The following is a 71,076-nucleotide window of genomic DNA, read 5'->3' on the forward strand; positions in this document are numbered from 1 at the left end:
CGCTCCGCTTCCCGCCGCCGGTGAGATCCGGGGCAGTCCTTTCCCCAACCCAAGCAATATGGCTGGGGCAAGGGAAGCAGAGTGGGCTGGGGCTGCGTCTCTCCGCTTCCCACCACCGGTGAGTGTGGGTGCAGTCCTTTCCCCGCACTCACCGGTGGCGGGAAGTGGAGCACCGTGTCTGGGAGCTGGCGGAGTAGAACAGGCTGGGGCCGGGTTGCTCTGCTTCCCGCTGCTGCCAGTGAGTGCGGGGTCGCTGGGGGAAGAGGTGGAATGGGGGCAGGCCAGGGGCGGAGCAGGTGGGAAGGGTAAGAGGCAGGGTGGAGGGAGTTGTCCGGGGCCCCACACACCCTAGGGACGGCCCTGCCCCTTGCAGGGGGGGCCGGCCGGGGGACAGGGCTGGTTGCCGGGGCTGGTGCTGCCGCGTATGCAGCATGCAGCAGCCTAGGGCACCATGAAATTTGGGGCAATTTGGTGCCCCAAATTTCATGGTGCCCTAGGCAGCTGCATATGCTGCGTATGTCTAAGGTTGGCTCTGTTCCCAGTAATCCTGACAGCTGGGAGTGGGCAAACCACATGAATGTGGAGATTTGTGCTGGGAGGTGGGTTCTCTGGTGCGCTGGTCTCCAGCCTTTATGGGTCCACTAAGCCGTCTATTAGTGCCTAGAAGAGCTGAACAAAATAACTGCAGGGAGCATTATGGAGGGGAGAACAGGGAAACTGAGAGGACATTTTCATAATCCCATTTGCTGAGCCATATTCTCTTTCACAATGGCCTAGCACACCCAAACTACTTCCACAGGGCAGCCATTCTACCTAGCGTGAGCTCCTTGGAATCGTCCCTTTTGTGGGGCAAAAACCAAACTATGGATGCCACGGTGAAGGAGTGCATCTTCTACTTAGCCTCATGAGCTCAGACAGTTCTGGGTGACTTGCTGGGTCACTGCCTTCCCCTGTGAGTCTGGCTGCCTGTGACTTGTGAGTTAGCACAGCAAAAAACCAAATCCAGCTATTTACCTGTCTGGCTGATCTCTGCTTACAGCCGAGGGGGCAAAGCTGAGAATCAGGGTCATCATAATACAAGGAAGTTGTGAGCTTCCCTCCTCCTGCAGTTCAGTTGATCTTATACCCTGTAGGGTAGCCCGTTGCCGAACCTTCACAAACACTGATCTTCACCCGGTCCTTGGGACGAGTTTGGACACAATGTTTTCGTGATCCGGCTTCATCGCCTCTTGAGTTAATTATCAGCCATATCATACCATCCAGTCAGGATCTGGGGTTCCCCAATGTTCAAAGGAACATCTAATTCTATTCTCACTGTACAGGTTTTTATGCTGCGCTCATCATTGTAGTATCTGAGTGTCTTCCAGTTGTGCATTAAGCAACCTGACTGCATCTGTCACCTGTTGGTTGTTCTCTCATCCTGTCCCCTAAGGGTGAAGCATGTGCAGTGGAGTGTCTTGGTTTGGTGGTAACTTTTAATTGGCCCCCAAGCTTCAGTTCATGCAGCTTTTAGAGCATTGAGGGGTTTTGTTAACAGCTGGTGGGGAAGCTGGGCCTCTTCGCTGAACAGTGCTTTAGAGCCCAGGGCATTTCTTCCCTTCCAGAAAATGAATGGCAGACTCAACAATCCATTCTAAAGTCTCTTATCTCTGCATAAAGAAGTGATTTGTACCCAACGGATCCATGTTGGCAGGGTAGCTTGTTCAAATCAGTGTCATCTTGCTGCATCAAGAGTGAGAGAAGCAGGAAGAGGCACTCCCCAAGATGTATGTATGAATCCATCCATACTAATAATATTGCAGTTTGCCTATGGGATTATTAGCTACCCAACGTGTACCAAGTACCCAGGCTGTCCAATGCATGGGGCAGCTATTTACTTTAGGAAGAAGCTTTTGACTGCTGGCCTTTCCAGGGCTAGAAGGGAAGGAAAAGCCAGCAAGAAAGAGAGACAAATGAGTGAGTGAATTTGCATGTGTGAGAGAGATGCCACTCTCATTACAACTTCAAAAATTATTTTTTCTCCCTTGGTGGTATCGGGCTGTTAACTGATTTGTCTTGTTAGACTGACCTCACACTTGGTAAGGCAACTCCCATCCTTTCATGTATTTATACCTGCTCCTGTATTTTCCACTCCATGCATCTGATGAAGTGGGCTGTAGCCCACGAAAGCTTATGCCCAAATAAATTTGTTAGTCTCTAAGGTGCCACAAGGACTCATCGTTGTTTTTGCACTAGGAGATTGAGTCTTTGTCATCCTCTAGTGGCTGATCCTCAGAAGAGGTTAGTGCAATGATACCCGGACCTCAGTGATTCAGGAGTCAAATAAGGGATCAACATTACCCAAAAGAGCCACAGGAGCGTGAATTCATTGTTTCATTTACTATAGTACAATATATTCATATTTAAAAGTATGACTGGGAAATATCTAGTGCAGGGGTAGGCAACCTATGGCACGCGTGCCAAAGGCGGTACGCGAGCTGATTTTCAGTGGCACTCACATTGCTCTGGTCCTGGCCAGACAATAGTTTAGTTATATGTTATAGACTTATAGAAAGAGACCTTCTAAAAACGTTAAAATGTATTACTGGCACGTGAAACTTTAAATTAGAGTGAATAAATGAAGACTCAGCACACCACTTCTGAAAGGTTGCTGACCCCTGATCTAGTGTGTATATATACACTAAATATTATATACTATATAATATATACTGTGTGTGTTGTGACAGGGTCAGGCCAGATGGCTACAAGAGAGTGATCGAAGGTAGATAGATTAGTTCCAAGTTAAGCAGGTCCCTTTTCCCTGGGTAAGATAACAGGGACTATTCCAGAACACTCAGGAACTTTCTAGAACTAATTAAGGCAGGCAGGCTAATTAGGACACCTGTAGCCAATTGGGAAGCTGCTAGAATTAATTAAGGCTAATCAGGACACCTGGTTTAAAAAGGCTCTCACTCCAGTTAGTGAGGTGTGCGTAAGGAGCTGAGAGTGAGAGGATGTGCTGCTGCAGGACTGAGGAGTACAGGCGTTAACAGACATCAGGAGGAAGGTCCTGTGGTGAGGACAAAGAAGGTGTTGGCAGGAGGCCATGGGGAAGTAGCCCAGGGAGTTGTAGCTGTCGCGCAGCTGTTCCAGAAGGCACTCTAGACAGCTGCAATCCACAGGGTCCTGGGCTGGAACCCGGGGTAGAGGGCGGGCCCGGGTTCCCCGCAAACCTCCCAACTCCTGATCCAACACAGGAGGTTCCACCAGAGGGGAAGGTCTCTGGGCTGTTCCCCAACCCACATGGTGGATCAGCAGAAACTGTGGGGATTATTTTTTACTCTTTTTTCCCCATACTGGCCAGTGATGAGGTTATCTGAGTGAACAGCATATTTCAGCCACGAAAGTGACCAAACTGAGGGTTACTGTTGTCATAACTATAAAGGGAAGGGTAACAGCTCTCCTGTGTACAGTACTATAAAATCCCTCCTGGCCAGAGACTCCACAATCCTTTTACCTGTAAAGGGTTAAGAAGCTCGGGTAACCTGGCTGACACCTGACCCAAAGGACCAATAAGGGGACAAGATACTTTCAAATCTTGGGGGGGGGGGAAAGGCTTTTGTTTGTGCTCTTTGTTTAAGGGGTTGTTCGCTTTTGGGACTGAGAGGGACCAGACATCAATCCAGGGTCTCCACATCTTTCTAAACAAGTCTCTCATATTTCAAACTTGTAAGTAAACAGCCAGGCAAGGCGTGTTAGTTTTTATCTTTGTTTTCTCAACTTGTAAATGTACCTTTTACTAGAGTGTTTATCTTTGTTTGCTATACTTTGAACCTGAGGCTAGAGGGAGGTCCTCTGAGCTCTTTAAGTTTGATTACCCTGTAAAGTTATTTTCCATACTGATTTTACAGAGATAATTTTTACCTTTTTCTTTAATTAAAAGCCTTCTTTTTAAGAACCTGATTGATTTTTCCTTGTTTTAGATCCAAGGGGGTTGGATCTGTATTCACCAGGAGTTGGTGGGAGAAAGAAGGGGGGATGGTTAATTTCTCCTTGTTTTAAGATCCAAGGGGTTTGGATCTGTATTCACCAGGGAATTGGTGAAAGGTTTCTCAAGGCTTCCCAGGGAAGGGAATTAGCTTTGGGAATGGTGGCAGCGGACCAGATCTAAGCTGGTAGTTAAGCTTAGAAGTTTTCATGCAGGCCCCCACATTTGTACCCTAAAGTTCAAAGTGGGGAAGCAGCCTTGACAACTGTGAATCTCTGAAGCGAGCAAAATCCACCAATAAGCGCAAGACCCACCAAGGTAGAGGAGGAACTTTATCAAAGTGTGTACACACACACATGCTCACTCACTCTCTCAGCAAAATGACTGATCAAGTATTAGTATTTTATCAACTACAATTGGTTAATAAAATAGTAAAAACATCCTGATTGGTTAATAAATTAGATTGGTGTATAATTAAATCAGTGTTTTAATATCATGTGCTGCAAAGAGACACAGGAGACGCATTAAAGAAAGAGCCCCTTGTGGCTTGCGAGCTTCAGTCTGAGTAGCACTGGGTTAATGAGTAGGGCAGTACAGAAAACATTTCAATTGTTGCAAAAATTCAGCGGTTTTGGAGTTTTTTGTTCTGATGTGGAACAAATACAAAACCTTTCAAAATCGGTTGTGCAAAAAGAGACAGAGGCTCCTCCCACCCCAGACTAGCCAACAGTGATTAAGGCAGACCTGGGATACGGAGATCCAGATTCAAGACACTACTCTGAATCAGTTAAAGCCAGGGACTTGCCTCACCCCTGAGCTCTGGACTATTCTGGGCACTTGGTCTGATTTTTGACCAGAAATTCCATCCTGGATCCGAAGACCTTTGCTGATGAGTTTTGTTGAATCTGGAACATTTTCGAAAAAAGTTTTGGTTCTGATGAATCTGCATGTTGAGTAGAAAAATTCCCAACCAGCTCTCTTAATGGGTCTGCTACAGCTGCTAGCAATGGGACTCAGTCCTTTTGCTCCAGCGGTAGAGGCTCATGTTTTTAATACAGTATGAGAGGTCCCTGGTTCAGTCCCCATTGTCGTCCCACCTGGGGTTGGCTACATATATTCCGGCAGTAGGTGGGGCTTAAAATAGTTTCCATGATACTGGAGCTGGAGGGCAGAACTGTCTCAATCTTTTGGCTAATGTCTCTCTCTCCAATCTCATTGCAGGCTCATGGTGAAAGCTTGCTCCTTCTATTCGGCCCACTGGGTTGCGAAGGTCACGTGCCTGCTTATATGCAGTGGCAAACCCTTGCTGATCAAAGAGAACAACCAGAAGGGCTATAGTTATATTGAACTCCGGAGCAGAAAGCCAGTGCAAAGGACAGGTGAGAGTGAAGCCCCAGACACTGATTTCTCTCCTGAGTATGTTCTCTTTGGCTTCCCTAGCCTGGGATTGGAGGGCAGTTGTCCCCTTCCCATCTGCTCTCTTGCACTGCACCCAAACCCCGCTAAACAAACTGGCACCTGTGTTGCATGCCGGGCCAATGCATGTACAGCATGATCCCCACTTTTGGTTAGCCACAGATTGGTTGTGTCTCCGAGGGTTGAACTCTCCGAAGCTCCCTAACCTACAGAGAACCATGTGACTTCCCCTGGCCTGTCCCACTGGAGCATCTCTCTCTAACCTGGGGAAACCCCGATTAATAGAACTTCCAACTTCTTAAAGATTTGGGTGTTCCCAAGATCTTAATGAAATTGGGGTCCCACAGTGTCTCTCTCAAAATAAACGGCATGGAATGACACGAGACTGATTCCACATTTAAGATCTGGTTGAGATTTTTCAAAGTAAACTCCTGCTCCCTTTCATTAAGTTGTATGTTTTACCTTAGAATGAGGAGTGATATCCTCAAATCCTGTTTTTGCTGGAGGGTTGGAGACAGAATTTTCTCAGCCTTCAAAGGGGAGAGTCAGATGGAAGCTTTCACAAAAAGAACGCCTCTTCTTGATGTTTGAGTTACACAGACATTGACTAGCACAACCATCCCCTCCTAAAAGAGTTTTAAACATTCCCTCCCCCCCAAACTGCTCAGTGTCTTGGTGTCATAGGCCTACCAGTTTTCTGGTGCTCTAGCAGAAAGAAGGGCCTCACTACCATAATGGGAATAAAAGCAGAAAAATACTTTTATTAAAAAGTTTGAGGCCATAAGCGCTGTCGGAACCATCTTTTTGTTCTGTTTATACAGCGCCTAGCACCCCGGGGTTCTGGTCTATGCCTGGGGCTGCTCGGTGTTACGGCAATACAAATAATAAGCAAAGAAGGGCACAACGTGGCTTTTGGGGACTGTTTTTTGGTTCATCTTTAAATTGCTCCTAAAGGGTGTCTAGTCTGGGTGAATTGGAAAGAACCCAGCTGGCGCAACTGTTTGCCTATAACCCAGCCTACAAGTAACTCTTGCTCACCCATTACCATTTGTGGTCTAAATGGGCTGACTCAGTCCAGGTAACTCTGATGATTAACAGCAGCCAGTTCTTTCCCTTATTCATCTAAAGAATTCCGGTTCACATGGGATTTTTTCATGGCGATCATCTTCATCATCCGGAAGCTCTCAGAGGAGTGGCCTGGTCTCCACATGTGCATGAAGGCGCCTTGTCGAACGGCAGGATGTCCTGCAGAATTTTTCTGGCCAGATGTGGACGACAAGAACACGGTGTACGTATGTCCCGTAACCTATTTTGCCTACAGGAAACACCGGTGATGGGGGTGTACTGTGAGCACCTGCTACCACAGTACAAATGGTGATCAGTTCTAAAAAAGACCCATTCTTTGCATGTCTATAATACCTTCCATCAGAGCAGTGCAAGTCAAGTTACAAAGGTCTGAATCCTCACTACATGCCAGTGAAGCAAATAACTACTAACCCTGTTCTACAGAACAAGAAACAGGAGCACCAAGAGGTTAAGGACACAATTTTCAAACTTGGGTGTCCAACATTGGGCACTTATACAGCTATGCAGCAAAGCACTTAAGTGTGTGTTTCACTTTATTATTATTTATTTGTATTGCAGTAGCTCCTAGAAGCCCTGGTCATGGGTCGTGTTGTGCTAGGTGCTGTACAAACACAGAACAGACAGTCCCTGCCCCAGACAGCTAATCATTCAGCGTCTAATCCAGGGGTCGGCAACCTTTCAGAAGTGGTGTGCTGAGTCTTCATTTATTCGCTCTAATTTAAGGTTTTGTGTGCCAGTCATACATTTTAACATTTTTAGAAGAGCTCTTTCTATAAGTCTATAATATATAACTAAAGTATTGTATGTAAAGTAAATAAGGTTTCTAAAATGTTTAAGAAACTCCATTTAAAATTAAATTAAAATGCAGAGCCCCCCGGACCGGTGGCCAGGACCCGGGCAGTGTGAGTGCCACTGAAAATCAGCTCGCGTGCCACAGGTTGCCTACCCCTGGTCTAATCGTTGCTGAATCAGGCCTTAAATCCATATTTAAGCATCCAAACCAAAGCAGACTGTCTTTCAAAGGGCTGGAGTGCCTCTGAAGTTTCATTGACTCCACTGGGAGTTGAGTGCTTCTGAAAATTGAGCCACTTTGATTGTGGTGTGTAAATATGATTATGGGTGGGATTTTTCAAAAGCACTGAGCCTGGCCTAACTCTGCTCTTGAAGTGGACGGTGACTTGAATGGGAACAACTCTGAGCCCTTTTGGAAATGGGAGCCTACATCTGTATTTAAACACCTCAGTTTGAAAACTGTGGTCCTTCTTTGAGTGACCTCTGCATATTCCCACTCCACTATTGCCACCGGCTTGTGGCCTGGGTGCCTTGGTCCCACAAGCAGGAATATGAGGTTCATCTCAAAGAACTCCCATTTGCTGCTATGTAATCTTCATTTTAAGTGGCTTGGCAAAGGTCCCTTAGAAAGCCCGTGGCAGAGCTGGGAATAAACCCCAGAATCCCAGTCTAGTATCTCAACTACAAAATCCTCCCTTTAGACCACGGGAAACATTTTCTCTTTGTTTTTTGTCCATAACATTTTAGAAAGAGCAATTTTTCAGAAGTGCCTCTTTTGGAATCCCAGAGTCTTCCATGGCTGTAAAGATGTTTAGTGGCGCTTTGTTAATTAGTGTTTTTTTCTTTTCCTTTCTTTTTATTTGAAGGACGAAGGAAGAAATTAAAACTTGTGGAACATGTGGCCATCGGTTTCAAACTGAGCTGCTTTTACCCAAAGGTACGGGCAGAGGGTTGTAATCCTGCTATAATGTAGGGGTCAGTTTAACCCACAAGATGAAGGCAGAAGGATTTCCTGTGTGTCCCTGTACAAGCAGTTACTGAGGGTATATCTACACAGGGATAACAGCCCCACGGCATGGCCATGGCTGGCCCAGGCTTGTTGGGCTCGGGCTGCAGGGCTAAAAATTGCTGTGTAGACATTTGGGTTCGAGCTGGAGCTCTGGGACCCTCCCTCCTCGCAGGGTCCCAACATTTGGGCTCCAGTCTGAGCCTGAATGTCTACACAGAAATTTTTCAGCCCTGGAGCCCGGGGTCAGCTGCTGGGTTTTTTTATCCCTGTGTAGACATACCCTGAGTCATCTTTCTGTCCTGTGCTAATACTTCCTCTGTGTCTCTGTGTTATTAGCACAGCTCATAAGTTGTTTGGGGCAGGGCCTGTCATTCGCAGTGTTTGCACAGCACCTAGCACAATAGCACCCTGATCCCAGTTGAGTCTTCTAAGTGCACGACTGTAATCAGATAAGCATGACAATAAGCATGGTCCAGTGGTTACAACAAACAAAGGCCTGGGAATTGGGACATCTGGGTTCCAATCCCAGCTCTGCCCTGACCTGACCCACATAACCTATTTTTCCTTAGTTTCCCCATCTGTAAAAGGCCTGACAATGCAGTGTCCTACAATCCATCTCTGACAGGCAGCTCCCCTGTGTTAAGAACTGCTTCTAATAAACTCCCAAGTTTTTCTGAACAATTTTTTCCCCACTCTTTTATTTAAAGACCACTGTGACTAGGTGGCCAGTTCTTGCTGGCCCCTTGGCTGTTCCTGGTCGACAGGCTTCTGTGTGTCCCTGCTTATCCGCCTCTCACGTTCTGGGGCAGATGCGCAGCTGGTATAAATCTCCCTAGCTACACTGAAGTCAATGGAGCTATGCCAGTTGGCACCGGCTGAGGCTCTGCCTCCATTGCCAGGAGGGATGAGTTAATGTGTCAAGCACTTTACATGGTCAGTGGGGTGGGGGGTGTTGGGATTCCTCCCTGGCTGTGGCAGGGTGGGCTGATGTCTCCTCCTCTTTCCTTTCAGTTCCAAGTGACCTGGAGGTTCCGCAGCCCCCGCCCCCTGCTCACTATTATGTCACTAGCTACGGGACTACAACTTTCGGCCCCAGCAGCATCCACATCAATCGCCAGGTAACTCGGTGGCAGCTTTGCTCCTTGTGTTCTGTTCTTGGCTTTTGGCTTCTATTCTTTTCCTGTTGTGGGGAGCTGGGCTTGCGCTAACATGGCCCACGCCAGCTCCCATCATGGTCAATGAGAAGAATGGCCCAGTGGTTTAAAGCACTGACTTGGTATTTGGAAGACCCAAGTTCAATTCCCTGCTGTGCTCTGGATTCCTGGTGACTTTGGACAAGTCACTTAGCCTCTCTGTGCCTCAGGTCCCCATCTGTAATATGGAAATAATATCCCATCCCTACTTCCCAGGTGGGGTAATGATCTGTTGACTGATACTCTCAGATACAATGATGATGAGGCCATAGGGATAGATAGATGGAATTTTTCCATTGATTTTAATGGGAATTGGAGCAGGTCCTAGAACAATGAGGGAGCCAGTCAGAACATACCCACTCTGGAACACTGGTCAGATAGGCTTCATAGAGCCATCTGTTTGAAGCCCAGAACAGAGCAATGTGATCTAGCCAGACCGGCTGCATAACACAAGCCATGGAACCTCACCCTGTGATTCCAATGTCAATCATCCTGTCTCAGCATTCGTCCTTCTTTGTTAAGGAATACAGCTAACTTGAAGGATGCCTCTCTGTTGCTGCCCCTCTTCCTTATCAGTCTTTCTGTGTCTATCAGTGTTATTCCTAAATGACTTGAGACGCTGTATGTTTAGGTTGAGATTTTTAAAACAGATGGGGATTTTGGGCATCTAAATCCCCAGTGGACTTTGAAAGCCCCGTCCTTGATGTATATAAAAAGCACTTGGGCGATGGCATGTTAGAGTCTAAATCCATAGAAGTCAATTCCTTTAAATGTGTAATCGGTGTGTAATTGGAGCCCATCCTTGTGGTACTAAGCACTATTTAGATCATAGCGCCATTGGCATATATGGGGTGACAGGGAAATTATGCCCCAAGGCGTTTATACTGTAAGGCCTCGGTTCTCCAAGGCGTTACCTCCCCATGGAGATTCCCATGGAATTGTCACACAATGAGCCTGTGAAGGGCCTGAGTTAATGGGGGTTACGTAAGGAGCAAAGAGAAATGGAAGTTAAACACTGTAGCAGCATCGCTTTGCCGATGGCCTTGTGGATGGTCGAGCTCCCAGCCTGCCCTTGGTAAAAGCATTGTGCGGTGGCAGCCCTTGGTCATTGTTCCAGGGCAGCCAATAATTTTTCCCAGTTCCCAGCCTGCGTAGTTGGGCTGGCTGGGCACTAGGAAAACTTGGTTGTGAGCAAGGGGGAGAATGAAGGAAGCGGCTTTTCCTCCCCAAGCCCTCGGTGTGATTTGGAACCCAATGTCTAGAGGCTACTTCAGCCCAGGTGGCAGCAATCCCACCACTGCAGGGAGCCCCTGCAGAGCTTGGCCGCCTCACGTGGCGTGTGTACCCCTTGTGTACTTCTCCCCTCTTGCCCCGTGGAACTGCACTGGTTGCATTACCAACCAAGGGGAACCCTGCTGTCTTGGGAGCTGGATGCACCTGTGAACATCCTTAGCTGCGCATGCACTCACTAAAGGCACTTTTCCAAGTCTTCTCACTATGGCTGTTGAATTGGTCAGTGAAGAGGAGCAGGTCTTGCTTCAGGCTTTGGAGACCCCCAGTACAACGTGTGCTGCACAGTCTGGCACATGGATGCAGCAACCCCCCCTGGATTTTTCACTTGGAAGATGGAAATGCTGTGCTGTGAACAGCACCATAGAGCCAGGCTGAGGTTTGGTTTATTTGATTTTACTCAAAGTCTGTTTTCCCCTGTTACTGAACGAGGCAGCGCTCCAGGGACTGGCACTGTGTACCTCTTGCACGCCCGAGGGGAGCTCTGGGGCTGGTAGTCTGACAACTTGATGGTTTTTTCTATTCAAGTGGGGTTCGGAACTGAAACTCCAGAGCCAAATACTCCCAAACTTTGGGCTGCTTAAACTTCAAGTTTCTTTGCTTTCTAGCAACAGAAGCTGCAACTCTGCAGTTACTCACTGTCTTTCTTATTTCAGAATATCTTGGACAAATGACTGGGCCTGCTCAAGAGAGATCCATTGGGAAGGACTTCCTTTTAGCCAAGACTCTTAGCGTGTTGAGCGCCACGCTAAGCAATCTCTTAAGTGCTCTGTACAGCAGGATGCATTTCACTGTTTGCAGTGTGTGTACTGGCGGTGTTGTGCAATAAACAATTTCCACCCAGTGGAGGACAGTGGAATGTTAGTTTATTTACACAGACCCAAGAGGGGAAAAGGGCACTTATCTATGCATCGGCACAGGCAATGTGAACAGAGAGCTTCGCTCACATCAGTAGCTGAAAGGTTTGCACTACTCAGAATACACACAAGAAATGGGCACAAAATATGAAAACTGACCTGGTGTTAGAACAGAATTACAGTTCACCTCAATTACGGTTCTAAGAAACATTTCTTAAATCAAGACGGAAAGAAGCTTTCAGATTTTGTGATACCTTCAACATTAGCAGCTGGATCCAAAGCCCACTGAAAGCCTTTGGAAAGGCTCCTGTTAAGCTTTGGATCAATGCCCTGTTTCCTCACTAAGAAACATTATTCACCTCACGCCTGTTAATGAAGAACCAGAACTTCTGGGTCTTCGGATTTGCTGAAAGCATTATTTGTGTCAGGAGAGCTATGCCAGTTTACAACCTCTGGGGAAGCAGCCCGTTTATTCCATCATATGGGAAGGAGCAGTAATTAACCAAGTATCAAAAAGTACACTACAAAAATCCATATTTAATTAACACACCCACATTGATTGCCTCCCAAAGGTGCAGTGCAGATGCTGAGCCATGAAATTTGATTTTCTGACTTAGCATGAAGAAGCTGGTCATTAGTGTCCTTTTATTTCCTACTTCCTTCTGCTGCCCAAGTTTTGGAGAGAAGGAAAATGAAAGGCTTTAATGTGTTGCTTTGTGTGGAACTCCCATGATCACAACTAGGGTGTGAGAGAACACAATAAATCCCCCCTGAATCTGTGATTGATGCGAGTTAGGCATTTTAAAATCAAATCACAAGGGTCATGTTACTAAAAAGGCAGAATAATCTGTAGCACCCAACTCGGATCAGCTTGGCATTTCATGGCAATAGCGAGAGGCCCTTCTACCGTACAGCTTGTACTGCGGCTGCCTCCCTACCCAGTTCATGTTCACACACGCTGTTGGCAACGTAATCATGTTGGATACACCATGCTTTGATTTTTCTCATGAGCATCATTATTGGGCTGTAACTAGGTTCTAAATGGTCCTTCCTCGTTACAGCAGATAACCACCTAACCGTGTGTGCAATGCCAGCCAGTTCTCCTGCCTCCTCGCTGTGTGGGTGGGAGGTCAGCCTGCCCTAAAGCTCATTGGGCCTTATTAAACACCCACAATCTTCTGCCCCTCTCCCCCAGCAGCTGAGTCAGAGTGGGATAGCTGTCCATAACGTACGGCTACAAACATGACTGTGCAGCATGGCAGGTGCAGTCAGACCAACACCGACATACAGTTGTGCTTGGACAGGAGCTGCACTGTAGATGGGGTGTGGGGGTGGGTCTCTTGCTCAGTTCCCTGCCAGCACATTCTCAAGATCAGGGATTCTCAAACTTTTTTTTGCTGGGACCCTCTTCGAAAATATTTCAGACTGTGATGACCCCCCCCCCTTACCATACTATGCCACCCTTACTTCTGCACAGCTGCTGCCTTCAGAGCTGGGAGCCTGGCCAGCAGCCCCTGCTCGCCAGCCACCCAGCTGTAAAGGGCTTGGGCTGACAGCCGGAGCCCTAGCACACCTGGGGGTTGACAGCCGGCGCCCCGACACGTGTGAGGCTGACAGCTCGCAACCGCCCCCCGAAATAATCTTGTGACCCCCTGAGGGGTCACACTCCCCAGGTTGAGAGCCCTTGCGCTCCAGAGGTTTCACTCTCTGCCTAAATCAAATTCAGTGGGCCGGCTCTGGAGCTGCATTGACTTGGCTGGAGCTACACACGCTCACATGAGCGAGACTCTGACTCCTTTGCAATGTCTAGACACATTTCATAAAACCCACGACCCTGCTTGTGACTCATCCATCCCACCCCCACACTGCACTAACATTGCTACGCAAGTTACGCCCTGTCAGGCTACCATCTCCTTAACCAGGGAGTGTTCTCAGGCTGTGCAATCCTCTCCCAGTTAATGCAATGCCTGCTCTACAGAGAGTGCAAACACCCTGGGGCTGCATGAGACATGACATTAGAAAAAGGCATATTAATAAAGTCAAATGTTACTTAAAGTCTTCAACACCTGAGCTAGAAGACAGCTCTGGGAGGCACCAGACCTGCTGCTGCTCTATAGAGAAGAGGGAGAAGGGGCTTGGCAGATCTTGCCAGTTGTGTGTGGGGCTCTTTTCACCCCTGCTCGCCTTGACCTGCTGCTTTCATGTCTCCCCCTCCCCCCCAATCCCTTCTCTTGCCCGTGTCCATCTCCTCCTCATGCTATAGGCAAGCAGCCCCTTGAGGCTAATTCACCTCCCCCTGAAAACACTTACTTTGGCCACTGAATTCAACTGGAGCCAGATTAGACCCCTAACACTTTTCTGATAGTGCTAGAACTACTTCTGTGAGGCCAGCAGCAGCGAAGACCAACCCCCTTGTGTAAACATGAACTCCAGTACAAGATGTCAGGAGGAGAGCCCCTCTCCAGCCTCAGGCTGGCCGGGAGAGGGCTGGACTGACACACCAACTGAATTAAACCCTAGCCCATGTAAAGGGATTTGCATCTATTTGGAAGTTGCAGTACAGCTGCAAAGCCAAAGGCCTCTCCAGCTGCTCAGGTGCTGGTCCTCTAGGTTAGCCCCTGATGGGAACCGGTCAAACAGGTGACATTCCACCTAGGAGCAGGCAGTTGTGCACATACCCATTTACTAGTGATTTGCGGGGTGGGGGGGTGGGGTGGGGCTCAGTTTGTGGGTGCTGGCTTGACAGCCTTTGAGAGAGCAGGTGCTCTGCACGTTCTGACAATCAGGCCCTTTTAAAAAATGTCCCCCAAAATCACTTTTGAAAATTTAAGTCAAAGTCCATTTGGATGAAACCCAGAGCCCCCGTGCTAATAAAAGGAAGCTAAAAACCAAACATGCACAACTTACTTATGCAACCTAAGCAATAAAGAAAACCTTGGGAAAGTACCACAGCGGGGCATGTGTTCTATAAATTATACTTTAATATTAGTGCTTAACATTCTGCCAGACACACCAGGTGAAATCCGGGCCCCTCTGATGTCAATGGCAGGACGCCCATTGCATTCAGCAGGGCCAGGATTTCACTCACTCTTTGTAAGGTATGTTGGGCTCCATCAGTGCATAGGTTTGGGAAGACCTGCTTCCCTGATTTCTACTCCCCACCCCTTTTTCTTAAAATGCCCTTGGCTGGTCAAAGGAAGGGCAGAGGATGAGACTTCTTGGAGTCTATTCATTTTTCTATTGAAATCAAACTTTTAGCCGTCAGTCCTTGAGACACTTGCATTTTTGTGACTCACAGCTCAGTCAGGATGACATGTATAAAGATCTAAGCAGCCTTTAAAGGAAAAGGAGGAAGCAATCAGAGCTGCTGGTGTGGATGCCAACCTTCGTGTGTGTGTGTAATACACGCACACATTGCAATGACAAAGTGGACTGGCACTCATTTACTGCCTCACTCACCCTCAGTTACTAAACTCATGGAATGCAAGAAATTTAAAATTACATATAATTGAAACTACCCAGAACCGCGTTAACACAATAAATATAGACAGCTCAGAATTGTGGGGAGGCAAAAAGAGGAAGATACACGCGTCATCTCCCTCTTGCTGCTTTCCACAGATGCTCAGTGCTCAGATACCACGGTGATACGCAGGTGTCTTAGCAATAGCACAGCTAAGCAAGGACATGGAAGGGTCCTAAAGCTAACATCTGTAGTTGCTTTTGGAGGAAAAAATAATGCCCAGTGTGTGATGTCAGTTTCATACAGGTCCCCTGTCAGAGTCCAAACTGCTTGCGTAACAGTAGCCTACAGCAGTAGGCCTTCCCATACTGATCCAGTGTTGGTCATGACCTAATGTCTTATGACCCCTCCCGCTGCCACAAGCTTCGTTGCTCTGATTGCACAACATCATGGTGGCAACTAGCGCAATTGTTAACATGGGGAAAGCACCGGCGCTACTTAGTGTCTGTGCAGCTGTTTGAAAGGCAATTAATGAATTGAGATTTTGGCTACGCTGCAGTTAAAAAGAACAAAAAAGCACCCAGCCTACACTCTGGGTGCCCTTGACAAGCATTCCGAAACTGTACTAAATAAATAACAAGAAAGACGAGAGAGAGAGAGCAGGAAATAAGGAGCATGGTGTAGTCAGCCAGTGAACCATAGTTTAAGAATTGCTGGCCTATGCCCATTAAAACAACTGGTTACCCTGAGCATGTATGGTTAGGAAAGTGCCAGCTTTATGGATCTGTGCCTATATATGCTGTGTGCTCATCAGATGACTGCAAGCCAGCACGTGTGTGCTGTGGTGTCCGAGGGAAGTGGGACAGAAAAAGGGGTAGGGAGGCGGTATGGTGGACTATCCTACATGAACATGGAGTGCATTTCTCTTGTGTGAATGTGCTTTATGGGGCAAGAAGCTGGCAAAGAATGACGGGGGGTGTTGTTGGTGTGACTTGGTTTGGGCAGATGCAGCTCCCTGCTCAAGGATGACAAGGAGTTGTAGGGCGCATGGGCTCATACAACATGCGCAAGGCCTGAGCGCAGCTGGACCTGCAGACTGACCTCGGGCAGAGTGGGGAGAGGTTAGAATACAGGGTTGAGCTATAAACTTTAATTTATTAGCCAGCCACGTTTGGGGTGCACGCTACTTTGGAATAGGACTGATCCTGCTCCCAGGAAAGTCAATGGCAAAATTCCATTGGGAGCAGGACCAGCCTCTGTCATGGCTTCCGGGCCTCCCCTCTCCTACACTGTTCAGGGTGTTACTCATTCTCCTTCTTTCCCCTCTCCTCGCATTGTGGTAAGGGGAGGGCATGGGGCATGGGCCAGCTGTTTAAAGCAGCCCTCCTAGAGCTTGCTTACTTCAGCCTTCTGTACGCTCCTTGCACACAGCTGCAGTCACTCGCAGAGCGACGTGACCATGGGTGCTTCCATTTCACAGACCTCTGACAGGCGAGCGCTTGAAAGGGACAGAGCCTGGGGAGAACGTGGAGTCTGTGTCTTCCATAGGGGCCCCTCCCCTGTTCCTAGCCCTGGGTGGAGATTTTTCCATAATGGTTGATCAACTGATTAAAGCCCAGATCCCCAAGTATTTAGACTCTGAACTTCCATTCAAATCAATGGACGTTAGGAGCTGGGCCTTAGCCTCTGTCCGACGGATTAGCTCACCTTGTACCAACCCTGTGATCCCAGGAGAGCTGGCCAGGGCTATTGTACAATCCACCCCAAGGGTTCTTGCTTCGCTCACTTCAGCAACAGGTGGTGATAAGGATTCCCCCCGCCCCTGTCAACATCCCCATTTCTTTAAAAAAAAAAAAAAAAAAAAACCTCACCCAGCTTAAAATCCAGCCAGCTCAGCCCAGGCAGAGGCACAAGATCATTACATGGCAGTGCTGTAGAAGAGTATTCCCCTCCCTGCCTCCTCTCCCCCCTCCCCACCACGCCTGACTTTCTTGCTGACATCCTGAAACAGAGAGGAAGATTCTCTTGCTTCTACCTTCAGAGCACAGTGTCTGGTACTCTGTTTGTTTCAGCTGGGGAAAAAAAATCTCTATTTTCAATTGGTGGCCCAGAGTGGGGAAGGCTGAGCTGTCTATTGCCGTAATATCTGAGCACTTCACATGCATTTCTCCTCACAACAACCCTGTGAGGTAAGGAATTATTCCCATTTTACAGATGGGGAAAGTGAGGCCCAGATGCAGTGACTTGCCCAAGGTCACTAAGAAGGCCAGTGGCACAGCAGGGATTGAACCCAGCTTTACTAAGTCCCAGTGATGTGGCTAAGCCACAAGGCCACCCATCATCTCACCCACAAGTTTTCTGATGGGAGCAAACTAATGCAAGTGGGTGAGGGAAAGGCAGAAGTGTTTTCAAAGGCAGGCCAGTCAGGCAGAGACCTAGGCAAGGACTGGCCAATGCACATGCAGATCGGGTCCTAGGGAGGGGAGAAGGTTCAGTCAATCTGCATGTTGAACTGCTCAATGAGGTCATACAAGCTGTTGAAGCAGCTGGACAGCTGGAGGCTCACGTTCCCGCTGTTCAGGGACGAGGCTCCCTCCCGCAGCACCATGTCGTGGAAATACTCACAGAACTTAGGCACCAGCTGCAAGAGAGAAACAAACACCCCTCAGGAGGCGTTCACCTGCGCTGCCACATTGCTACGCTTTGCCTCTTCTGAAGGAGCCACGTGAATGGGCCCGTCAGAGCCTCCGTCTGGTCCCCTGCCCCCGGGGGTGACTGCTGGGGGAGACGTGCTCTGTCAGCAATGCCCAGAGACAAGGAAGTGAGGGCTTGGGGTGCAAGAGTGGGGCAAGCGCATCTCTCACCCATGTCTGGCAACCCCAGATGCAGCCTTGTGCTGGCTGCAACAGTCTGCTGTGGGCTTTTCAGGCATGCAGAATAGCCAGGGTGCAGGTCGGCCTTGGCCACAGCCTTTCCGTGCCTGATCCACCTCGTCCTTCCTTTTGCTTACGCTCTGCATTGGGGGCTGCTGTGAAAGCAGCATCGGGCTGGCTCTGTGCCTGGACCGAAGGGGTTCCTGCACTGGGGCTCTTCCCTAGAAGGCCCTTATGCCTATGCTGCAGCCCCATCGGATCAGTCTAGGTTCTTATCTTGGTACCCACCGTGGTGGTGTCAGAGTGCTGAACGGTAGGCGTTCCCACGCCTCTCGAACAGCGGTGAGCCAGGACTGGTGCGTGCATTGGCAGGGCTCATGGGAGGGGAATTTGGGTAGTCAAAGAGGACTAATAATTAAGCTAGAAAAGGATGCTTCGTTACCCTCCCAGGACTGTAAAGCTTTAGAGGCAGAGGAGGATTCCCCACGTCTTGCGGTGTGGCTATGAAGTTAAGTGGGTGGGGGTAAATCTCTCCCCACTGGTTATCCAGGGATCTCCACTCAAGCACTAGCTATTCACCAGCTACACGGACCTTTCCATGCAGAAGAGGGGCGCAGCCTCTTAGCGGCTGTGCGTTAACACTGAAGTCAATGGAGCTGGCCGTCAGTGAATGAGCACTAACCACTGAACCATCCCGCCAGAGACTAATGATGCTTGGCATTTAGCCAGCGCTTCCCTCCATAGCTAAGGGAGAACGATGCTTCATGGCTCACCTTCACCAGGATTAACATGGTCTCCTTGGGCTTGGATTTGGAGAAGCACTGCCCAAAGCAAAGGTAGATGGTGAAGTCGGGAGATGCAGCCCTTTGATGTTCCTTAAAATCCTTCAGCTCTGCAAAAAGAACCAGGATGGTTTTAGTAGCGCAAGGACAAGGAAGGCATTCGGTTGACTGGATTAAATAAACTGCCCTGGGATGGTCAGGAGATGGTGGCCATGAGAGGAGCTTTCTGATTAGGAGATTCTGGGGTTCCCTCACCCTTACTCCTGGCCATTCTCTCTGCTCTCCGAAGTGCCCAGGCAAAACCTGGAGTCCAGTGCTTATGCAGGTTGGGCTCCAGTCCATGATCAGCCTATGCGCCTCAACCATATTGGAGCCCCATGGTGCAAACATATGGTAAATAAAGTCCCTTGGAGTTTATCTCGGCTAATCTAACTACTACCCATAAATCTGGCCCCACAGAGTAAGAACTACCTGGCCGCAGACTCACCCTTTGAGAACACCTCATAGTCAAAGATCTCCGTCTCTGTGCCACGTGGCAGCAGCTTGGGCTCAGGGTTCTGAGCCATGTTCACCAGTTGCCTGGAGAGGGCCCAGAAGACCTTGCATTTATTCAGGCGCTTGGCATAGATCTTCTTGTGCTTCTGCTCCAGCAGCAGCCCTGTGTTCAGGAGCAGCTGCCTGGTGAACTGAACCTGCTTCTGGTCAGGCAGCTCATCTGGGCTTGGGAATTGGACCACCTGCGCACAGCCCGGGACAACGGTGGGGTCTTCGTTATTGTATGTGAACAGGAAGCTGCTGGTGGCCACCTGCACCTCATGGAGTGGCTTCCCTCGGTAATAGATGGTGACATCCATATTGGGAGGAATGGTTTCTGCAAGAGACGAGGGAATGCTTGGACTATATAGGAGGGCCTGCCAGGAACAGGTGCTCTCTGGTTCCTAACAGGCTGCTTGCCAAGGGCCCAATGTAATGCTCACTGAAGTCAGTGAAGACACTTCCACTGACCTCAGTGGGTGCTGGATTAGCCCCTGACATGCTGAGCCCATCGTCCCCACGCCTGGTCTCCACTGGCACCCTTGTTGGGAGTCTCAGCAGAGCATTGCCTGAGTGTTATGGTACCCGTTCATCCCTGCAGTTGGTCCCCGCTTTCCATGCGAGTGCCATGTCTGTGAACCCCATGGATTTTCCTGGATCTGCCTCCGCAAGGGGAGACGAGGCCGCTGAGATGTGGACGGGGGTGGGGCGAGGTGTCTATTTCAAACCTGAAGCTGAGATGTCTAAACCTGCAAGAGAAGTGAAGAGGGCCCTCTAATCTAGGGGTGGGGTGGGAAAGGCCGGTGCCATTTGGTTCCAATAGCTGCATTTTCCTAAAGTGTTGACTAGTCTGGCCCAGTTCTTGTTCACCTTCAGAGGTAAGAGGCAGGGGTGGGTGACTGATGGACTCTGTGCTTGGGGCAGGTCTCCTTCCCTGGGGCAGGCAGCTGGGGTGGTGTCACTGACCTGTATTGTTCCGCGATGGCGCTGTGTGGGGAGGAGGATGCTGCTCTGGGAGAGGGGCAGCAGGCTGGGTGAACCCATTCTGCTCCACCACTGCTGGGGCTGCCCACTGATTTGCCAGCTGGTGATAACTGTTCTCTTCCGGGCCATTCAGTGTTGGATAGATCACTGCGTTTCCTGCAGGTGCTTCGCTCAGGAAAGTGCTTTGAACACCCGCATGGTTATTGAGGTAAGGTCTCCCCTCAAACAGGACTTCCGCTAGGATGGAGAACAACAGGCTTGTGAGACTGCTAGGCAGTAATGAACACGTTAGTTTCTGCTTAGCTCTGCTCTTCTCACCCACTCTGCTCCGTGTGACTAACTGGTCCTTGTATTCATCCCACGCAACTGTGCTGTGCCCCATGCCTGGAACCCGCCATTGCCGACAGACCTGATCCAATGCCCACTGATACCAACGGGAGTCTTCCAGTAGGCCTAGGAGTCCTTCCACTGACTTTAGTGGGTGTTGGATCAGTCCTCAAGTCAATCATTTTCCACTCTCTTCTAAAGTCCCTCCTGAAAACCCCCTGCTTTGAGCCCTAAACCGTCTGTCCCCCCCCAAAAAAAAAAAAAGATAAATTTTTAAAGAGAAGGAAACAACATCATAATTCTGCACAAACGGCAGCACTGTCCAGACACGTGCAGTGCGTCACTGCTCGGCTGTTTTGCTTTTGCTGCCTTCCATCCTCCACATTCCGTAGACTGGAAGCTCTTTGGAACAGAGACTTTATCTCCCTAAAGCACCTCACGGCCTGCTGGTGCAGTATGAATAATTACAAGGGAATGGGGGAAGTTTTACATCTAGCAAACAGCTTCATTAGGTGCTGAACTGGAGCTGAGCTTTTCTGGCAAACTGGCTTCACGTGCGGTATCGGCTCTGAGTAGGCTTGGCAGAGCTCGGTGTTTATTTCTGATAACTGATGGATAATGGCGATGGTTTATTTTTAAGCATTTTTTTCAATTTAAATGTTCATAGTTGTGGGAAATGAAGGGAGGGGGTCAGACAGCAGGGCAGGCCAGGCACTAATTCTTTAATGACTGACTTTGATTTCAAAAAGCTAAAGCTTTCTAACTGTTAGAACACAAATCGTCGACATCACTGGTCAAAATGTACACAGCCCATAGCCTTAAACCAAACGCTAGTAAATTGTTAGGCAGAGTAAGAAAAATGCTGCTTATCTGCATATTTCAGTTTTTATTGATGGAATATTTATTCCTCGGTTTGTGTGTGTAGAGTGAAATCGACGTCTACCGACATTTACGGATAAAAATCTAACCCTCCCGAGCCTAGTTACGTATCTGATTCATTTGCTCTTGGGGGAGCATATCCTTCCGTTGTGGGGCTCAATGACCTGACCAGTGCCTGCTTAAACCAGCCAGCTCCCAGATAATGGGGATATACTGACCTGCGTTATTAAGAAGCTGACTCGTGACAGGAACTGTGCTGGATGGGAGGGGCTGCTGTAGAAGTGAGGCAGCAGAAGGGCCATAAGCATTTTGCATGGTTTGGGTCTCTGCCATAGTTTGGGTCACCCACTGGCCAACTGATTGGTGATAGTTCTCCACTGGTCCATTTGCCACGCCGCTCCCCTGCTGTGGGTAGCTATTTTGGCCAATATGTTGGTTTGGATAGCCTGGGGGAAAGAAGCGCAGTGTTAATTGCCAGAGTTGGGTAAGGCACTGCAGCATGCTAGCAATTGCATTAGACAATTCAGTAGCTGCTGAGCGTGCTCTCTCACTTTTTGGAAATGCTGCAAGATCTTCCTATTGGATAAAGCTTTGCCATCACAATGCTCTCCCCATGCTTCCCAACCTTACCCGGAACCTCACTTTTGGGAATCCAAACAGGGAGAGGAGATAGATTTCATTGCTATTGACTGACCCTGACCTCGGAGGTTGATCCACCCAGCTGTAACACACCCGATGTGGGTGAGTGGCTCAGTGCAGGGCCCTTGCTGCCCACCGCTAGCACAGGTCTGGTCTTGGGGTGGGCAGGGTGAATGACCCTTGCCGTTTGTTTGAGATGTGGTGCCAGAGCTTCCCAGCCTGAAGGTCAGACGTCTCAGAAAGGGCAGGGTGGGAGGGTCCCAATCAAAAATTTGGCTCGCTTTCCACTGCTGAGGCAGGCATGGAACTTACCCAGCAGGACTCCCATGGTGCCAGTAACCCATCTTGCTCTCAAATCATCACGCAAGTCCCCGAAAATAACCATCCCCCAGCCCCCAATTTGGGACTCTTTTTATTTGCCTCTGAAGTTCACGGTTTCAAGCTGTTCTCTGCAACCATGAGGGTTAGAAACTTATTTCTCATTTTTTAAATGAAAGATGGGAATTTTGTGTCATCCCATGACTCCAGGAGCTGGGGCTTTACAAGATATCAAGTAGCCCAGGACTCAACGCTTAAAATCCTGAGAATGGACAACACCTTTCCCTTATGTGGGGGAGTCCCCAGCAGGAGCCAGAGTCAGCACAGCTGGCTCCTAGATGTCCTCCCAGCAGCGGGCATGCAAGAGGAGGGGGTCACAGCTGGAGCTCTAGCCTATGGGGCAGAGAATCAGAATGGCTCTTGGCTTTCCTTTCTCCTGGGCTGCCCTGGATGACTGTATGGGGAAGGGGAGTAAGTCCTTTGCCAGGCTCTCCCCCAGGACCCACACCGTGCTAGTCAAACTCTTGTCCTGTTTTCCCTACAGCTCCCATAGCCCCACGGGGAAGAGAGCAACCTCTCTTGCCTGTAATGCAGCAGGCAGCCAGCAGGGGTGCTGCTGAGCAGCTGCAAGGGGAAAGGGAGTGTAGCCGCTCCCTGTGCTTCCGGCTCACACCAAAGCTGCGGAGGGAGATACAGTGGGCGTTGGCTGGGCAGCGGCGCTCCCCCCACCTCACTGCAGCAACCGGGCTGATACAAACACCGCATTGCAAAGTCACACAGTGCCGCTCAGGGACACGCGTTCAGCGAGGACCAAGTATGCATTTACTTCTACACAGTTGCCCCTAGGGAGGGGGACACAATTAAGAGCCTTGAGGGCCACGGGGTGGGCACCCCTGCTTTAGGTCCTCTCCATTGCTGTTGCTTGGATGCCGTACAATAACCTGCCACTTAGTTTCTGAGCCGAGTACATGGGCTGGAGCAGCTGTTTAGAGGGATATCTCCCAGACCACTTCCCTGCAGCCCATCGGCTTCCTGTCTGGGACTGTCCACACTGTGGGAGGAGGCTCTTCTGGCATGGGACGGTGAAGAACCACAGCTCTCGACCAGCACATCAGAAGGAAGGGCAGGATTCCCTCATCCCTGGAATACAACGGGACTGTCCCGACACTCCCCACCCAACGCTTCTAACACAGGCGCAGTATGGGAAGTCCAGCGAGAGCCAGCTATATTATGAAACGTAGGCGCCTCTGGGTACAGCTCTACTCTTTGGGGCCTCAGCCTACCTGAACCGTGATCTAAACCTCCATCCAGAGCCCACGGCAGCTGCTGTGGGCTGCAGCCATTCTGGGTTAAGTTGCACTGTTGCAGAATCCAGTGGAGTGTGTCGGGGCTGCACTGGTAGCCATTTGGAGCCGAATTATTGGTGGTGTAGTCCTGGGGAGGATTCCTGCCAGGGTCGTAGACTGGCCTTTCGTTCTGCATGCTATCCATCTCTGTGGAGCAACAAGAGCAGAGGATGGTCTCAATCATACGCACTTCTCTATGCGTGTCACAAGTTTTTCCCCACGCACCTCTCCACCTGCCCCACTAGAAACTGGTTTTCCTCAGCAGTTCACTTTGCATGGTGGAAGCCTGCAATAGCCCTGCTCCTGCCCATGGGGTGTGGCTAGGATCTCACCATGCATGGCCAAAGGGAGCTGTTGGGGGTGTGACACTGTTGGCCAAGTCTGTCTCCCCCCTGACCTTAGCACATGGTTGAACCTGCCCGGGGTTGTTGCCCCTGATGGCATCACACAGGGGTTCTTTGGCAGACTTGTTGCCACTGACCCACCGACTATGGGGTAGTGTCTCTGATTGATTGCTGGGTTGGAAATTGATCTTGAATAGGCTGGTTTTAAAGGCAATCAGGCCATAGTCCAACTGCTGGGCACTGAATCTGAACTCAAGTGAACAAGGATTAAACTCGACTGCTTATTCGAGCGAAGGTTTATCAGCGCCGCCCTATTGTTATTCTCTCCTGACTCCTTCCCTAAGCTCCCTCTAGGGTTCCCAAGCATGTATTACATTTACTCACTCCTGTTCTATTTGTTTCAAATTAAATGCAACACAGACCTTCCACCAGAATTCCAGACAAGTTGGAAAAGCCTCAGGGCTATTGCACTAGGAGGCAAGGGCTTTGAATCAAAGTCTGTATGCCGCAGGATAATTTCTGGCTAGTTCATCCTGCTTCCTACCCCAGGGCATGTGGAAATGCTGATAGACTCAACCAAGGTGCTGAATGAGTCAGTGGCGGAGCAGGGAAGAGTCCCCTGGGCTCCCAACTCTCAGTCCAGTGCCCAAGCCAGCAGGCCTTCAGTAAAGAGATCCAATTCCATGAACAAACAATGGAGGAGCACAGGGCCATATGCAGCACCACGGTTTCTATTCTGGGTTTTATCTTCTGGAATTCAATCATTTACATTTACATTTAAAAAGAAATCAGCAAGTAACTTACCTTGGGGAGGGTTTTCCAACGACAACATCTCCAAATCTAATTCTATCTGCGGCTGCAAAACAAAGCACACGAGGCCATTTTCCTTTTGTTTTATTGGATTCATCACAGAGATATGTGAGAGACAAAGTGCATCAGTGAAGCAACATCCCTACAATTAGCTGGGCATTTCTAGGCACCCATTCACAGAGAGACTTTGACCAGTGAAGTGGATTCAGGCATGGCCTCACTCTATTGCTAGACTTGCTGCTTCCCAGTGGCCCAGCAGAAACATGCGAGTCCCAGCTAAGACCAGTCTGAGCCAAAGAGAATGGCTATTCCGATGCATGCAAGCCAAATACGCTTTGCGTTCTTGACTTGAAGAGGCATCCGAGAGGGAGGGGCTGAGAAACTGGGAGCCTGCTTGACCCAGGGATAAGCGCCCCTGATGCAAATGGTGGCTTTCGTTATGGACATGAGGGTTTGCAGCTATGCTGGCATATGGCCACTGGTGGCTGGAATGGAGACAATTCCCCCAGTGTGACCCAGGGGCCAGATTCTCAGCTGGTGTGAATTAGAGTAGTTCCACAGCAGCCAATAGAATCTTCCCAAGGTCTTAGGCCTACATGAGAAAGCCGCACCAGGTTAACTTAAAACTGATTTCAGCTAAACTGCTACAAACAACCGGGTGGAACTTATTGCAGTTTAAGAGTAGCTTATTCTAGTTTAGCTTTAAACTGATTCCCAACAGACGTAAGCTAAACCAAACCAAGACTGGTTTAAACCAAACCAGAAGTGTCCGCACAAGGATTTGCTCTGGTTTAGCTTAACTGATTTTGAATCACACCCTTAGTTAAATTTTAGACTTTTCCTGTAGACAAGGCCTCTGAGAGACAGAAGGTTCCTGGAAGAGCTGGAGGGGAGAGAAGGTGTCCTGAATGTTTGGACATTTTCATGCCAAAATCAGAACAGGTAAACTTTGTTCCCTCCTCACCTCAATCCACTGTGTGCATGAAAAGGTTACATTAGTAGCAGACGAAAGCTGTTTTCCCCCAGCCAAAAACTTTCATTCCATTGTGGAAAACTTTTTTCACACAGTGAGAAGACTGAGCTGGATCATCTTCTGTGTATTTTCATTTGGTGTTGCAAACATGACCTCTTGGAAAAAGAGATGCATGATCATTTGCCCAGCTGCTTTTCCTGGGGCCAGATTCTGTCCCTTCAGTGTACAAGCAACTCCCAGGGACATTGTCTAGAGCAGGGGTCAGCAACCTTTCAGAAGTGGTGTGCCGAGTCTTCATTTATTCACTCTCATTTAAGGTTTCGCGTGCCAGTAATACATGTTAACGTTTTTAGAAGGTCTCTTTCTATAAGTCTATATTATATAACTAAACTATTGTTGTATGTAAAGTAAATAAGGTTTTTAAAATGTTTAAGAGGCTTCATTTAAAATTAAATTAAAATGCAGAGCCCCCCGGACCGGTGGCCAGTGTGAGTGCCACTGAAAATCAGCTCGTGTGCCGCAGGTTGCCTACCCCTGGTCTAGAGACACAGTCACATGGAGGGCTCTAGCAGTGACGCTGATTGAGTCAGAACTCTACAGCATTGGGGGTGGTGGTGGTGGTGGTGGTGGGGAGTTTATCCATGTTAATTTCCCATGAGCCACATAAGTTTAGTGAAACGTTATCAGGTTCTGATGATTCCAGGGCTCCTTCAAGCTTAGCACTTCCCCAGCTTCTCCCATCCGCAGTTGTGGTACCTGCAGTTGCTGTGGCATATGGTGGTGCAGATTAGGGGCTTCTTCAGAATGGGGGCTGATGTCTTCTTTACTGGAACGCAGGTTATTGTCTAAAAGACAACAGCAAATTACACAGGGACGGGGAGGAAAAAAGCAGTGGTTTAGCAAATGGAATTTCTGACCCGGGAAGTTAAGCATGATCCATAGTTCCAAGAAGTGGGATTTGCTCAGGGCTTAGGGCCCATATTTTGAAAGCTCTTCACTAATTTGGGTTCCCTCAAGTTTTAGGAGCCCAACTGGAGACACCAAGGGCCTAACTTCTCAAAAGGGACTGGTGAATTTGGGTGCCCAACTTGAGACACTTTGAAGAGGTCTAGTTTTCGGAGGGCAGATGCAGACCCCTTTCTTAACGTCAGGTCCCTTTGCAGTGTCTCAAGTTGTGCACCCAAAAAATTCATGGGCACTCCTGAAAATGTTGCCCTTAATGCCACCAGTTTATCTGGTTCTTTGTGATCTTTTGGACACTTTGTTTGGAAGCCTTGAAAGCTGCCCTCAGTTATACCTGCGTCACCATAGCCTTCACAGCCCCATTGACTTTACAGGGTAGCGCATGTGTAACTAGGTCAGAGTTTGCTCAAAGCAGAAATCTGCAGGAGAAGGGTAGTGAGATTTCCCTTGGAAAACATCCGGTACTGTTAGCACTTTTGCCCTACCAGCAGGGAGCAGCACTAACACCATCATCTCACTCCAACCATGTCACCCACAGTTCAGGCCACAGGCCCTGATTTTCAAGAGTATTCAGCAGCTCCCATTGACTGAGAACACTAGGAGCTGCTGGGGAATGAATATTTTTGAAATATTGCCCCCCATGGTCTTTTTTAAAGGCAGTTGCCTAAAATCCTATCTTTTCCCACATGACACTGGGGGCGGGGGGAGGGATAGCTCAGTGGTTTGCACACTGGCCTGCTAAACCCAGAGTTGTGAGTTCACTCCTTGAGGGGGCCATTTAGAGAACTGGGGTAAAAATCTGTCTGGGGATTGGTCCTGCTTTGAACAGGGGGTTGGACTAGATGACCTCCTCAGGTCCTTCCAACCCTGATATTCTATGATTCTATTCAGACTGGAGCTGGACTAGTGCCAGGCAGAGAGTAAAAGAATAGAGCTCACTGCACAAATCAGAACCATGTCTGTCTGCACCTGTATTGCCAGCATCCTTACTTTTAGTAGTCGGGGCATTAGCAGCTGCCACAGCATCAGGGCTTAGGCTGTTGATTTGATACACTTTGTGAGGGTCCTCAGAGGTCTTTGAGTTATCCTGCACCATCAGGAACATGTTTGTGCTTCTCAGGGCACAGCGGAAGTTGGTTTTCCACTTGGCTAGATCTTTCAGCTTTTCGTTGTACTTTCCGCTGGTTATGGCCCAGGCCTTTCCATAAAGAGAGGGATTGAGGGAGAGAAGACAGGTCGGAAGGCATTAGAGAAGGAGCAGTCTGTCAGTGCAGTCAAGCAGAAAGCCATTTTGATCTTAGCCCCACGGGAAGCAAGGCATGAAGATCTCTGTACAATTCCTTCCAAGCTCTCCATTAGCACCGTCGGTTTTTTAAAGGAGCCCATCAAGCGCTTTGCCGTAAGCGTAAACCTCCTTTCCCTCCCCAACCTCCACTCAGACCACAGTGGTGGAGTAACCCCTTCCCTTTTCGTTACTGTGGTCCAGGACTAAAACACAACCCGCAACCCCCACCACCCAAGGGTTTAGAACTTGACCCAACCTCCTCCTAGGATGCCGAGGTTTCTGGTGCTGATTTTGGCAAGATTTCAGACATGTGCTCTGCCTAGGTGCATATACAGTCTCCCATCATCACAGCATCTGAGCATGTTGGACACTGGGTCCAAATACAGACATGCATTGTACAATGCAGCATTGAGTTAAATGGAAAGGAAAGGAGAAATACTAGGAAAAATCATCAGTGGATCCCATTTCCCCCCTCCTTTTTTCTTATAAGGTACCCCCTCAATGACTGTTGTTCTGGGCTCATTCATTACAATAGGCTACTGCCCAACTGGTCCATATTATTATTTATTGTATACTGTCTGAGGCCCCATTGTGCTATGCACTATACAAATATAGAGTGATAGACCGGCCCTGCCCTGAATTGCCTACGATCTGTTAATGCAGCTCTGTCCAATCCTTTGTAACAAGCCTGAAGTCTGAAAGCGAGATCTGTCTCCTGGGTGACAATTTTTGTTTTCCAAGGCACATGCCCGTTAATTGGCTGCCAAGGGAAAGATCACAAACAGAAGTTAAGCAGAATCAAGTGGGAGATTATTTTGGCCTTTACCAACCGTGACACCGCAACTATTGTAATTCTCAGTGTGGTCAGACAGCCCAGCTTCAGGATTTTTGAGAGCTATTGCCAGATCAGTCTTTCGGAGGGTAATCCTACTCTTAGCTGTGCCTAGTGCCGGCTGAAACTGAAATTCCCATTCTGCAGGAAATTCTGAAATTTCAGGGGGAAAAAATTATTCTGGAACGGAACGAAAAATGCAAGTTTGAAATTTCCCAGGGAAGGAGAATTTTGAAATTTTGTTTCAGAAAAGTGACATTCCAAAACGTCATTCCAACTTTTGGCAACCTTTCCCCAGCTCCCTGAGCTGCTCAGAATCCCAGCCGCCCACCAGGCAGGGAGCAAGGCAGGTTGGGGAGCCTGGAAGCTGGGGCTCTATGGAACTCCGCCTGGCAGGCAGGGTGTGATTAGGAATCTTCCTGGTTTCCATCAAAATTTCATTGAAGTTGACACATTCCAGCAAAATGTTTCCATTTTGACAATGGAACAGAAAAATGTTCCACCTGAAAATTTCTAACCAGCTTGAGCTGAGACATTTCATGTCACATCTCGACATAAATTCTGAGCATTATGAGAGGACAATGTTATCTGGGAACCTTTCAATTGCCTGTTAGCTGCAATCTGCAGGGAAGATCCCATTAAAATGTGGACAGTCCAGGACATTCCAGAAGGGGCAGAAACCCTTATTATGATGTATAGAAACAGTCTTTTAAACAGGAGGTATTTATTAAAGAAAATAACTGAAACGACAGACAGAAACAAGCTTCCACACTGGTTGAGTTCCAGCTTTGCCTTCTGTTTACCAGGAACCACCCCCTACTTAGGGATATATTCAGCACATGGGGCTAGCAAGTGACTGGATGATGTACTGCAAGGGAACATATTACAAACCCCACCAGGGTCATCGGGATCCTCCCACAGCCATGGGAATTGAAGCTGGTCATTATTCTGAGGCCTGGTGTGCATTCTGCCAAGGAACCCTTCTGTGCTCTGATACCCTGGTGGATGGATACTCCATCGAATGAAAGAGCACTAGCCAACTACTGCCTGGTGCCACACTGTGACAATGCTGCATCCTTACAATGCAAGGTCATCATGCAGTGACACACCATTGTAAGGCAAATGTCACAGAGCAACATTAGGGCATCAACACTGATCGTTTTGTCAGTTCCTCTTAATTAGTTACCCTGGTGTAAATCCAAAGTTACACCCTGGACTGGGACTTGCTTCTGCAGGAGAGGGGGGTTAGTGGGGATGGGAAAAAGAGAATAATTTGGGATCCTACCTTGAAAATCTTGTAATCGTTAGGGTTGATATCCTTCCTGGAAGTGTGTTTCCAGGGGATGCGAAACTGAGTGTGGTCCTTGTCTACCCAGCGGAGCCCCTCGTAGTTTTCGCTGTTGATCTGCTTAATCAGCCACCAGCCAAACCGTAATTTTTGAGAACCCCTGTAATGACAGAGACAGAGGTTATGCCAGGCCTATTGGTCAATGGCAGATCAAAGTTCCACCCCTGCAAACAACAACAATCGAGTAATACCAGGGCCGCCAGGGAAGAGCTCTGCTGTTCCAGCTAAGGCTGAACAGTGTGTGCTGCTGAAGGAGAAAATGCAGCCCAAGGAAATGCTGCCTTCTCCCTGGGAATGCATGGGGAGAACAGAGTTGATCAGCTGCAGGTTTCTGTTGCTGGTGAGCGCAAACGAACAAGCAACAGTTGCTAGGCATCTATCAGAAGAGATAAAAACGCACACGCAAGACAGCTGTGTGCAGTTATTCTGGAGAAACACGTTCACAGAAATGCTATAAATGGATTGTTAGTCAATAATTAATTAATATGAAAATTAGGTGCCTCAGTGTTGCAAACTCCTTGTGTGACTTGGGGCAAATCTCTCGATCTCCCTGGGCCTCAGTTTCCCCATCTGTAAAATGGGTATGACGATGGTTCCTTTCCCTCCCCGCACTTTTTGTCTACCTGGTCTATTGAGTCCATCTCTTTCCATATTCGAACAGGAATTATTGTGGGGAAGTCACATGGCCTTTGTTATGTGGTACATGGGCAGACCAGATGATCACAGTTCTCTCTTCTGGTCTTGGAATCTATGAATTGATGTGTTTCTACAGCACTGTGATTAGGCGTCTATCCACACTGGCATGCAAGGGATTAATAGGGCCCAGGAGAGGCTGCTCAGGAAGCAGCCCATAGGAGAGAGGCTGTGAGGAACAGCCAATCAAGGCCCAGCAGGCCCATATAAGAAGAGCTGCAGGGCACAGGAGGGTCAGTTACTCCCTAGAGCTTAAGAAGGGAGGACTGGGTATCTGGCAGGCAGAAGGAAGCCTGCACCCTGGACTGAGCAGTGCAGGGACCAGAGAAGAGCTCCTGGCTGGCTGCTGGGATTTGCAGGCTGAAGCCCTGAGGCAAGGGCAAAGAGGGTGCTGGGGCCATGGGGAAGTGGCCGGACAATTGACTGTAGTCGCCACTGGGGAAGTGGTGGGACAGTTAGACTGCAGCACTCACCCCTGGAAGGGGGGAGCGCAGATCATGACACGTCCAGAGGGCTGGGTTATGATGAGAACACCGCGGTCCTTGGAGTGATGAGAGTCCGGGAGCAGAAGGGACACTGAGTGAGGCACCACTGGGAGTAGGCGTACTGACCTGCAGAGCTAATCCCCAAGATGACCAGCAGGAGGCGCCAGTGTGGTGAGCCCTGGTAAAGCACCTAGCATCACTGAGTTCCCATCTCACTTGGGCCCTCTAGGCTCAGATCCTCAATGGTATTTAGGCACCTAGCTCCTGTTGATTTCAATAAGAGTTAGAAGCCTAGCTATTTTTTTGGCTCTGGGCCGTGGGCACTAAGGGAATACAAATGATAAAGAAAGGGTAGGCACCCCTTAACTTAAAATACTTCACTGAGGTGTTCCCATTCCCGTTTCCTGCAGCAGAAAGAAGTGGTCATATTTCACACCCAGTGCACTTCAGCAAACCCATAATCATGACAGTACTTTTGATCGGCAGTCTCATGTCCAATTTGGCATCCACCATCATCCTGTGGACTCTTAGGCCTGGTCTTGTGCACTGCGACATTTAAACCTTTGTGAGCACAGTTAAGTTGCAAGCAGAGACCAGGAAAGCCCTCGCCAGCTCACCAGCTGCTGTCGGTCAGCATCGCTCCATTGGTTTGATACCAGTTGAGTATCTGACCCACCGGCATTAGCACCATTCCACCCAAATGAACTTAGACAGTTTGACGAAATGGGGCTTGACATGGTTTGTCATTTCCTATTCTTGTGGCTTAGCAGCCCTCAGCCCGGGCTGAGGTAACCAGTTGCTGACAGCCACGCTCAGCATCAATTTATGCTTGTAGTGGAGACAAGGCCGTAAACTGCTCCTTCCCTTTAGCAGAGCAACTAGTCCTCGGGCATCCATGTGCCACAGTTGACAGCCGCTTAGATGAATGACAGTGGCCGTTACAGCCCTGAGGGCCAGTCTCCAGCGGTTCCTTGGCAGACATTAGCCAGGCATGGCTGCCTTTGCTGCCAGCATGAGATCAGGAAAAAAGTTGTTGCTGTGTGATCCACCTACCCGGGGGGGGTGTCCTCTCAGGCCTGCCGGCAATGGTTACAGCAAGACAGTGCAGGTTGCACTACTGCCATTGGCTTGTGTACGTTGCCCATGCTGCACTGACCGCACCCGCGGCCAGCTCCCCCAAAGCCACTTACCCCTCGCTCTCGGATGCAGCCATCACGCAGCCAGTCGCGGGTTAATTGTGGAAGGAAGGATTGGGGAGTTCACTCCTTTGCTACCAAACGGAATTCTTGTGGATGAATTGGAAACCTCCAAGCAGGACCTGTATGAATTGGAGGGAGAAGCAGGGAGCGTCACTCACATTCGCCGCCATGATGTAACCCCAAATCAACTCCTGTGTTAGCACCGGAGCCCTCTCCGGGGTGTGCCGACAACCACTCGAGCAACGCGACTTGTGGCACTGAGCCCCGAGCCACGGCAGTGTGGACGGTGTGGAGCTCCGCTGCCCAGCAGGAACCCCCAGGAGGCGCCAGTCTCAGGGAAAGGGAGGGGCACATGCAGCTGGCAGGCTTTGCTGGCAGATGGAGCCGTTTCTCTTTGTACTGCATCTGCAACCCAGGTGCAGTCCCACAGCCCCTCCCTCGAAGAGCTTACAGTCTAATGAACAATACTGCTGCTGAGGAACCAATACTTCACCTGACTTGCTGGGGTGTTTCTTATAATGCTCCTCTCTGGCTTCCGGCTACAAACCACAAGGGAGGGAAGGGGACATGCTGAGCTCCCAGCCCTCCTTGAGTTTAAGAAAAATCTCCTGCAATTCATGCAACACCTTACTCTCCACCGTATTCCAATGTTACACAAGATCAGTCCCCCTTCCCCCTTTACTCGCTGGTACTCAGCTGGTACCCATCTTCAGTAGAGACGGTAGCTAAGATATCCCAGGAGCATCTAATGTCTGGCTCTTGAGCCAACCCGATCCCATGGCAGCCTGTCTCATCCATGCAATATTAAATTCCCCTTACAGAGAGCTGAGGTGGTTTAGAATGAAGCCAAAGGTATTTGGGTCAGGAGATGCTAAATTCTAATCCTGATTCAACCACTGATTTGCAGCATGATCGTGGGCAAGCCACCAATACCTCCATATGCCTTAGCTCTCCCGCCCCCATCTTTCTATGCCTTAGTTTCCCAACCTCTTGCACATGGGTGTGGCAGAGATTCATAAGGGATAATATTGTTAAGTGCTTTTGCAAATGCAAATTGCAATGCAAGTGCTAAGTAAACAACTATAAATGCTGAGGAACCAATGTAAAAGTTAGCCTGCTGTTTGGCATTACGCAGACGGGAAATAAGAGGTATTTAAATATAAACGCTGAAACACAAGAAGTCTGTATTATTCCTTCTTCCCGGCTCCCTTCTCTGAATTGCAAATATGGTGCAAATCAGCTGAGTAATGGTCACATTCATAGAGGGAGGAAGGGGGAAGCCACAGCTGCAGGCTGAGGTATGAGTCTCATCTCGTTATAATATATTTAGCATTTTGAGATATACTTCTGCAGGCCTTTCCTCTGAGGATCTCAAAGGCCTTTGCAGAGATAGGCGAACGTGCCTCAGAGCACCTCTGCAAACCACAAGAAAATAGAGAGGAGGAGGAGGAGGAGAAGAAAGAGGGATCTGCAAAGCTACAGTACACGCACAGCTAGGAATCAGAGTGTAAAAAAGGAATTTCTCTAGCTTCCATCCTGCAAGTGAATTTGCAGCACTGCCATAAAATCTCTCGGTGACCCCTTTCACATAGCAAGCCTCTGAGTGTGACCCCCCCCTTATAAATTAAAAACACTTTACAATATATTTAATACCATTATAAATGCTGGAGGCAAAGCGGGGTTTGGGGTGGAGGCTGACAGCTCGTGACCCCCCATGTAATAACCTCACGACCCCCAAAGGGGTCCCAACCCCCAGTTTGAGAACCTCTGCCCTAGTGCACCCCCCCCAGTGCACACACACTCACACACACACCCCAGTGTGCACACACACGCACACCAGTGCACGCACTCTCACCCCCCCAGTGCGCACCCCCCCCAGTGCGCGCGCACACACACACACACACACACACACACACACACACACACCCCCCAATGCGCACACACTCACACCCCAGTGTACCAATTACCAAGAAATCCAACCAACGTTTGTATCTCCTGGCACCCATTCAAAACTGCATTGTTGTTTCCAAAGAAGCTACTGAAGGCAGCTTTATGGGATTGTGATTAATTCTGCTTGCTTTTTCCCAAGAAGTTGCCAAATCTCTTATTTGCAATTCCCTCCTCCCACTTCTCCCCAGCTCTGATCCATTAATAGAACCTATAAAAAATAGATCTGTTACCTTTGCTGTTACCAGAGGATGTTACCAGGGATTTTGTGAATAGTTGAAATATCAAAGTATTTCCAGCAAGGAGTCTCCCTTTTATACTCTTCTGGAACGTGTCGTCAGCCCAGCTCATTGGCAACAGTGTCCCTGGGATCACAGCCTGTAGCCAGTCAGAGTGGACTGATAAAACAACAACACGAAACTTCACCAGAGCATATTTCTAGTATAGCTGTGGTGATGCAAGTGGTTTCTACTGGTCCTGCCCAAATATGGCACTTCCTTTCCTGGAAATCACATGATCTTCTTGAAAGTAAAAGTTTCATTTCTGTTAAGCTACGAGGCTCTCCGAAGGCGGAAGGGTCCACCCAATCTGCTGAGCAAATGTTTGCAAATGCTACAATCAACAGTCTCAGGGTGCCCTTCCTCGGGATCCCAGGCAGGGACTTCTCCAAAGCTGTTTCTGCAGCACCAGTACCTCCTCCAGCCTCATTACTGGGCACTAAAATTTTTTTTCTTTCTTTCTTTTCTTTTTCTTCATATAAGATTAAATAAAACTGAAAATGGGAAGCTTTTTATATCTATAGCTGTATCGATATCTAATTTATACAATGTGTCCAATGTGTTCCCAGAATAGGAACTTTAATCAGAAATCCCGGGAAACGGAGATGGAAAGGATATATTAGATCCTCTAGGCACTTCATTGCAGGATTGTTTCTTACGTCATAAGTGTTACTCGGCTGTCTGGTGCGGAGTTGTTTTACATCTCCTGAACATGGGCCTTCTGTTATTTCCTGTATCCCTGAATGGAAACTCTGAAGGAATTTTAGGAAGCGCTGAAGGAAACAGATGTGCCGTTATCCTGTATTAACTGCCTCAAAACTTTAGTAGCACAGAGTTACGGTTGCCCAGTGCTGCCTCATGACCTTCTAGAATGTAGCAGGCAGCTAAAGCTAAACCTCTGAAAACCGGCACATGAAAAGTTAATGTACGCACGACCCCTGCAACACAACCTTAACCTGAAGCCTGAAGCTGATCATCGCCACTGCGAATGGGTGGTAACAAGTAGACGTGAAGAATAAATAAGAGATTGTGCTGTTGTTTGTGTTGCATTCCAGATGTGAATTCCAGCATTTATCTGCATGCACTCCAGCTGCATTCATGGCCTTATAGGTAGCTGTACTGAATGGTGGAGGGATTAGTTGGAGCAGGCTGGCAGAGCTGACAAGAGATGCATGTGTACTTTGAGGATGGTTTGCCTTAAAATATAATTTTGTGTCAGTCAGTCAAGGCTTTCCCCTGCCCATGTGATGTCATCAGCGCTGAGAGACCCCCCCCCCAGTTATATGCAGTCTCCTCACCACATGCCACATCTTCCTCTAGCAGCAGAGAGTGAGGACCATTGCTTCTAGAGCCTATCTACATCATACGTGCCTCTACCAGAAGGGGTCGCTAAGGAGCAGCATACAGCCTGCTATTTCAAGACACTTTCTATTTGCTCATGGGATGACAATAGTTCATTAGACTCCCAGCCCAGCCTGCAGCCGTTAGCCCGTGTGCATTCTGAAAAAGGGTCAGCGTTGCTCTGTTTGGAAAATGTCCTTGCTTCACAGCACATCCCAGTGCAGCCAATGGCTACCATGCAGGAGCAGAGCTGGGTGAATGATGCAAAGCACTCCCCAAGAATATGGGTTTGAATTTCTTAACCAATTCACTTCAGCCTTACTTATGCCCTTTTGGTGTTTGTGTCTCCTGCTGCTCAGTCTGTATTATGTGCCCCCCTCTGTTGCATGAGCCTGCTACAGCTCCCAGCTAAGGGGGTTGTCCTTTAGCCTAAGCTGCAGGGGCTCATTCTCTAGCGCTGGAGGTGGTGTTGTCAACCCCCAGTGACAGACCAAGGTTGCTGTTACCTTTGCTTTCTGCAAATATTCACGCCATCGAGTTTTGCTGGCACGAAGGTTTGCGGAATGTGACTATTAGGGTCGCGCATAAGATGAGTCATGGAAATGGAATGTTTCATTTGCAGTTGCTAGAATTCATGCTGGAAGTGCTCGGATGCTCACCCACTCAGGACACGGAATACCATGTGGCTTTTGTGACCAATCCGTACCAAGCAGCACAAGCATGGCCACTGAGTGCTCATGATTAATGCAAGAACTTAGAGATGATTCATTAATAGAGCAGAAGAAATCGCAATCTGAGCATGAGCAGAGAAAAGATCTTACGTTCCCCTGGTAGGTTCCATAATGCAAATCATTCACTTGGCCCAAGCTCCAATAATTCAGGGACCAGCTTCACTCCCAGATCGCAGCCCCTGGTTACAGTAAGCCCACATGCAGCAGAGGTTGTGACCCCCTTACCCCCCTGCACCAAGTAATCAAAACTAGCTGCTGGAGCAGCCCGAAAAATGGATGGAGCCAACCAGGGGCGAGACAGGAGAGACACGGATTCAGTTGTAAGCTGTTCAGGGCAGGGCTGTGTCTTGGTCTGTTTGCAGAGTGATTTGCACAATAGGGGTCCCAAGCTGCTTCCATATTGTAAATAGTAGTAATAATAATAATGATTCAGTGCTTCTCGCATGCAGCCTCTGCCTGGATTTCTCAGCTGCCCTCCCTGCAGGGGTAAATCTTCCCACTCCAGTGCAACTACCCCTGCAGACACACCCCTCATGTCTGCAGGTGGGAATCTGGGCCCTAACTGGGCAACAGGGCACCAGCAAAGCAAGCACGTGCTTGGGGCAGCCCATTTGCAGGGGCGGCAGGGATCCAGCATGGGAGCTGAGAACCAACAGGGGGCCCTGGGAGCTGTAGTTCCTTGGTTAGCTCCCTGCCTATAGAGCCAGTCCTGGAGCAGGGAAAGAACTACATTTCCCAGCATTCCCTTGGCCACTACCAACAGGAAAGAGGGGGAGTGAGTGAGGAAGCTGAGACCTCATGCTGCAGCCTGCTGTGAATGGAGAGCTGCATTGGGAAGGGTAGGGATACCATATTTTAACAATCAAAAAATAGGACACTACACGGGGGAGGGAGGGTAGCCCCACCCTGTCACCATCCACTCCCTCCGACTGCCCCCCACATCTAAGCCCCACTGGTCCTCGTCCCCTGATTGCCCCCTCCCAGGACCCCACCCGCTATCTAAGCCTCCCTTCTCCTTGTCCCCAACTGCCCCCTCCTGAGACCCCCCCAACTTCCCCCCTAGGACTCCACCCCCTACCTTTCCCCTGACAAACCCCTAGGACTCCCATGCCTATCCAACTGATGCCTGTCCCCTGACTGCCCCCCCGAATCCCTAACCCATCTAACCCCCCCTTCTCCCTGCCCATGATTGCCCCCCTGAACCTCCGCTCCATCCAACCCCCCCTGCTCCCTGTCCCTTGACTGCCCCCCCAGAACCCCCTACCCCTTCTCCAACCCCCTAGCCCCCTTACCGTGCCACTCAGACCAGCATGTCTGGCTTTGCGCAGCGCCAGACACGCTGCTGCATACATGCTGCCGTACTCCCCTGCGGAGCCACAGCCCCTCCCTCCCCCCAGCACCTGCCTTCCAGATTTGAACACCTTAAAATTCAGGAGTGCTCAAGCTCAGTTTGGGCAGCTGTTACTTCATTTCTCCCAAATCAAATATACTGATCCACTGTAACTTGCTGTAGAAAAAGTAGGATAAAATTGAGCAAGAAATGCTTCCCAGTGGTTATTAGGACTGGAATTGCTATTTTCAACAGCCATTGCCTTTTTTTTGTTTGTTTGTTTAAAAGGAAGACAGTGATATTGCATTGGCAAATTCCCCATAGAAAGAAAGAGTGGAACAAAAGAATAATAAAGGCACCTCAACTTTTCCTCATTTATGTAGGACAGTCTTATAATATGCATCCAGATATCCTCCAATCACACAAGCTGAAAATTGTTCCACTTTACTGCAGTTCTGTAACCATATGGGAACCAGTCCTGTCTGTGTTCTGTGCACATCTAAAATTCCTGCTGAATGACCTGCCGTGGGAGCGAGTTACCAGTGACCCAGGGCTGCGGCGGAAGGAGGGTGTAGGTGTGTGGGGGAGGAGAGCCCAGGGCTGGGGCAGCAGGAGGTATATGTGGGGGGCAATGGTGGGGGGGTAGGGAGGAAGCCCAGAGCTGGGGCGGCAGGGGGGTGCGGGTGGTGGGGGAGATCCCAGGGTTGGGGCGGCAGGGGGGTGTGGCGAGGAGCCGAGGGCTGGGATGGGGGGCAGCCAAAATTTTTTTTGCTTGGGGCGACAAAAAACCTGGAGCCGGCCCTGCTGGGCAATAGTATTTTGCTCTTTATTGCTGCATCCCCCGGGTGAGATATGCAGTGCTCACAGCTTTGCCACCTCTCACCTCAGTAACTAGGCAATGAAATGTCTTCATGGACAGTCTGCAAGGCTGGATTCCTGTGGGGGAGGTAAGTAAGTGCTCTGTCTGACATAGAAGATTAACTCGCTTTTGTTACCGCATTCACAGCTCAGCATCCCTTAATGCCCCCGCCCTCCGTGCTGCATGACGATGATGGACCCAGCAGGCAAGTTGATATGATGCTTTGGCCCTTACGATATCTTTGAAGATCCCCACGCTCCCTGTGGCGGTTTTTAGATGTACTCAGCTGATTTGAGCTCCTGGAGCACAGGCAGGCATGTCCCCGGGGGCCTAAACCGCATCAGCAGGATGTGCATTAAAAACCCATTCAGCTGCCGCTGTGCTGGACATGTTGTAGAGCCGTCTTGGAAAATTGGTATGAAAATGGACCAGACCGGGCACAAAATTGAAAGGCTGGACTTGGTGTAAAGGCCCTGAGATTTGGGTTCATTCCGGCTGTGCTACAGATTTCCTGTGTGAGTTTGGGTAAATCACATGATCGCTGTGTCTCAGTTTCCCTGATGTGTATTAATGGGGATGCTTCCTTTCTCCCACTTTTTGCCTGTCTTGTCTATTTAAACCGTAAGCTATTCAGGCCAGGAACTCACTCTTTGCTGTGTTTGTGCACAATGGAGCCCTGATTCTGGCTGAGGCCTCTAGGTTCTTCTAGGACAATACAAATAACAACAACATTCGCAACGCAGGTGATTGTAATAGGCCTGGTCTACACTAGGAGCTTATATCGAATTTAGCGCCGTTACATCGAATTAACCCTGCACCCGTCCACACCAGGAAGCTACTTAGTTCGAAATAGAACTCTTTTAAATTCGACTTCTGTAATCCTCGAAAACGAGAGGAGTAGCGCTAAATTCGAAATGGCAATATCGAATTAGGCTAGGTGTGGATGGAAATCGACGGTAATAGCTCCGGGAGCTATCCCACAGTGCACCACTCTGTTGACGCTCTGGACAGCAGTCTGAGCTCGGATGCTCTGACCAGCCACACAGGAAAAGCCCCGGGAAAATTTGAATTCCTTTTCCTGTCTGGCCACTTTGAATCTCATTTTCTGTTTGGACAGCGTGGAGAGCTCAGCAGCACTAGCAACGATGCAGAGCTCTCCAGCAGAGTTGGCCGTGCAATCTAATAGAAAGAGGGCCCCAGCATGGACTGATCGGGAGGTCTTGGATCTCATCGCTGTGTGGGGCGATGAGTCCGTGCTTTCAGAGCTGCGCTCCAAAAGAAGGAATGCAAAGATCTATGAGAAGATCTCTAAAGCCATGGCAGAGAGAGGATACAGCCGGGATGCAACGCAGTGCCGCGTGAAAATCAAGGAGCTGAGACAAGGCTACCAAAAAACCAAAGAGGCAAACCGACGCTCCGGATCCCAGCCCCACACATCACGTTTCTACGAGGCACTGCATTCCATCCTAGGTGCGGCCGCCACCACTACCCCACCAGTGACCGTGGACTCCGAGGATGGGATATTGTCCACGGCCGGTTCCTCCTCGGAAATGTTAGGTGACGGGGAAGATGAGGAAGGAGATGAGGAGGACGAGGCAGTCGACAGCGCTTGCACCGCTGATTTCAACGACAGCCAGGAGCTCTTCATCACCCTTACCGAGATCCCCTACCAACCGTCCACAGCCCTTACCCCGGACACCGAATCAGGGGAAGGATCAAGCAGTGAGTGCTTTAAACATCTAAACATTTCATTTTAACATAAGTGGAATATTTATATTGTTAAGAATGGGCTTTTCAGTCACTCAGTTAAACATAGAAACTTTTATTTATAACAAAACAGGAATAATAACTATATCAGTAATTTGTTGTTCATGATTTAGTTGGCTTAGTAAACTTTTTTCTACTAACTATGTATAGAAAATCAAGTACTGTCCGGATATTCATGATTAGTCCACAACACGGCCCCTCCACTCTGTAGTCCGTTATGCTCAACTTAAAGGAAAAGGCGGTCAATGTGCCCGGGAATGGACAGACAGTCCTCCTGGGATAGCTCCGCATAGCTCTCCTGGAGGTACCGCTCCAGCATGCGCACGAGGTTCAACGGCAGGGCAATCTTGTTTGGTCCCCCGTGGTAGCACACGTTCCCACGCCATGAGTCCATGAGGTAGTCGGGGATCAGTGCGCGGCACAGCATGGCGGCATATGGCCCAGGCCTCTGCATGCATTCACGCAGCATCCTTCCCCTCTCGGTCTCCGAGATCCTCATGAGGGTTATGTCACACATGACGCCCTGCTTTAAATTAGGGAGGGGAATGTTAGTATTTGGACTGCTTTACAGCCACGCGGTGGAGGCGGCAGAGGGGCAGCATACAGGGATCTTTCCCGGGGACAGCCGCGAGGTGGTGGGACAGGGGCAGAGCTCATGCTTCCCTGATTGCTGCCAGCAGAGAGTGGCCTTGCATTCAGTGCGAAAGGAGCCCAGTGCTACTATTACATGTTTAAGCTGCCACAAGTCTACGGCTTACCATGTTTTCCCGCAGCAGAAGTAGAGGTGTCCTGCAACGCTTCTCTGATCGCAACTGCAGGACCCCAGACACATAAGGCGAGGGCCGAAAATTCGACCTTGTCCTGAGTGCGCATGTGAAAGGTGCAGTGCATGGTGTTGTTCACAGAGAAAGACTATGCTCTTTGTTAGCAACTTCATTTATCTGTCTCAGGAATTTACTCCCTTTTTCCCATTCCAACAGACACATCTGCGACTGTCTCCCAACCCAGCCTGGCATCACACTCCCAGAGGCTAGCGCAGATTAGAAGAAGGAAGAGAAAAACTCGTGAAGACATGTTTTATGAACTTATGGAGTGCTCACGAGAGCAGGCAGCCCAGACGACACAGTGGAGGGAGAACTTGTCACAAATGCACAGAGCAGTCATGGAACGGGAGGAGAGGTGGCGCCAGGAGGACCAGCAGGCTACTCAAACCCTGCTTGGACTAATGAGGGAGCAAACGGAGACGCTCCGGCGCCTAGTGGATGTTCTGCAAGACCGGAGGCAGGAGGACAGAGCACTGCTGCTGTCTATCTCTAACCGCCCTCCCCCGCCACCAAGTCCCACACCCCCCTCACCAAAAGTACAAAGAAGGAGGGGCGGCAAGGGCCGTTAAAACTGTCAGTCGGCCACTGCACACTGCTGCAGCAATGGAAGGCTCTCGTTCCAAAGTTTGAAAAGTCCTTTCCTACCCATCTCACACTAGCCCATGTCCAAGTTTCCTTCCCCCCCCCCCCTTTTCATGTGCGGTTCGTAATAAAACATCGGTTTCTGTTAAGTACTGTTTCCGAGAGTGTCTTTTGGAGGTGATTCTGTCTGAAGGGGGGGAAGGGGTTTGTTACTTGGACAGGACAGTCACCTGTAGCAGGCTACAGAGGCGGGGGCAGGTACAGCATCAGGACACATACACAGCACAGTCACCAGTTACCCTGGTCAGTCTGGGAGGCGGTTTTCTTGTTCTGGGGTGCGAGGGGGTTGATCTGTGACTTTGTGTCGGGGGAGGGCAGTTAGAGATCCTATGCCGCGGTCCTTATCCTGGATCACAGAGCCACGCAGCAGGGGATCTGTTACCCTCCGCCCCCTGCCAGAAAGTCACTTGGCCGACACATACATCCAGTCCCGCCCAGGACTGCTGGCAGGCTGCGTTGAAACAACCAATGCAGCACTGCGGAGCCTGTCATTCCCGGACTTTAGAAGCATCATTTGCATCAAAACAGTAAGCCCGCCCCCCGCCACAGTCTGCGTCCCCGGTTTAAAACATTCCCGCGAAAACAGTAAAAAAGAGAACCTTGTTCATTAACAGAACAGAACAGATTTTATTTGTTGGGAAGGTGGGGAAGGGGGTATGTAACTTGGAAGGATAGTCAACAGTAACTGGGTAAAGAAACGGGGGCAGGTTCAGCATCTGTGTCCACAAAGTAAAAAGTCACTGGAGACCCTGTTCAGTCAGGAACCTGGCTTTCAAAGCCTCCCTGATGCACAGTGCGTCCCGCTGTGATCTTCTAATCGCCCTGCTGTCTGGCTGGACGTAATCAGAAGCCAGGCTATTTGCCTCAACCTCCCACCCCGACATATAGGTCTCCCCCTTGCTCTCACACAAATTGTGGAGCACACAGCAAGCAGCTATCACAATGGGGATATTGGTCTCGCTGAGATCACAGCGAGTGAGTAGGCTTCTCCATCTGCCCTTGAGACGGCCAAAAGCACACTCCACCACCATTCTGCACTTGCTGAGCCGGTAGTTGAATAGTTCTTTCCCTGAGTCCAGTGCGCCAGTGTAGGGCTTCATGAGCCAGGGCATTAGCGGGTATGCAGGGTCCCCGAGGATGACTGTAGGCATCTCCACATCCCCAACAGTTACTTTGTGGTCCGGGAAGTAAATACCTTCCTGCAGCCGTCTACACAGACCAGAGTTCCTGAACACCCTAGCGTCATGAACCTTGCCAGGCCATCCAACGTAGATATTGGTAAAACGTCCCCGATGGTCCACCAGTGCTTGCAGCACCATGGAAAAGTAGCCCTTCCGGTTGATGTACTGGCTAGCCTGGTGGTCCGGTGCCAGGATAGGGATGTGAGTCCCATCTATAGCCCCACCGCAGTTTGGGAATCCCATCTCGGCAAAGCCATCTCTGATGAGCTCCACGTTTCCCAGGGTCACTACCTTAGATAGCAGTAGCTTGACGATTGCCCTGGCTACTTGCATAACAGCAACCCCCACGGTAGACTTGCCTACGCCAAACTGGTTAGCGACGGACCGGTAGCTGTCTGGCGTTGCGAGCTTCCAGAGGGCTATGGCCACTCGCTTCTGGACAGTCAGGGCTGCCCGCATCCGGGTGTCCTTTCGCTTCAGGGCAGGGGACAGCAACTCACACAGTTCGAGGAAAGTCCCCTTCCGCATGCGAAAGTTGCGCAGCCACTGGGATTCATCCCAGACCTGCAGCACTATGCGGTCCCACCATTCCGTGCTGGTTTCACGGGCCCAGAATCGCCGTTCAACAGTATCAACAAGACCCAGTGACAGCGAGATGTCCTGGGCGCGGGGTCTCATGTTCTCAGAGAGGTCGGAGCTAGTGTCCGACTTCATGCCGTCACGGTAGTGCCGTAGCCTCCTCTCATGATTGATCTGCAGCTGCCTCTGGTACAGGTGGAGGAGAAGCTGCGAGGCGTTGAGAACTGCCACAACTGCAGCGATGGTCGCAGCGGGATCCATGCTCGCACTGCTGTGGCGTCCGCGCTGTCAGTAATCAGAAAAGCGCGCGAACTGATTTCCCGCCGGCGCTTTCAGGGAGGGAGGGAGGGAGGGCTTGAGTGACGGACGGATGACGACAGGCGCCCAAAAGCACCCTCGACACATTTTTTTACCCAGAAGGCATTTGGGGCTCGACCCAGAATTCCAATGGGCAGGGGGGACTGCGGGAACTGTGGGATAGCTGCCCACAGTGCACCGCTTCCAATGTCGACGCTTGCCCCGTTAGTGTGGACTCACAAAGTCTCACAAAGTCGAATTACTGTCCTTAGTGTGGACACACACGTTCGACTTAGTAATATCGATTCCACATAGTCGAATTAACTAAAATCGAAGTACTCTCGTAGTGTAGACAAGGCCATAGAAGGAAAAAGATGTTTTACCTGCCAGTCAGAAAAAAAAATTAGATGCCCTGGGCGAAGATGAATAAACGTGGCAAGTTTGCTTTATATTATATGTCCGCAGGGTCTGAGAGTGTTAGTATATGAATGCATCATTTACTTTAAAGAGCATCCATTGCTGAAGGCAGTTCTGTGATACTAGCGAAGTCCTTGATGAGCCCTGTCCAGAGCATCTCTCAACTTGTCAATCATAAAACAGGTCTGTCTATTTGGGATGTAAACTAAATTGACCTTACACTACTGCTGCTGTCGCCTCCTACTAGAAGGCCCTTTGCTCCCTGGGGCCGATCCTCAGCTGCTGTCAGTTGTCACAGCCCCATTGCAGTCAGTGGAGCTATGTCATTACATTCCCATGCTGCCCTCTCTTCCACATTCCTCCCACAGGCATCTCTACAGAACGTCCTTCCTCCCCCCCCCCCCCCCCCCCCGACCATCTGGCTCATGGCAAACCCATTGTCCCATCATCACGCCCTCCCATCCCATCACTTCCGATCCCAGTTGCTCCCACCCCGCCCTCTTCCCCATCACAGGACCCAGGAACAGGAAAGAATGTTAATACTTAAAAAAGTTTAGGGGTTTTATTTTCATTGCCAGCCTACACGCTGCGGGGCTCGTTTAACCAGCTGTGAGTGGAGGGGCAGACCCCTCATTTATTACAAAGAATGCTGGAGCTGCAGTAAGCTTCTGCAGTCGATCTCCAAGCCTGTCGGTGCTCTAGCAACGGTTTTGGATTTTCCTTGGATAGGGGAGTTTCCCATTGCTATGCAGCTTTTAACCCCATCCAGCCACCATTCTCTCTTTGAGACTGCAAACGAACAGTAACTCTTTCAATCCAGGCAGGGGATTCAGGGTTTTTCCTGGTAGCTGAAAATTCCCATGAGATTTTCCTTTTTTTGAATCGAATGTAGTTTCCCAGGATTCTTAATAATAAGATCAAGAACATTATTCTTATGAAGCTGCTCTAAACGTAAGCTCTGCTGTCCTGGGGCCCTGGGAAGCAGAGCCCAGCCCTAGGGCAGTACACGCTGGCTATGCCTGTCTGATTCACACTCCACACTGGGGGCTGGCAGCAGAGCTGATGCAGAGCCTTTACACCAGTTCTACGTGGGCTGGGGAAGCCAGCTGTGCAGGGGGTATTCTCAAGGGCTGGCTTCCACATACATTAAGCTCCCTTTATGCTGCCAGAGTGGCTTAAAAGGGCCTCAGGATAACTGAGAAGCACAGGCTCTCTGGTTTCTATTCTCTCTTCTCAACACTTCAGAGAACATGTCCCCAGAACTCCTGCTCTCGTACCAAGAATCTTTCCCAGGGCTGCGGCTGCTGCTGCTTCCCTTTGTGGTGACCTAAAAGGAGAATTCTTCCCTAACATTAACTCCTTTGCAGGCTATTGGTGCATTCCTCCTCCCCCTCCCTCCACACTGTCCTGGCTCAAATATTTCATCTGCGTCTACTTATCCTGCCACAGGAGATGAAATGTCTTTATAATGGGGAGCTGGGGGTAGGGTGACCAGACAGCAAGTGTGAAAAATCGGGACAGGGATGGGGGGTAATAAGAGCCTATATAAGAAAAAGACCCAAATATCGGGACTGTCCCTGTAAAATCGGGACATCTGGTCACCCTAGCTGGGGGGGAACCCCTCTGTCTGTCTTCCCATTTCTGTATAGCTCTTTTCACCTCTGGATGGCAGAGCACTCTGACAGCTGCATTACACGGGCAATTAACTAACTAAGGCAGCTGGAAGGGAGGTGAGGGTCATTACCCCTGATTTACAGATGGGGAAACTGAGGCACAGAGCACTATCACTTGCCCAAGCTTACATGGCAAGTCAGTGGCAGAGCTGGGACTAGAACTCGGAGGCCAGATTCAGATTCACCCTGGGGGAGCAAGTGTGACTCCCTTGCAGCTGCTGCAGTGGAGGGGGGGCAGGTGGGATTCACCCGATGGGAGCCCAGGTGAGATATTGGAACAGTACATCTTCCCTCCATCTGGCCTGGCCTTGGCTGCTTTGGGGCTAGCTCTGGGGTTGGCTTGTGGCTGACTTCGGACTCCTCAGCAGGGTAATGGTGCATCCTTGCTTCTCTGCATCCTTACTCCTCATTGACTTTCTGAAGCCGAGGACCCATTACTGTGCATTGAATCTGGCTCCACGGGTAAAGCAGGCTCCCCAACTTCTGCTCTGACCACACACACAATACTCGCTTCCCTTGTGGATTGCTGCTGGACCTGATTGTCGCACAGCAGTCACACATGGCTTGCAGGACACGTGACAAGTCCCCAGATTACTTGATCCTGGATGTTTGTACCCTGACGTTGTTTTGGGGTGTAATGACACTGCAGCTTCATGGCTCAGTACTATCGGTGTTGTCTTATGATGCCAAAATTCATGGATTCCAGACCTACTAGGGTGGTCAAAATGTGAGGTGCTCAGCCTGCTGGTGAGCATTGCCTATGGACCTCAGTAGAATTATTTTGTTCTACAGGAAAAAACGCTAAGTTTAGCCACCCTGGTGACTCCCCTCATTCCGAAATAAGGTATTTGAGCCCCTGCTCCATTAAAATCACACCACTGTAGAAATGGCAGGTGTGATCCAGGGATAAGGTTCTGGCTGGGGCACAAAGACACAGCACAGATTCTGTACAGTTGCTTCTTCCCAAACACCGCATGTTTGCGGCTTGGACTTTGCTCCAAAAGCCTCCACACTGGGGTTTAGAGTTCTAGATCTAATCTTTCCACAGAAGCTCTGTTGGCAGCACCAACCTCGCTGTGTGTGCGCGGGGGTGGGGGCGCAGTCACGTAATGTGGCAGGAAGAGTCATGGCAAGTGTTAGCACTGTGGGAAGTGAGAGCGGCAATAACCACTCCTGTGCACCATGTAGCACCTGGGGATCTCAGAGCACCAAACAAACAGCGAGTGAGCCTCACAGCACCCCGTAGGGCAAGTCACTCCTACTACCCCCATTTTACAGCAAAGGAAAGGGCCAGATGGTGCCATTTATCCACTGCCCTGTGCTGGAGGCGGTGCTGAACCACCCCTCCCCAGGGAGAGCTCAGGGAGGTACAATCCATTCCTGAGCTCCCTGGCATGCAAGGGGGACACGTGCACTGCACCATCCCTTAAGAATGCAGCCTGCCCCACTCCATGGACTGGTGCAAAGGGGGGCAGGGCCATGGCCCTGCATGGTGGGTTCCGGGGGAGAAGTCTCCTTGCACTCTCCTGCCCATCCTGTGCCGGGGCCGGGGAAACTGGTCCCTAAATGACTTGCCCGTGGTCACATTGCAAGTCAGTGGTGGAGTTGGGAATGGAACCCAGCAGCTGTCTCCCTGCCCCTTGCTCTAACCATACCACCATGGGCGGCGCGGGACTCCTCCATTTGGGGAGGCTGTGGCCCCACCTGCCCCTTCCCCTGAGGTCTCCCCCCTCCACCTGCCTCTTGCAACTCTTCCCCTGAGACCCCCGCCCCACCCGCCTGCCTGCTGACTGGCCAGCTGGCCTGCCCCTCACCACTTGCACGTGCCTCTTCAATCCTACCCCTGAGGCCCCCATGCTGGCAGAATGGGGACGGGAAAGGGCAGGGCCTCTGGGGGAAGAGAACAAGCGGGAGCGGGGTCTTGGGGTGGACTGTGGGAGGGGCCACGGCCCTGGCACCCTTTCGGCGGCAGGCTGGCTGTTTAGGGAGGCTTAGCCTGCCCTGGCCTTTTGCACCTGCCACGGCCACGCATGCATACTACCTCTCTTGGCCTAAGAGAAATTGAGATGCTGAAGTCCCCAAGCAGGGGAGAGGAAATACTGAGTCTCCTCTATGCCATGGGAAAGCGGGGCAGTTAGGCTGAAGAAGAGTACAGCCCAAGAGAGGTTTGGGAGGGGTTCCCCTTCTTGTTGTTCAACAATAGCGTTTATATTAGAAGAATGCAAGGAATCTCTGATGCCCCCCACACAGACAGCTCTAAGCTCTCCCACTCTTCACTGCAGGAGGTGGAGCTGGGGAAATTAGTTCCCTCTGACCCAATACAAAGAAATAGAAACTATAAACTTGGAGGCAAGAGACAACCTGATGAAAGGGGAACAATGTTAGCCCAGACATAATCAGAGGGAAGTGATTCCTGGCTTCGCTGTGACACAAATGTCCCTGGATGCTGGCCTGCACTTATGCAAGCAGACCCACACATGGCATTAACCCATTTAGCGCTGCACCACATGCAGCTACCAATGCTGCTCGGAGGTGGTTTACAGGAAGAGGGTCTTGTGTGACATGGGATAAGTAGATGGATGGGGAAGTTGCACTTTCCAAGGGCATGAGCCACAACAAAACTGTAGCATGGAATATGGACACAGTAAAGGTCTCCCGTGTATCCTGATAGTCAGGACTACCCAGGTGTTATTTTGGTGCAAGCCAAAATGCTAATTCTTCACATTTACAATCCTTAAAACCCTTGAAAACACAAATCACTCCACACAGCACCTTTGTGAGCCAGGTTGGTGGTGGTATTATTCCTATTTTACAGATGGGGAAACTGAGAAGGAAAGTTGAAATGATTTGGCCAGTGCTCCAGAGGAAGTGAGTGTCAGCGCAGGGCATAGACATTCCTAGCTCCCAGTCCCGTGCTCAGAACACTAGGCCGTGGATCTCCCTCGCAGCCAATGCGAGTCCAGTTAAAATGTACTCAAGTACAACAGTGATGGGCACAGTGTAGTTCACTAGTTAGAGAGAAGCCAGTCCTAGTCCAATTAATACGTTACACGTGTACTAAAGGACAGCATGCCACTGCTATAATACAGTGCTTCTCTTCTGCTGTGTGTGTGAGGGGTGCAGCTAACCCAAGTGTTTGGGGTGCTTTCATTTTCTTGAAAGCAGAATTTGTCAGTGCCAACAAAGCACAGGGCAGCGAACGCTGTCAAGCCTATTGGCTGTTGACAAGCCATGTAAAAAATGCCCAGTATTCAAATACACTTATCACAATGACTTCAAGATGGGAGGATCTGCAGGACTTCGGGGACTGGTAATGGGCCTCAGTCTTTCATTGCCACAAGCTCAAGTCTAGACCCGGGCAGGCCAGCAGTTTCCATTGGACAGTTGTTCATTGGCCAGTGTGAAATGAGCCTAGTTGTCTCCTTCTAACTCCTAGTGGACCAGCCTCCGCAGCTGGTGCTAATTGGCCCATTTACCAATAGTCTCAGTCAAGTGGCCAAAGGTCAATCTTTCAGTCAGTCTGATGTCACCCCATACATGTAATTATCAGGGAGGAGTAGCAAGCTCCCGGACCCCCAATCCTTGCTGGGGAGGAGTTCACTTGTCTTACCCTTCCCCTTTAAAACAGGCCCCAGCTCCATAGTAGGACTCTCCAGGCCACTCAAAATGGCTGCCAGCATCTGTCCCTGGTTGAGAACTTCACCAGGGGAATCTCCTAGAGTGGTAAGTGTTGTGAGGTGTGATGGGTACCAGTTACCATGCCATGCATGTTCCTAGCACAGGTATTTCCTTTCACACATGAGGGAGGGAATAAGAGAGCAGGGTTGTGTTGCCTGTCCCAGAAAGCACAAACCCCTGGTTTTGTCTGTTAATTGGTAGCATTCCTGGTCAGTTGTTCTGCCAAGTGAAGGTGGTTACCCATTTGCTGCTCAGACATGCAAGAGGAATTCTAACTTAGATCCCTTGAGAGCAGGGTCAACCTAGGCTTCTCAGGGCCCTATGCAAAGAAAGACATGTGAGTCCACATCCACCTTTTCTCCTCCTCCCCCATGACTCTTTATCCACCCTCTCATTTGGCCTGCTGTGTCCTCCCTTGCTATGTGAGTGCAACGCTGAGCATAGAGCGCAAGAAGGACAGATGCAATCCTTGCTCCATGGAGGGAAGTGGGGGCTAATCCTTGGGCTGGCTGCATGTAGGGAGGGGGGTTCTGTACCACTTTGTAAGATCCTGCGACTGTTCATTGGGAAGTAAGGATGAAACCTCCTCCAAACCTTGTGGCCATGGGGTCATTGTCTGCATCAGATACCTGCAAGCAAACTGTGTAATCTTAGAATGTTCCAGAGCTCAGATGTTAGGTAAGAGCTCTCTCCTTCCCTGGCAACAGCTCTTGGTTAATTTGACAGCTACCATGTGCCACATAATTATATGCCCTTGCATGATAATGGGAAAACTATGTAGTTCCTGCAAGTACTCTAAGTACCAGATGCTGTAGCTTTGACCCAACCTTCAGGGAAATATAATAAAGAGCTTGCGAAAGAGGAGCTAATTAGAGACTCTTGCTTACATCTCCATCAGGAGAAAGATGACTTTAAACCCCTCCTGTCCCTTTTCCACCCAACACTAGCACTGCAGACCAGAGGATGAGAGGGGCTTTGACTACTACATGTGATGTATAATGGCTTATCCACTGCCATGCCTGTGGGGGTGCAGCAGGGTGTGAGCATACAGGATCTGCCCGCCTGATCAGTGTGCAATTATGTGAGTAATCTGGTTGGAGGAGGAGCTGAAGGTGATGATGAGTAAAGAAAATAACACCCAAATTGAGAATGGTAAGAGCCATCTGCAGCCTGACAAGCAGCAATATCTTTCTAAATGGTTGATGTATGTTTATAAGGGATCCTCCTCCCTACGGTGCCCATCCGTTCGGCTGCTGCAAGCAGTGGCCAGTGAGGATAGGCTGCTCCTGTCCCCAGGAGCTCCGTGTATTTACAGGCGTGGAGTTGAGGGTTCCGTTCAGACACACATACGCATCCCCCTCAATTTTCAGAGTGGTAGCAGTGTTAGTCTGTATCAGCCAAAAGAACGAGGAGTACTTGTGGCACCTTAGAGACTAACAAATTTATTTGGGTATAAGCTTTCGTGGGCTAAAACTCACTTCAGTGTGGCATGGTCGAGTGCTGCAATGAATTGCTAGGCAGTTGATAATGGCATCTTGTGCAAAGAGTTCCATTTTATTTGCTTTGCTCTGGTGAGTAAAGACGGGGACTGGAGAGATCTCACAGTGAAGACGGGGCCAAACACTTAAAATGGCAACACCTTATTTTGAAGATTGTAGATGGGGTTTTGCTGCCCACTGAGTCCATGGTTTAGGATTACATGATCGATCATGGAGTAGATATAAATGGGATCCTCCTGGATTTCATCAGCTCTTATTTGTCCTTAGTCTCTTATTCTGATGTGTCTCAGTACCTCAAGGGGTAGGTGGATTAAGCCTTATTTGTAGCCCTGATGGTACAAAGAACTCTAATTGGTGACTTACGGATATGTTTCTATGACTTTTGCTTTCTAGGCCAAGCTGTCTTAGAAGTTACTTCCTTGATCACATTTGTAGTAAGAGTTGCCTTGCTGGGGAGATTTGATGATGCATTCAGTCTAAACCAACATGGCTAAATACTCTGCTGATATAGATTGGTGCAGCTCCAGTGAGGTTAATGGAGCTGAAATAGTCTCCACCAGCAGAGAAACAGGTACCACCTGTTAAATTCGAGTCCATTAACTCTTATTTCTTAGTGCTGGATTGTTGCCTCTTGCTCTGGGAGGATTCATGTTAGCCACCTACTCTGTTGTACCAATGGCAGGAATGTGTTTCTCCTAATTCCACAGCAAGCCTCTGTGCAGACAATGCTTTAGGTGCTTCATTCTTCTGTATATACTGAGCCTTGCTCTGACTTCACCTCTCCACTGCTGTAAATAAACTCTGTGGGTTGATCCGGGCAGTGGTATGGTCACACCTCATTATACAGGGTTCCAAGCAAAAGAAATCTTGCCAATGCCCCAGCAAGCTGGGGCAAGTGCTTGGTACCTGCAAATAGGTGACAATTCTGGGAGTCCAGTAAAGGACTGCCCCTCCCTCAGTGCACCAATGTTACTATGAAGACAAGTAATCCCTTAATTCCTGACCAACTTAATCCCTTCACAGCTAATCTGAGGTGCTCAGTTAAAACTGTGATGTGGGTGGTTATAAGAACCTAGGTCAGCCTGGCTTGCTGTGCTTGTCTCCAGAGCAGCTGGTGGCCTTTGGAACCGAGCTTCTGGTCACTCCGTTAGAAAAGGACACTTCCCTGAGGGGCCCATTTAGTCCTTCAACAATGAAGATGGAAGGGTTAAAAGTAGCGCCAATGAAAGAGATGAGCAGACCCTCTAAACAAGATAGGCATTGGCAGGGCCGCCGAGAGCGGGTTCGGGCCCCGGTGAAAAAAATTTTTGGGCCGCCCAGCCAGGGCAGACCAGCTAAACAGGGCCGATGAGAGGGTGGGGAAGCCGGGCCCCGGGTCCCCTTCTGGACCGCCAGGCCCCGGTAAGGCAATGAGAGGGGGAGGAAGCCGGGCCCCAGTAATTTGTACTGGCTCCCCCCCCCTCCCTCGTTGGCCCTGGGCATTGGCCTTGAAGACTGTTGCAGCTGTATGGGGGAGGAGGAGAGTTCACTAAAGAAGTTATTCCTGGGATTCAAGGATTCTGCTATCAAGAGTCTAGTTTCTGGAATCTGTGTTTAGAAGGGGAGACACTGAAAACAGTCTGTGGATAATGTTATACTAACCAGTCGTGCCTCCTATGGAGGAGATTACAATAGCTATGCCTGGGGAAGGAGGCAAATGGGTGAGACGTACTTTCCACAGAGTAGCTAAAGACCTCAACTTAATTTGGCCCAGACAGACTGCAAATAATCCCTGTTAAGAGGTCAGAATTTGGACCTGGGAGTTTAGATCAACATGGTGCTGAACTTTAGTAGACAACAGGATTTCTCATGTCTGGCTCAATCCTGCAAGGTGCTGAGGACTCTGGCCCCAGTCAGCGAAGCACTTAAGCACATACTTAACTTTAAACATGGGAGTAGTCCAATTGACTTGAATGAGATTACTCATTTGCGTAAAGTAAGCATATGCTTTGCTGGAGCCCTTACTGTAGATCAATTTGTTCCCTCTGAACGGGCTCTGGCTGGTAACCTATCCCACTAGGCTTCTGGCATCCATGTGCCAATGCAAAAGGCTCTCTTGTCAAGTAGGAACATGGTCAACCAAATGCATGGCACTGCTGTGGTGAAAGGAAAGAGGTGGGTGATGCTCATGATTTACTCTTATGATTTACATTTAACCATACTCCCCCCACCGTGCGCACGCGCACACACACACACACACACTGGAAAAACAGCATTGTTCAGAGTTTCTGAACTGATGTCGTGGTCCTCTGAGAGTATTTGACATGATGTCATATGATTCGATGCAGGAGATGCAGCAAAATGACTGGGTGAGATTTTCAGACACCCAAGTGACTTGGCACAATGGAGTTTCAATGGATTTCTGCTTTTGAGTTGCTTAGGCATTCTTGAAAATCCCACCCATTTTAGGTTTTTGACCAGGGAATATTTCCAAGATTTCTTCATATTAAGGGGCTACTAAATGAAGATCCTGGAGGGGAGAACAGTTCAGTGTATGTTCTCCTTATTAAAAAGACTTGCATGATTTTCCTTGCGGATTAATTCAGGTGGAAGCCTGCATTTGAGGTTAGTCTATTCATCACACACATTGGCAAAAGATCTAGAACAGGGGTTCTCAAACTGTGGGTCGGGACCCCAAAGTGGGTCAGGACCCCATTTTAATGGGGTTGCCAAGGCTGGTGTTGGCCCTGAGCCCCAGCAAGTCTGAAGCCACAGCCCAAGCCCTATCACCCAGGGCTAAGGTTACATGCCCCCCTCCCAGGGCAGAAGCCCTTGGGCTTAAGCTTTGCCCCCCCCCACACACACACACTGGGTGGTGGGGCTCAGGCAGGCACGGTCATTGGTCCCCCCTCCTGGGGTTGTGTAGTAATTTTTGTTTTCAGAAAGGGGTCACGGTGCAATGAAGTTTGAGAATCGCTGATCTAGAAGATTTTAATGGGAAGTAGCTGCCAACAGGAGGTTTAGGTGGCAGAGAACTGCTCCAGTGGAGGGGGAATCACAAAATGTGGACCTTATCTATCAATGCTAATAACTACTGATCTCTTGGGTTAGTTTCTAGGAACAGAGAAGAGACTCAAATAATGCAGATGTGCAGTCCCAGCTCTAAAGAATCCCAAGGAATACTTTAGTTTCTGGGTACTGCCATTTCTTCTCCAGCACGTCAGGATGAGGAACTGAGTTGGACAAAGCAGAACCATTAGTTCTGCAGACTTCTTCTGGGTTGCTGGCCTGTACACTTCTTTGTATACACAGTTGTGTTTGATAACTGCATGCCCATGAATGATCACCTTTTTTAAACTAAAGGCGACCTGCAAAGGTGTGTGGTGGGAATTCACTTGTTTTGGGTTTTTTCTTCTTCTTATAAAGATTTTAATACCTTCCGTCAAAAAGGGTGGGTGGGGGAGGGGAGAAAGTTGGGGAAGTTTCTGCTTGCTTGATAAAGTGGAAATCTGGTCTCTTCTGCCGTTGGAGACATAGTGTAGTTGTGACATCACAAGAAATGAGAGTGAAAGCTAAGCTAATGAGAAGTAATGTTTAATTGGACTGTCTGAAACTGATCTGTGTGTGCTTTTTATTAGCACCTGTTTAAGAGCAACGCTTGAGGAAAGGTAGTCTTTTCTTAAAAATTCATTTCCCCCTTTCTTTTAGTTGAGTTATAACAGCTCACAGCAAACATCACCTGAGACCCCCCACCCCAAGAAATCCTCTGGCAAAACAAGATGAGACTTATATCAGAGGGTTAGCCATGTTAGTCTGAATCTGTAAAAAGCAACAGAGGGTCCTGTGGCACCTTTAAGACTAAGGCCTGGTCTACACTAGGAGGTTATGTCGAATTTAGCAGCGTTAAATCGAATTAACCCTGCACCCGTCCACACAACGAAGCTATTTAGTTCGATATAGAGGTCTCTTTAATTCGATTTCTGTACTCCTCCCCGACGAGGGGAGTAGCACTAAATTCGACATGGCCATGTCGAATTAGGGTAGGTGTGGATGGAATTTGACGCTAATAGCTCCGGGAGCTATCCCATAGTGCACCACTCTGTTGACACTCTGGACAGCAGTCCGAGCTCGGATGATCTGACCAGCCACACAGGAAAAGCCCTGGGAAAATTTGAATTCCTTTTCCTGTCTGGCCAGTTTGAATCTCATTTCCTGTTTGGACATCGTGGCGAGCTCAGCAGCACTGGCAACGATGCAGAGCTCTCCAGCAGAGGTGACCATGCAATCTCAGAATAGAAAGAGGGCCCCAGCATGGACTGATCGGGAAGTCTTAGATCTGATCGCTGTGTGGGGCGATGAGTCCGTGCTTTCGGAGCTGCGCTCCAAGAAACGGAATGCGAAGATCTACGAGAAGATCTCCAAAGCCATGACGGAGAGAGGATACAGCCGGGATGCAACGCAGTGCCACGTCAAAATCAAGGACCTGAGACAAGGCTACCAGAAGACCAAAGCGGCAAACGGACGCTCTGGATCCCAGCCCCAGACATGCCGTTTCTACGAGGCACTGCATTCCATCCTAGGTGCGGCCGCCACCACTACCCCACCACTGACCATGGACTCTGAGGATGGGATATTGTCAACGGCCGCTTCCTCGGACATGTTAGTGGATGGGGAAGATGAGGAAGGAGATGAGGAGGACGAGGCAGTCGACAGTGCTTACAACGCTGATTTCCCCGACAACCAGGATCTCTTCATCACCCTGACGGAGATCCCCTACCAACCCTCCCCAGGCGTTAACCCGGACCCTGAATCAGGGGAAGGATCAGTCGGTAAGTGTTTTAAACATGTAAACATTTATTTTGAACAGAACAGGAATATTAACAATGGGTTTTTCATGATTAGTTTGCCCTAGGCGCTTAACGTTCTAGTCCTTGGCAGTGCAACTACTGCAAAAGAATCGAACAATGTCCGGTTTATCATGATTAGTTTGCCCTAGGCGCTCTACTTTTTAGTCCTTGCCAGTGCAGCTACTGGAAAATAAGGTCTATATGTCCGGGGATAGAGCTGAAATCCTCATGGGACATCTCCAGGAAGCTCTCTTGGAGGTAATTGGAAAGCCTTTGCATGAGGTTCCTGGGGAGAGCGGCCTTATTGCGTCCTCCGTGGTAGGAAACTTTTCTGCGCCAGGCTATCATCAAGTACTCTGGGATCATTGCCTTGCAGAGCATGGCGGCATACGGCCCTGGTTTTTGCAGGCTTTCACGCAGCATGCGGTCTTTCTCTGTGTCAGAAATCCTCATCAGAGTGATGTCGCTCATGGTGACCTGCTTTGAATTAGGGAAATGTTAGTATTGGGACTGCTTGCCTGTTCCTTTACATAACTGTAACCGGCGGTTTACAGCCACGCGGTGGAGGCGGGAGAGGGGCAGCATACAGGGATCTTTCCCGGGGACAGCCGCGAGGGGGTGGGACAGGGGCAGAGTTCATGCTTGCCGGATTGCCGACAGCAGGAACTGGCCAACGCTAGGAGCATTGCTTTGAACGTGAAAGGAGGGCACTGCTATAAATTAAGTTTTAAGCAGCCAAAAGTCTACGGCTTACCATGTCAGCCTGCTACCCGAATTCTGCTGTCCTGCCCCGCTTGTCTGATCTCCACTGCAAGACCCCAGGCACTGAATGCGAAGGCCGAAAATTCGACCTTGTCCTGAGTGCGCATGTGATAGGTGCTGTGCATGGTCTTCTTCACAGAGAAAGACTATGTTCATTGTTCACAAAAATGTATCTTTGTGAGGAATTCACTCCCTTTTTCCCATCCCACAGCTGCGAATGTCTCCCGACCTACCCCGGCATCCCCCTCCCAGAGGCTGGCGCAGATTAGGCGGAGAAAGAAAAGGACACGGGACGACACGTTCTCAGAACTTATGGGCTGCTCCCGAGCCGAGGCGGCCCAGCAGACCCAGTGGAGGGAGAACATGTCGCAATACCAGCGAGCACACAGCGAACGGGAGGAGAGGTGGCGGCAGGAAGACCAGCAGGCGACTCAAACGTTGCTTGCACTAATGAGGGAGCAAACGGACACGCTCCGGCGCCTTGTGGATGTTCTGCAGGACCGGAGGCAGGAGGACAGAGCCCTGCTGCAGTCTATCTCTAACCGCCCTCCCCCGCCACAAAGTCCCATACCCCCCTCACCCAAAGTCCCAAGAAGGAGGGGCGGCAGGGGCCGTGAAAACTGTCACTCCACCCCTGCAGATTGCTCAAGTACCAGAAGGCTCTCATTCTCAAAAATTTGATAAGTCCTTTCCTTCCCGCCTCACCCAAGCCCCCGTCCCAGTTTCATCCCCTAACTGTGTAGTTGCTAATAAAAAATACGTTTCTGTTAATTACTGTTTCCGTCATGTTCTTTTAGAGGAGAGTGTGTTTGAAGGGGGGGAAGGGGGTTGGTAATTGGAGAGGACAGTCACCTTTACCAGGGTACAGACACGGGGGCAGGTTCAGCAAAAGGTCATACACACATTGCAGTCACTAGGCACCCTGGTCAGTCTGGGAGGTGGTTTTCATGTTCTGTGTGTGTGTGTGGGGGGGGCTATGTGACTTTGTGGCGGGGGAGGGCGGTTAGAGATCTTATGCAGCGGTCCTTAGCCTGGATGACAGAGCCCCGCAGCAGGGGATCTGTAACCGTCCTCCCCCGCCACAAAGTCACATAGCCCCCACACACAGAGTCCCGAAAAGGAGGGGTGGCAGGCTCCGTTGAAACAACCAGTCCACCACTCGACCGCTCTAGGAGCAGGAGCCTGTCATTCCTCGAGTTTAGAAGTGTCCTTTCCATCACTACACCCGCTCCCCACCACAGTCTGTGTCCCAGTTTCAACACTTTACCGCGAAATCCGTAATAAAGAAAACGGTGTTAATTAACAAAGTTCCATTTATTTTATTTTTAAAAGTGTGTTGGAAGGGGGGGAACAGGGTGAACGGGGTATGTAACTGCAGAGGATAGTCAACATTAAGTGGGTAAAGAAACGGGGGCAGGTTCAGCTTCTCTTTAAACAAACTTAATAGTCACAGCTTACCCTGCTCACTGAGGAACCTAGCTTTCAAAGCCTCCCGGATGCACAGCGCGTCCCGCTGGGATCTTCTAATCGCCCGGCTGTCTGGCTGGGCGTAATCAGCAGCCAGGCTATTTGCCTCAACCTCCCACCCCGCCATAAACGTCTCCCCCTTGCTCTCACAGAGATTGTGGAGCACACAGCAAGCTGCAATAACAATGGAGATATTGGTTTCGCTGAGATCAGAGCGAGTCAGTAAGCTTCTCCATCTCCCCTTGAGATGTCCAAAAGCACACTCCACCACCATTCTGCACTTGCTCAGCCGGTAGTTGAAGAGTTCTTTTTCAGTGTCCAGGGCGCCTGTATAGGGCTTCATGAGCCAGGGCATTAGCGGGTAGGCTGGGTCCCCGAGGATCACTATAGGCATCTCCACATCCCCAACAGTTATTTTGTGGTCCAGGAAGTAAATACCTTCCTGCAGCCATCTAAACAGACCAGGGTTCCTGAAAACACGAGCGTCATGAACCTTGCCCGGCCATCCGACGTTGATGTTTGTAAAACGTCCCCTATGGTCCACCAGTGCTTGCAGCACCATTGAAAAGTAGCCCTTTCGGTTGATGTACTGGCTGGCCTGGTGGTCCGGTCCCAGGATAGGGATGGGAGTTCCATCTATAGCCCCACCGCAGTTTGGGAATCCCATCGCGGCGAAGCCATCTATGATGACCTGCACGTTTCCAAGGGTCACTACCTTTGACAGCAGTAGCTCAACGATTGCGTTGGCTACTTGCATCACAGCAACCCCCACGGTAGATTTGCCCACGCCAAAGTGGTTCGCGACTGACCGGTAGCTGTCCGGCGTTGCAAGCTTCCAGAGGGCTATGGCCACTCGCTTCCGGATAGTCAGGGCTGCTCGCATCCGGGTGTCCTTGCGCTTCAGGGCAGGGGACAGCAACTCACAAAGTTCCAGGAAAGTTCCCTTACGCATCCTAAAGTTTCGCAGCCACTGTGATTCATCCCAGACCTGCAGCACTATGCGGTCCCACCAGTCCGTGCTTATTTCCCGGGCCCAGAATCGCCGTTCCACAGCATCAACATGACCCATTGCCACCATGATGTTCACGGCGCGGGGTCCCGTGCTTTGTGAGAGGTCTGTGCCCCTCTCAGACTTAATGTCCTCACCACGCTGCCGTAGCCTCCTCGCCTGATTTCTCAGCATCCGACTCTGAAAAAGGTGGATGATAAGGTGCGAGGTGTTGACAACGGCCATAACTGCAGCGATGGTCGCAGCGGGCTCCATGCTCGCAGTGCTGTGGCGTCCGCGCTGTCACTCACCAGAAAAGCGCGCGAAGTGATTGCCCGCCGGCGCTTTCAGGGAGGGAGGGCGGGAGTGACAGTTGAATGACGACAGTTACCCAAAACCACCCTCGACACATTTTTTGCCCCAGCAGGCATTGGGGGCTCGACCCAGAATTCCAATGGGCAACGGGGACTGCGGGAACTGTGGGATAGCTGCCCACAGTGCACCGCTTCCAGTGTCGACGCTTGCCCCGTTAGTGTGGACTCACAAAGTCGAATTACTGTTCGTAGTGTGGATACACACGTTCGACTTTGTAATATCGGTTCCACGAATTCGATTTAAGTAAAATCGAACTACTCTCGTAGTGTAGACATACCCTAACAGAAGTATTGGGAGCATAAGCTTTCGTGGGTAAGAACCTCACTTCTTCAGATGCATCTGAAGAAGTGAGGTTCTTACCCACGAAAGCTTATGCTCCCAATACTTCTGTTAGTCTTAAAGCTGAGACTTGACAGTCTTGATATTTCTAATATAAAAAGAAAGCTGGAACCCACCTGTTCTTTTTGCTACTTAAACCTTACAGGTGATTTCTTTACTTCATAAAGAACAATGGAGCACAAACCCAATTAAAATCAACCCCCCCTTGCCAGTCGCCTTTAAGAGATGGGGTTTGAACAGATGCTTGTGTTTACAATTAAGGGCGTTTTTTTGAACTCTTGGATTTCTGGCATGGCTGTATCTCAGTTTGCCAGGTGGCTTGTTGGGATCTTATTTTCCCACTTCTAAAAACACATGGCATCAGGCCCAAATGTGATAAGCTCAGAACCCCTCTTATGATTTATTTTGAATTCATCTGGTACAGCATGGAGTCTCCCTGGTGCCTTGGCAAGAGCATCCCCCTGCTCCAGGCTGGTGACTGGTCTCCCAAGGAAAATGTTGTAAGTGCCATTCCTTGAGGTCTCTATACAGGACAAAGCTCTTTAGAATATACCATAGGGAGTAATCTGCCCTGGCCCTGAGGAATGGACTAGTTGATCTAATAGATCAGTCCTTTCTCTAATTTCTATGTTTACATAACTAAAAAAAACCCAAACCTGCCAGCTTATAGCTACATCTTTCTGATTGTGTTGATACCACTTTAAAAATCTGCTTTATATGCCAATCTTCCTCTGCTGGGTTTCTGGGTTTATTTTATTTTATTTTATTTTTTTGCTGATGTGGAGTAAAGCGTTTCTGGGCTTGGTTGATTGTTGCCATATGGCTCCATAGCACCATCTTAGCTGGCACAAAGAAGCTGTAGCGCAAGTGTAAGCTGCCCCTCCAAGGAATATACTTGGTGCAGGGGGAAATCTATGCTGCCTCTGAGGCATTCACCCCCCTGCTCCCCTGCAACTCTGAGTAGGGTGGGCCAGAACAGGAGGGCAGCCTGGCTAGGCTGTTCCTATGCCCTGGGGATTCTTCTCCCCTGTAATGGCAACAGGGGCAAGAGGAGTGTAATTTACACCTGCCCTACCCTGTGCCAGGGGCTGAGCCAGCCCCAAGAGATCCTGGGTAGGGAAGGCATAAGGCCCCTTGTCTCTCTCCCTAGCCCAGGCGTGAATCTGTCCCTCTGAGCATCAGCAATGGTCTCCCCCTTTCAGTGAGGGGACCACGGCTCTTGCGCACGTGTTATGGTGCATGTAGCCTGCTTAGCATCCTGTCCCTGCTCCTGCTTCTCATTCACTAGCGGGTCTATGGGACCTCGGCTGCCGCATTCACTCAGTTTGCACTTGAGCCTCTTTCCCCTTCCACTGCTTCACACATGAGTAAGAATACAGTGAAACTGTAGTGAAGCTACCCAATTCCCTTAGGGCCTGGCTGGCTTTCAATACTGTATGAAATGACTTGCAGCTATTTCCTACAGGGGGTTACCAGTTTTTCGGTCTGCTTCCTCTGCTATTTTTTTGTGGTTAGTGGTCACATCATCTGATGTGCTGAAATGGGTTAGAGGAATTTGGGGACAACGTTCTATTTTAATGATCAGTTATTTATATATTTCATGCTTCTTATAGCACTCTGAGCCAACAGAGGAGTTGTCATCAGAGGAGCTTAAAGCCCTTCACAAAAGTTGGAGGTATTGGTTGTGTGCTATAGACGAGGAAACCGAGGCACATGGAGGCTATGTGACTTGAGTCCTGCACAGTAAATCAGTGGCATTTTGGAATAGAACCTACATCTCTTGAATCCCATTCTCCAATCATTAGAATCCTTACTTCAGGGGTGGCCAACCTGTGGCTCCGGAGAAGTTCTTCAGAAGTTAATATGTGGCTCCTTGTATAGGCACCGACTCGGGGCTGGAGCTACAGGCGCCAACTTTCCAATGGGCCAGGGGATGCTCACTGCTCAACCCCCTGGCTCTGCCACAGGCCCTGCCCCCACTCCACCCCTTCTCATCCCCCCCCTTCCATGCCCTCACTCTTCCCCCTCCCCCCTAGAGCCTCCTGCACACCACAAAACAGCTGATCAGGAGGTGCGGGGAGAGAGGGGGAGGCACTGATCAGCAGGGCTGTCGGTGGGCGGGAGGCACTAGAAGCGGGGTGGGGGGAGCAGATGGGAGGTTGCTGACGTATGACTGTGGCTCTTTGGCAATGTACATTGGTAAATTCTGGCTCCTTCTCAGGCTCAGGTTGGCCACCCCTGCCTTACTTTCATCCTGTCTCCCATTGCGGGTTTAAATTTACCTTCTCACACCTGTCCTCCATGTAATCTATGGATCAATGGGACACAGTCCTGAAGTATTAAATGCTACAGTGCTGGTGATCTGAAAGGCAGGAAGACAGGCTTCATAGGCTACGGCTACGCTATTGAAATTTGACTCCCATCGAGTACAGGCTGGTAGGGCTGAGGGCTGTTGTGACCAGATGGCTACAGGGTGTTCACTATTTTAGATGAAGTGAGTTGAACGGTTATATGAAGTGAGTCTCATTTCAGAATCTAGCGGACAGGAGTCCAGGTCCCCTAAATCAGTTGGACAGAGATGTATGCACATTGAGAGCTGGCTGGCTCTGGATCTGATGCTGCAATCCTTGAATTTCAAGAATTTAAAATACTTGGATTATATTCCCTAGTCTAAACTGAAGTGCACCAGGATTCTGTTATCGTTTCACATCCCTGCTTCTCCCACCTGGAAAACACTGGCCATTTTGTCAAGGTGCTTTTCTAGCTTTCTCAGTCTTCATCGTGTGCAAAGGTTCTAGCAGCTTTAGTGTAGGATGCCTGGATTATTCACGAGTGGCAAAGCTCTGAGTGCACTTCCTAAACGAGTGCCAATACAATTGTTCTGCTGCATTCTGCATGTGTTGCTTGAGATTTTCAAAGCCAACTACAAGGAGATTTAACCATACAACTTCCCTTAAAATAGGAATTTCGTGGCTGAATCCACTAAGTCAGTGGTCCCCAATTTGTGGGGCATGTCCCCCTGGGGGGGTACAGTGGAACATTCAGGGAGGCGCAGCCTGGGCCAGCCCCCACAGGGGGGCGGGGAGGGAGTACTACCTAGCTTCAGTCCCACCCCTAGCCCCAGCTCTGGCTCCAGCCCCAGCCTTGACCCCCTGCTCCCAGCCGCAGCCGCAGCTCCTGCCCCCCCATCCTGGCTATGGCCCCCCGCTCCCAAACACGGCTCCTGGGTGGGCATGACCAAAAAAGTTTGGGGACTACTTCCCTAGGTGGTTTTGAAAATCTCATCTTTTTACATATATTTGTGCATGTGTCTCTAGAGTTGCCAATTTTGGTTGGATGTATTCCTGGGGATTTCATCACATGATATAATCTTTAATTAAAGATTAATCTTTAATTCCTGGAGACTCCAGGCCAATCCTGGAGGGTTGGCAACCCTATGTGTTTCTGCTTGTATTAGGTAGGCAGGTATCCTAAATCAAAGCAGTAGCTCATGCTGAGGCTTACTGAGTGCCTTATTATAAATGCCTTCTGTTAGGGTCATAAAGGACATTTGATACCAAAAGCAAACTGATCCTGACATTGCTGAGGTTAAATTCTCTACTTCTGCTGATCCAGTACAGACAGCGACAAATTGCTTAGACATCTGCATCAAAGTGCAACTTGCTGGTCTTGTGGTAAACTGAGCTTCATGGAAAAATTCTAGGGGGAAATCAGATCATGGGTAAAGGCTATGAGAAGGACGTGATCCATTGCCCATTGAAAAATCCCTGTTGAGTGACTTTTGGATCAAACCCCACATGTGTAACTTTGTTTCAATGTGTGCTCCAAGGAACAGAAAATTCCCACGCCCGATAACCTTCCAAGAGGAAGAGATACTGTGCCTCAGGCTGAGGGAGCAACTCACCGTCACCTCAGACCAGGGGTGGGCAAACTTTTTGGCCCGAGGGCCACATCGGGATTGTGAAACGGTATGGAGGGCCGGGTAGGGAAGGCTGTGCCTCCCCAAACAGCCTGCGCCCCGCCCCCATCTGCCCCCTCCCACTTCCCGCCCCCTGACTGCCCCCCTCAGAACCCCTAACCCATCCAACCCCCCCTGCTCCTTGTCCCCTGACCGCCCCCTCCTGGGATCCCCAGGGACCCCACCCCCATCCAACCCCCCCTGCCCGCCCCCTCCTGGGACCCCCTGCCCCTAACTGCCTCCCGGGACCCCACCCTCTATCCAACCCCCCCCAACCCCTTTCGGAATGTGGCCCTGTGAACATGGGCGGAGGACTCTGGAGGAGCAGGGGCAGCCGCGCAGCCGGAGAGAAGCGGCGGTTTCCCCTTCAAAGCGCTGCTTCTCTCTGGTTGGCTGCGCGGCTGCCCGGTGCTCCTCCTAATTCCTCTGGCCGGGTTCCCCGCGCTCCCGCCACCCGCACCGCCTGCCTGCTCCCCTGCCCCCGCAGTGCAGCCCCTCCCCCCCGGGGGGGGTGCACCGGTGCTGAGCTACCTGAGTGCCCAGCCCTGGGTTCCCCTGTTGTTGGGGGGGGGCCGTGCCAGGGCACCCTGTGTTCACTTGTAAATCTGCCCCTGAGCCGTGCTGCCCGGCCGGAGCCAGCCACGCCGCCGCGCTGCCGGCACGGCAAGCTGAGGCTGTGGGGGAGGGGGGACAGCAGGGGAGGGGCTGGGGCCGGCTGGGAGCTCAGGGGCTGGGCAGGACGGCCCCGCAGGCCATAGTTTGCCCACCTCTGCCTCAGACTGTCTGCTATGTTATTACAAAGCATCAGCTCCAGGCCAGGTTCTCTTTCAGACTATTAGGAGTATACATGCACCATGCTGCTGACAACTAACTTTCCATGCTTCAAGTGGCACTAGTGCCCCTGGTACTCTGTACCTATCCAGAGATGCTCCACACACTCACTGTCAGTACCTCTGCATTCAAAACAGTATCTATTCAAACGCTCCTCTTGGCCTACATCTGCTGCTATTGACTTCAGTGGAAATTTTACCGTTGACTTTAACTGGAGCAGAAATAGGCCAAGGCTGGGCACCTTTGATGATCCAATCCTAGAGCACCTGCAGTATAGGATGCTTTTCGCTTAGCATGAACCCCACGACTTCCCTCTTCCCTAGACGTCAGAACAAATGTCCCCCACCGCACTTCTCAATGGAAGGCCTGTTTGCATGACTGGGGAGCAAAGGTCTCCTGTCCCAGGAAGCAATGGGCTTAAAGTGCAGCAAGGGAGGTCTAGGTTGGACATTAGGAAAAAGTTCCTAACTGTCAGGGTGGTTAAATACTCGAATAAATTGCCTAGGGAGGTTGTGGAATCTCCATCTCTGGAGATATTTAAGAGTAGGTTAGATAAATGTCTATCAGGGATGGTCTAGACAGTATTTGGTCCTGCCATGCGGGCAGGGGACTGGACTCGATGACCTCTCGAGGTCCCTTCCAGTCCTAGAATCTATGAATCTATGTTTGAGGAGCACACTCCACAGACCATCGTGGCCAGTGTTTGCTTCAGAGCCTAGTGATGTGTCATGCAGGCAGGCTTGAGTGGTCAGAATGGGTTCAGGTAAATCTGAAAACCTGCCCCCTCCCACCGCAAGCTACTGCCTTAAAAGCCCTTCCCTCCTGGGCACTAGATACACTATGCTAATTCTGCCTTCCACCCCCCAAAAACCACACTCTTCTCCCAAACCTCTCTGCCAGGCCTGTTAGGTGGGGTTAGTCCCAGGGGGCAGGAGGAAATATGTTCCAAATAGCGTTTGTGGAGGGAGGTGAGGGAACGCTGTATGGAGACTGTCTCTTAAACATGAGTGGGCTGAGGGGGAGCCCTTCATACCCCATCCAGGTCTGTGATAAGGTAGAGATGACCTGGGAGAAGAAGGTTGTGTAGCCCTGTGGCTACAGGCATAGCAACATTGTCTGAACTGGCCCTGTGACGAAACTGTGTGTAACTGGCTGCAGTGTGATTGTAAATGAGCTATTCGCTGGTTAGGTTAGGTTAGTTTTCATGCTGTCGCTTGGACAGCATAGGAGTCAGTGAATGTGTTATGGGCCTCCTTGATGTCCTGTCCTGTGCCAAATGGAATATGTTACAGGGTATGAGGCCTGTAAGGGAAAGAAGTCTGATGCCATCCAGTCATCATATTTTAGGTCTTCCAGGAGGGTCTCTTACATCCTGCATTCATAGGGTCAAAGTCAAAGATGATTTTCTCAGGAGTGCTGGTAGGCATTTGGAACAGATACCAATATTACCTTAGAGTGGTGGACCTGTGTAGTTTGAAAATGGATCTCTCTGTTCAACTTGAATTCATACCATTTGTTTTTGATCATTCGGAGATACTTCATCGGAATGGTGTTCAACTTTAAGTTCTTTCTAGTAGGGGAAGCAAAAGTGGATGGGAACCTGGGAGGCAGTGACCATGAGATGGTCGAGTTCAGGATCCTGACACAAGGAAGAAAGGAGAGCAGCAGAATACGGACCCTGGACTTCAGAAAAGCAGACTTTGACTCCCCCAGGGAACTGATGGGCAGGATCCCCTGGGAGAATAACATGAGGGGGAAAGGAGTCCAGGAGAGCTGGCTGTATTTTAAAGAATCCTTATTGAGGCTGCAGGAAAAAAACATCCCAATGTGTAGAAAGAACAGTAAATATGGCAGGCGACCAGCTTGGCTTAACAGTGAAATCCTTGCTGACCTTAAACGCAAAAAAGAAGCTTACAAGAAGTGGAAGATTGTACAAAAGACCAGGGAGGAGTATAAAAATATTGCTCAGGCATGCAGGAATGAAATCAGGAAGGCCAAATCACACTTGGAGTTGCAGCTAGCAAGAGATGTTAAGAGTAACAAGAAGGGTTTCTTCAGGTATGTTAGCAACAACAAGAAAGTCAAGGAAAGTGTGTGAGGAAGGCAACCTAGTAACAGAGGATGTGGAAAAAGCTAATGTACTCAATGATTTTTTTGCCTCTGTCTTCACGAACAAGGTCAGCTCCCAGAATGGCAGCTCCCGCTGGGCAGCACAGTATAGGAGAAGGTGACCAGCCCTCTGTGGAGAAAGAAGTGGTTCGGGACTATTTAGAAAAACTGGACGAGCACAAGTCCATGGGGCCGGATGCGCTGCATCCGAGGGTGCTAAAGGAGTTGGTGGATGTGATTGCAGAGCCATTGGCCATTATCTTTGAAAACTCATGGCGATCGGGGGAGGTCCCGGATGACTGGAAAAAGGCTAATGTAGTGCCCATCTTTAAAAAAGGGAAGAAGGAGGATCCGGGGAACTACAGGCCAGTCAGCCTCACCTCAGTCCCTGGAAAAATCATGGAGCAGGTCCTCAAGGAATCCATTCTGAAGCACTTAGAGGAGAGGAAAGTGATCAGGAACAGTCAGCATGGATTCACCAAGGGCAAGTCATGCCTGATTAACCTAATTGCCTTCTAAGAGGAGATAACTGACTCTGTGGATGAGGGGAAAGCAGTGGATGTGTTATTCCTTGACTTTAGCAAAGCTTTTGATACGGTCTCCCACAGTATTCTTGCCACCAAGTTAAAGAAGTATGGAATGGATGAATGGACTATAAGGTGGATAGAAAGCTGGCTAGATCGTCGGGCTCAACGGGTAGTGATCAATGGCTCCATGTCTAGCTGGCAGCCGGTTTCAAGTGGAGTGCCCCAGGGGTCGGTCCTGGGGCCGGTTTTGTTCAATATCTTCATTAATGATCTGGAGGATGGCGTGGACTGCACTCTCAGCAAGTTTGCAGATGACACTAAACTGGGAGGAGTGGTAGATGGACTGGAGGGTAGGGATAGGATACAGAGGGACCTAGACAAATTAGAGGATTGGGCCAAAAGAAACCTGACGAGGTTCAACAAGGACAAGTGCAGAGTCCTGCACTTAGGACGGAAGAATCCCATGCACTGTTACAAACTAGGGACCGAATGGCTAGGAAGCAGTTCTGCAGAAAAGGACCTAGGGGTTACAGTGGATGAGAAGCTGGATATGAGTCAACAGTGTGCCCTTGTTGCCAAGAAGGCTAACGGCATTTTGGGCTGTATAAGTAGGGGCACTGCCAGCAGATCGAGGGACGTGATCATTCCCCCCTATTCGACATTGGTGAGGCCTCATCTGGAGTACTGTGTCCAGTTTTGGGCCCCACACTACAAGAAGGATGTGGAAAAATTGGAAAGAGTCCAGCGGAGGGCAACAAAAATGATTAGGGGGCTGGAGCACATGACTTATGAGGAGAGGCTGAGGGAACTGGGATTGTTTAGTCTGCAGAAGAGAAGAATGAGGGGGGATTTGATAGCTGCTTTCAACTACCTGAAAGGGGGTTCCAAAGAGGATGGATCTAGACTGTTCTCAGTGGTACCTGATGACAGAACAAGGAGTAATGGTCTCAAGTTGCAGTTGGGGAGGTTTAGGTTGGATATTAGGAAAAACTTTTTCAGTAGGAGGGTGGTGAAGCACTGGAATGGGTTACCTAGGGAGGTGGTGGAATCTCCTTCCTTAGAGGTTTTTAAGGTCAGGCTTGACAAAGCCCTGGCTGGGATGATTTAGTTGGGAATTGGTCCTGCTTTGAGCAGGGGGTTGGACTAGATGACCTCCTGAGGTCCCTTCCAACCCTGATATTCTATGATTCTATGATTCTTAAAGTCGGCCAATCACAGGTGAAATCACAGACGCTCTCGACTGGGTGACTGCCACTAAGATGACACAGCCTGCAATGTGTTCAGAATGGAGAACCAGAAGAATTTTGGTCTTACCCCCAATTAATTTTCAGACTAACTCTTGCTACTGAACTTTCCAGGGTTTTAAGTGCTGCAACTAGTTTTTCTGTAGATTTGGCAACTAGCACTGGGTGAACGGCAAACAGCTGGGCTTAGAGTTGGGCATTTCTCTGCACTCCCCTCTGCAAACTGAAATCTGACCTAACTCTTGAATGATGTGGGAGGGAAATGACTATCCAGTCTAGAGGTTGGTCTAAATCAAAATCCTTGACCCAAATATTCTGAACTCTGGTGACATCTGGTTCTGAGTGCCTCAGACGCCCACATCTCTAAGGACTGAACAAAACCCTGGCAACAGACACCCCAGAGCTAACAATGTCTAGATACAGCCCTGGATAGGCCAATCTCTCATAGTTGGGAGCTAGTGAACAAAGATTAAGGGGGGACAGTCCTGATAAAGCAGTCAGCCAGCAGGAATGATTGCATTAAAATGCAGCCCTCACTTTATTCCTGCCTATCACATTGACTGAGCCTCAGACATGGTATGAATCTTTACTGGGGCAATGGAAAGAGAGATGGGGGAACCTGTGTAATGGGATCCTGTCTTTGGGCTTTTCTTATGCTGAGACTTAACTGATCTCACAAAATAATGATCATCTTTCCAGGTCTGTTTTATGTGCTCTGCATGTAGGGCTGGATCCCACTCCCACGAAAGTCTTAGACTCACATTTATAGATGAGTTGGATCGGCCCGTAAAACGGTCAATGTGTGACATGCTGCCAGCCACAGAAGATGGTCACTGTGCTAGATGCCGTCCTCAATAGAGGATGAAGGAGGTGTAGTGGCCTAATGTACTTGGTCAGTCAATTTATGTCATCTCTCTATATTGAGAGGTAAGGACGTGGGGGTTTCCTTCCATGAGAGAGGTGCTTTTTTTTTTTTTTTTTTTTTTAATCATTGGAAATTCTGAGTAGGGGAAGAGGGTGGAATCTCATTCAAAAGGAAACTGTTGCCTAATCTTGTGAAAGCAATGTGTATGGTGCAGCTACATTGTGCCTGAAAGCTCTGCTGACCCAAGTTTCTTGACTGAGGGTTTTGGCTGATACTTGGCAGAGCTGATTCAAGCAGGTGTCCCACCCCCAGCGAGCGCGGATCTGATAGCCGTGATGAGGCACACGGACAGGAAGCTCTTTCGAAGCCAAGAAGGGAAAAGTGGCCTGTGGTGCTGACCACAAACGACAATATGTTCAGTCAAGGGTATGGCAAAAAATAAAACAACCTGCTGACCAGGGTTTCCTTCCATTCAAAGACCAATCAAATTGTGCAGAGATATTGGTAATTTCCCCCATGATAGGCAGAGGGAATGAGTGTACTAGAAAGAGGAAGCTTTACAAGCCCTACAGACTGCAGCTGGCTTACGGTAATTCTCTTTTGGTTCTCCAGCATGCCTCTAGCTGGTCTGGCTTAGGCTGGTCTACGCTTAAAACTAGGGCTGTCAATTAATCGCAGTTAACTCACGCAATTAACTCAAAAAAATTAATCGCACCATTGTTAAACAATAGAATACCAATTGAAATGTATTAAATATTTTTGGATGTTTTTCTACATTTTCAAATATATTGATTTCTATTACAACACAGAATATAAAGTGTACAATGCTCACTTTATATTATTTTTATTACAAATATTTGCACAGTAAAAATGATAAAAGAAATAGTATTTTTCAATTCACCTCATACAAGTACTGTAGTGCAATCTCTTTATCATGAAAGTGCACCTTACAAATGTAGATTTTTTTGTTTTGTTACATAACTGCTCTCAAAAACAAACCGATGTAAAACTTTAGAGCCTACAAGTACTCAGTCCTTGTTCAGCCAATTGCTAAGACA

General features: G+C 49.6%; 2 protein-coding genes across 2 annotated transcripts in view; one reads left to right on the plus strand and one right to left on the minus strand.

Annotated features, from left to right (window-relative positions):
- LOC135877014 (malignant fibrous histiocytoma-amplified sequence 1 homolog) overlaps nt 1-9,478 on the plus strand; it is an 18,672-nt gene extending 9,194 nt beyond the window's left edge. The window contains exons 7-10 of the mRNA XM_065402339.1: nt 5,189-5,346; nt 6,512-6,671; nt 8,128-8,198; nt 9,282-9,478. Coding sequence (XP_065258411.1) covers nt 5,189-5,346; nt 6,512-6,671; nt 8,128-8,198; nt 9,282-9,478 — 586 coding nt within the window. The remainder of the gene's footprint in view (nt 1-5,188; nt 5,347-6,511; nt 6,672-8,127; nt 8,199-9,281) is intronic.
- Nucleotides 9,479-17,161: 7,683 nt separating this feature from the next.
- Nucleotides 17,162-34,936, minus strand: IRF7 (interferon regulatory factor 7). Its single transcript, XM_065402549.1, has 12 exons — nt 34,865-34,936; nt 32,676-32,803; nt 30,245-30,407; nt 27,833-28,040; nt 26,636-26,724; nt 24,901-24,952; nt 23,690-23,899; nt 21,668-21,895; nt 20,226-20,480; nt 19,213-19,596; nt 18,717-18,835; nt 17,162-17,711 (listed from the first exon to the last, which is right to left on the minus strand). Exons 2-12 carry the CDS (start codon nt 32,696-32,698, stop codon nt 17,562-17,564), a joined length of 1,881 nt encoding a protein of 626 aa, XP_065258621.1. The 5' UTR covers nt 32,699-32,803; nt 34,865-34,936; the 3' UTR covers nt 17,162-17,561.
- Between the last annotated feature and the right edge of the window lie 36,140 nt (nt 34,937-71,076).

The sequence above is a fragment of the Emys orbicularis genome, chromosome 4 (assembly GCF_028017835.1).
Source record: "Emys orbicularis isolate rEmyOrb1 chromosome 4, rEmyOrb1.hap1, whole genome shotgun sequence".
In the NCBI taxonomy this organism is placed as follows: domain Eukaryota; kingdom Metazoa; phylum Chordata; order Testudines; family Emydidae; genus Emys; species Emys orbicularis.

Excerpts from the sequence above, each read along its gene's own strand:
- IRF7 (XM_065402549.1), bottom strand. The coding sequence starts at position 32,698 with ATGGCTGCATCCGAGAGCGAGGG. Across the intron at positions 26,725-27,832 it reads TAATGCCCCGACTACTAAAA|ACAATAACCTGCGTTCCAGT; the intron begins GTAAGGATGCTG and ends GTTGTCTTTTAG. Across the intron at positions 20,481-21,667 it reads TCAGCTTCTTAATAACGCAG|CGGAAGTCCTGTTTGAGGGG; the intron begins GTCAGTATATCC and ends TCTCCATCCTAG.